The sequence below is a fragment of the Gigantopelta aegis genome, chromosome 3, assembly GCF_016097555.1.
Source record: "Gigantopelta aegis isolate Gae_Host chromosome 3, Gae_host_genome, whole genome shotgun sequence".
Lineage (NCBI taxonomy): Eukaryota > Metazoa > Mollusca > Gastropoda > Neomphalida > Peltospiridae > Gigantopelta > Gigantopelta aegis.
The window spans coordinates 67,651,693-67,712,640 of NC_054701.1; the positions used below are offsets into that span (position 1 = coordinate 67,651,693).

The following is a 60,948-nucleotide window of genomic DNA, read 5'->3' on the forward strand; positions in this document are numbered from 1 at the left end:
AATATTGATTGTGCATCTTACGTCCCACCCTCCTCGAATGTCATCAACAATGTTTCAACTGATATGATATGATGACGGTGTATTGGTATTTGCATTAAACTACAAGAACAATCAGGTGTCAAGCCTCGTAATTATTACACAAAATATATTAACAACTGTCTGGATAAATAACACCCTCCCAACGTGATAGGGTGTCCTCCGCCGAACGGTAATAAAGACGCGTGAATTTTGGGCCAGATTTCAACGATTCCACAAATTAACTCTTACGTGCTAATTTGCAGACCAATTGTTTGCTGGTACGAAAATATCTTTGTGTTTTCAGGTTCACAAATATAAGTCTATTGTTTGAGAAACACATTAATTTTAACACCATGGCATGGACAACTAGAAAATAGTTTACCACATTATTTATTGTTTGTCGCTTGTGCTACATAACAGGTCAATTCCGTTGTCGCATGTTTGGGGTAAAAATGCACTGAAAACGACCATTGGGTCTGAATTTACCTGGGCCCCGTTCCATGAAGAGATTGTAGCCCTAACATCACCTTGTAGCCCTAATATCTATATATGTATATATATATATATATATATCTATATATCTATATATGTATATATATATATCTATATAGGGGTGGTCGTTATGTGGGGTTTTATTGTGCATATTAATTCAAAGCTTATGATCTACTGGACTACATGGCATGCATTAATGCAGGATGTCCACTAAACATCTATGACTTAATCATCACTAAGTGACCATAATCCAATTTGCCTTGCTGCTTCTCATAAAATATTCCAATTTTTTAAGTTTTCTTTTTCACAAGAACACGTCGAATGTCTGTCACCTGTTTGCTAGTTTTATGAGCCCAAGATGTTCCAATTCTAAACATTGTGTGTGTGTGTGTGTGTGTGTGTATTCATGTATACTATGAAACGAGTTTGGGAATTTTAAGAAGTACATAATCTTATTGACTTACTGCGTGGGTGAAACCTACACACATTTATTTAGTCCCTGGACGAGTATTCGGAAACTAAATGAAAACAAAATCTGGTGGCGGAATCGTCCCAGAATGAATCGTGGTAATGTACGAATCGCCCAGAGCCATCAACAGAGTCGTAAATACTGGTGGGGGGGGGGGGGGGGGGGGGGTATATTCACATAACGGATAGGGACCACTCACACGGAGTATCCTCCACTCTATAAATATAAGAACCATTTCTGGGAGTCAGAGTATGAGGCAATGACCGCTATACAAGAACGCACTATAGTGGTGATAACATTGATATATGTATCCTGACATCTAGCTCACCCCACCCCTCCAAATACAATATGTACATATAAACACAAATGCAAATACCGTATGTATTCACTGCGTGGGCGAATCATAAGCACATTTAGTTTAGTCCTTAGCCCAAATATTTGGTAAATAAATGGGAAAAAACCCTCATTTTGGGGCCGAATTCTTCACCAGAATGATTTTTCACGAATGGTGAGTTATAAGTAGTCGAATAAACATATTTTAGTACATAATGGATAGGGGCCAGTCATACTGGGTGTCCAACACCGTATACATATGAGAACCCTTTCTGGAAGTCCGTCTGTGAGGTAAAGACCGCCATACAAGAACGCACTACAGTGGTAAAAAAAAATGTATGCAATCGTCAATACGTTCACATCTCCCTCAACACAACGTGGACACCTTACAACGGACGAAGAACCTGCATTTATTTTGTGTTATCATATTTGAAGAAAAATACTGAAACGATCTACTGGTCATTAATTTTGTTCAGAATGCTTACTGTTAACGGTAAACCCAGCTGCAAATACAATAATGGCACAACACGGAGAAACCATTGCTGCACGTCTTGTTGGATTCCAACAGATGGTCATGAAGTGTAAGGTTCAATCTGGTCTTCTCTCTGTCTGTCTTTCTCTGTCTGTCTGTCTGTCTCTGTCTCTCTGTTTCTGTCTCTCTCTGTCTCTCTCTCTCTCTCTCTCTCTCTCTCTCTCTCTCTCTCTCTCTCTGTCTCTGTCTCTCTCGCGCGTTCACTCTCTCTCTCTCTCTCTCTCTCTGGGTCATCAGTTGCCAATACCTTTCGGTATCGGCCATCCATGAAGCAACTTTGTCAGTTATGTGCCAAGCGAAAATTGCCGAATACAATAAATATGAGAGTTATCTCCTGTAATTTCGTGTAAAGATCGTATGGCCTAGAATGTTTTTTATGGAACGCCGAGTTTCATAAAAGGTATTTGGTATGAATTAGACCTATTTTTACACAATAAGTTAGTATCCTTCTTAGAAAATGGCCAAATCATCATGTAAATGTCATTTGACATCTACGTTATTGGCTTACAACTGCCTCGTACCTAGTGTACATTTTTACAGTAATTTACGACGATAGTAAGCTACGCCGCGTTGTGGAACAGGCTGTAGATCGTAGACAAAAATTAAGGTCGCGATGGTAGGTATTTACGGCGATAGTAGTACTAAGATAGCTTCGTGGAACGGGGCCCTGAACCGTAACATTAATCTCATCTTCGCAAGCCAAGGGACCATTCCGTATAACTATTACATTACGAAATGCAGTAGTTATACGGAATGGTATCATCTATGCTCAACTTCCTATTTATTGCAGAGTTTATTTTCGCAAGAATATATACCCACGAGATCACGTAGCGGTCGAGTGGTATCGGTTTTTTTCTTCACAAAATAAAGGAGTGCAGTAAATAGAAAGCAAAAACAACGTATGTGAAATTCTGTATTTATGACATATCTTTTTTTATGTTTTACAAAAACGGCTTTTAATTTAACGTCATAACAACACTTTGTTAAATCTATGATCAAAACTCCCTTCATGGATTTACTTAGCATTAAGAATCATACTCTGTGGCAGCCTTATATAATGTTTCAAATACGATGTGACATAATTTCTAAATCATATATGACGTCAGTAAATAAAAGGCGCTAACTTCAGTAAAAATAAAAAGAGAATTCCGCATTTAAAAGGTTCGGTCTAGATGGCACATATGTGCGATAAAAATTAAATTTATCACACGGTTTCAAAATGTCTTTATCACTGCAGTAAGAATGAATATGTAAGTAATAAAAAAAATTATTACAGGATAATACAAATGCTTATTACAAGCCAATAATGTCTCGGGTTACTGATGACACAGTCTGCAGTATTTCTTACAGTACTTTGGTCCTTCGACTCTGTCAAGACATATGGGGATATGCGTTTCATTCATCAGGGCACAGTCTCGTCCTTGTAACATGTCTCTGCAGTCGTTGGGGCCAACAGTACCTGAAATAAAGGTTTTGTTTAAAGTTATTCTGATATGGTATTCTTTTAGCCTTGTACTTTATTCAATGTTCTGTTCTATGTTTGTAGCTGGAGCTCTCGGGGTTTTTTAGCATGGTTATTACATTCAAGACTTATATAGCTTGGCCAGAGCTTTAAAAAACGTATACAGCTTTGAAAGGTTTAACCACACCACTAGAACACAATCTTTAAAGTTCAGACTTTAGTAATGTCTGATTTAGTTAAATGCAATGTATATTTTGTTGCCATGACGCTGAAATTTCCGGACATTTTTATTAACGTGAAGTAAACGAAGAAAGAAAGAAAGAAGAAAAAAGGAACAAAGAACATTTAAATAGTTAAATTATCAATGGAAATTTACATGTAAACTAAAATAATTGAAAATAAAGAAAGATCAATAAAAAAAAAAGGAAAGAAAGAAAGTAAAGAAAGAAAGAAAAGAAAATAAAGGAAAGAAAAATATAAAGCTGTATGGGGGAAATGGAGATAGATCCATTCATTTGGATCGTTTACACTTAAACGAAATTACCACAAGCTCCCTTTTCGTCGGACCAGTCACCACAGTCATTATCGCCGTCGCACAGCCAACCGTTGTCGATGCACCTGCCATTGGTACACCTGTGTTCATCGGCAGCACACGGTCCTAGAAAAGCGACACCTTAATTACAGAATAGTATTCACTGCATACTATGTAATTTACTACACGAATGGCTTAAATTCCAAAATTCACCAAAACACAGCAAGAGACAGTGGTGTAGCAAGGTGGGGGGGGGGGGAGGCAGGAATGAATCATACATACATACATACATATAATGTGGGTCCGCCCCCCCCCCCCCCCCCCCCCAAATATCCTAGCTATGTTAGTTAGTTTTGTAGTATTATTTTCTGACTCATGTTCTTGGGGTTGTTTGGCCGTATGGAAAAGTATGTGAACAGAAACGAAATCGGAAAAGGCAGGGGTCGATAAACCCGAAAGCGTTTTATCTTATGAAACAAGAATGTTAATTTACCAAAACGACAGGGGAAAAGGTTTTTGTATTGGCCTTGACCTTTAGTACAGGGGAAAAAGTCTGCATTGGCCTTGACCTTTTTTTCTTCTGTTGTTCTCTACCCCTTTCCTATCTCTCCTTTGAATTCCATTTCATTTCTTCAGGGTGCTTGTCTCTGTTGACTATCTGTGCCAACTCTCATCTGCTGTTCCTGTTGGCTTAATCTGACGACCTCGGAGTGTTCAGAAGTTGCTTCTAGCATTGTTAAGAGGTACTTGTAACTACCTACTATATTTCCCTACTGCCGGCGGTCGTTAGTTAGTGCCGTGGATCAGACAGTCTTTATTAGCGGCAGAGGACGGGGATGTCAGCTGGGTGTAGGTAAGTACACAGAGACTGTATCCGTGGAGAAATTTCAGACAGGTAGGCGATGGTGTGGACAGCTCAGAAGACAGAGTCGGAGGAAACTTACTGACATGGTCAAAACAGATTGAAATCGTTGGTGAAATTGGACATTTTAATATATACATATATTACGATAATGAGAATGATAGGCAGAGCGTGATAGATAAAAAAAGATGAAGGAATGTGTGAGTCAGCCTTGACCTTTATGATGTTGATAGATGGTCATTAACAGAAGCTGATTTCAACACAAACATTCCGATTTGATCCGACAATGAAGCTGGACGTGTCGCCGTGCTATGCCAACTTACCCCCCACACCTGGGGGGAGGGAGTTAATATCAAGATATGGAATGCTGTTGGGAGTACCGAATCGCGTACACCGGGTCACAGGCAACCGTGACTTTGTGTACGGCGACCTTGTACAACAGAAGACGGGAAGAGGAACGAGGTAGAGGAAACGTGCCTCAGGGGCGGCACAGGGGGCGGGGGACCAAAACGGGTGGCTCAGCCGCCAGTGGCGGTCCTTTCTGCCTCACCGGCCCTAGCCCGACCGGACAAGCCAGCCAATCCAGCTGAGGAAATCCAGCATGCGAAGTCTGACGAGTCAACGCCAGGAGAGGAGCTGAACATCGCCATGTGCGAGACTCCACGGCCGGCGTCTCCCGTTCCTTCACCTTCACGTTCGTTCACGTCGAGACCTCCATCCCCGGGGGACTCCGTTAAGATGAACAAGGATGTTGGTATTGCGAAACGGAAGGCCGTCACTCCCCTGAGTGACCAGCCAGCCAAAGCACGGCCTTCCGCCTCTGGCCGACGTAGGGATTTCGCCGCCTGGAGTTTCGCCGTTAGCAAGGTCAAGAACTAGTACTCTAAGTACTTGGATGGTGACACTCCACACGTGGGCTCACTGACGGAAGGCATCATGGAGGGAGCTTGCAAGCGCTTCCCCAACGGCAGTGGGGTGGCCATCCACGACACGGATCTACTAGACGGAACGCTTCGCCTAGTGGTGACGTCGCACCGAGATGGTCTGTACAGACAAGGAATTCTCTTCAAGAAAATGGACTACAACACCGTCCAGAGAGTTCTCAAGATCATCGCCGGCGCTGGTGGAGGAAACTTGTGCCACAGTTCAACGTCCGTCCTTCAAAATTTGTCTATTTTTTGTAAACAGTCCGACGCACTTTATTTTTGGATGCCCGTCTAAATTGCTCAAATCGCCTTAAAACGTTTTTCGGCCGGGCACTCTAATTTTATTTTTGGACTTTATAACTATTTTTGTCAGACATGTTAGGATGGATCAGCTATCTCATTTTGGCCTTAGGTCTTTGACCTAACTACTAAACTCCAAATTCCGTCCCCCTCCCCCTTCCTGGCCTGGACTAATCACTGGCGATGTCAGAGGTTAAACCCGAGACAGGCGTGTGCGAAACCTTCGTGGTATATGCACACGTTAAACGAGTTACTCACACTCACACTCAACACACGTGTCATATATGGTTTTCAGAAATTGGTGCGGGTTAGTTATTTCCATATCCGCGAAACCATGTCATTAGAGACACTGTCAAGGTTTTGATATTTTGATTCCCAAATTAATAATTGTATTGTACGGTCGACAGGGAGTACTTGTGTAAAAGCTCAAACACACACACACATACACACACCCTCACCCCACCCCCCACCCCCACCCCCACCTCACCCCCGAATGGAGTAATCTATGAGGCGGAAGCAGGAATATTTTCTTTGACTCTCTCGCTCTCGCTCCCAAGCATCGAGATAACCATGTTAAACATCAAATAGGCCGAGTACTCTGCCGTTCCACCAACCACTAATACACACACTACAAGACGAAACCCGAGAGCACCCCCTTTCAATAATGTTCCGGTTAAATGCGTAGGTGCTGACGGGTTTCTTGCTGTAGTGTGTGTGTTGGTGATTAATATGTCGTTAGATAGTGCTGTGGGTCAGACCAGCTTTATTAGCGCCAGAGGACGAGGATGCTATGTGGGTGTAGGGAATTACACAGAGACCCGAGGAGGACGTTGAGACAGGTAGGCGATGGTGTGGACAGCTCAGAAGACAGATTCGGAGGAAACTGACAGCCAGAGGGTACATATGATTGATGCTTTGGTGATTTCAAGTCTTACTACGAACTGCTACCTACCACAGTTTGTCTCGTCCGATCCGTCATCACAGTCGGTGTCCCCGTCACACTTCCACGCCTTGTTCACGCACTTGCCGGTACCGTTGCAGCGAATCTGTGTGCGGTGACAGCCCTCCGTGGCTAAAATGTTACAAATAGGTACAGGAATGGCTATATGACAGTTCCTATTATGATCACAAGTAGCTGGAGTAACCCCTAGCCCTCACGTTTGTTTATATGTCTCCCCTAATTATAAACAAAGGAGAGGGCTAGAGGTCACATGAGCTAGATTACAAGCTGCTAACATCAGAACCCAATTGTACAAAAACATAGTTACAATAACTCTATAGTCCGTCCCATCCTAATACATTGTTTTTGTAAATAAGTTCAGTTTGGTTTGACGTAAGAAGGAAAGTGAAAGTGTTTAGGCAATAACAAAAACATACTATTTTTTAATGGAATTAAAAAAAAAAAATAATTTCATAGTATAAAAAAGGCATTCCACGTCAGAAGGACTATAGGTCAGTCTGATATTTTCATTTTAATTATATTTGTGCACAAATACAAAATGAAATTTAGATTTGATTATGTATGGATATCTTTGATTGTTCTAAATCAAGTTTCAACATTATGTTTTTAATTATATTTTGTCTTGATTCAATCCTTGGTTTTGAAAATTTCGTTAATCACTGGTTAAGCTAACGTTTAACTATAGTTCTGTTCAATTGTTTAGGTGGGGTTTTTTGCAAATGTTACGTTTAATTCCTATTGAATTCAATCCTTGTTTTCTTTACATTTGCATGAAAACAAACCCAAACCCCGACAGGTTTTATATACAATCCATCATCTGAAATGCACGAAGTTGACATTTTACAAAACTCTCTGTATGTTTTGAATGCAGGTTCTTTCTCCTATAAATAACTACGGCTATTTGCATGGCAAAAGATTAGGATACGAGGCCACGTGAAGGCCATTATAGCTTGTTTCCTTCAATCAAGGTTATATATGTTTTGGAATATAAAATGTGTACCAGCTTTGTCTAACCTTTTCTTTAAACATATACGTAAAAATACATGTAAACATTCTATGTACATGCAGTATATTGAATCAATTTTAGCAATACATTATTTATTTGAATTTTATTTTATAAATTATATATTTACATACCGTACCTAACCTAACACAACTGGCGTGTAGTAACAAACAAAAATCAGCTGACACAAGGTCGGGGTGTTACAGAGTCCACAGTGCTAGGTCTGATAGGCCCTCCCCTTTCCACAATTGTTTTCTTTCAATTGGGATTCCTTGTGGTCAAATCTATAGTATTTATGGTGGTGCTTGGAGGGGGGGGGGGTACTTTTGTAATGCGCAAAGCAATTTTTTAAACCGAAAAGCTATTGTTCAAACGTTTTCTGGGGATTCCACCACTTGCTCATCACCTAGACACGCCCCTGAATGTCCAAAACACGATAACATTTCTTGTACATATCAAGTCGATGGTCAATAACATATTATTTTCGAAGTATAATATATGATTGCACGTGCTGTTGTAGCATTGTGTAAACCACATGAAATACAAGTATAGAAGGGTATGTAAGTTCACAGAAAATGTTGTATTGGACATTCCATACATTATTGTTATTTGAGTAAAATTTGGGTACATCGAAAAGCATTTCAGTTGATGTAAAATCTTGTATTGAGTTTTTGATTATTTTGAAGACGAATACTTAGATATGCCGCTTATCGAATTGTCGAACGGGTTGCCGCTGCACTTAAAGTTTCGGTTTCAACAGTAAAAAGAAGTATAAAAAATCTAAACGCTACCAATCCGAGCACATAATGCATTGTTAAAGAACCTGACCGAAAACTCATCGATTTTTTTTATAAAGATGTTATTAGACGAAGAGTATACCGATTTTATAGAGAGGGCGAATTACCTACAGTACATAAGATTAATTTGGCTTTGAGGGAGGAATGCGGAATCAACATATCGATATCAACATTACGTAGAACACTTAACGACCTCGATTTTAAATATCAACATATTTCTACAACTGGGAAAGTGATTTTTGATGACGCCAATATATCAGACAGGAGACTCTCCTATCTCCATGAAGTATCCAGTTTACGAGAACAGGGGTATTTAATAGTATGTCAAGATGAGACGTGGGTGAACGTTAACCATACATCATCCCAGCACTGGTCAGATATCCATCCGGGCACAAGCACCGACAATCATCTGCCTAAATTAGACGCTACTCATCGAGTTCCTAAAACTCTGTTCGATGACTGGGATGGGAAAACGACTTATTATCTGTCATGCTGGCTGTGATAAATATGGACTGATAGATGGTTGCGACTTGGTATCTGAAGCTAAAAAAACAACAGACGGAGACTACCATCGTGAGATGAATCATGAAAATGTTATTAAATGGTTTGAAGAACAACTTATGCCTTCTTTACTAGAGCCTTCTGTCATCGTCATGGATAATGCAAGCTATTACAACAAAATAACTGACATAACATGATGTTCTACACTTAACTCCAAGAAGGACGACATACAGTCGTGGCTACGAACCAAGAAAATACCTTTTGAGAATAACATGACAAAACCAGTTCTTTATGATCTTGTGAAACGTAACAAATGTGCACTGCAGTTTGTTACTGATTATATTGCCGAACGCCATAGACACTTATGCCTAAGACTACCGCCAAGACATTCGAAACTGAATCCAATAGAACTGATTTGGGTTCAAGTAAAAGAGCACATAGCTCATCATGATGATGATGAAATGACTACGGTAAGGAAAGAACTGGCACTTGGTTTGAACTCTGTCACACCTACAAACTTCTCTGGCGCCGTTAAACATGTAATAAATATCGAAGAAGATTCCAGAAAGCAAAATAGATTTATAAGAAATAAAATATCACCTGTGATCATCTCCCTTAACTTAGACAGTGGTGAAGAAATGAGTTCGTCGAGTGATTAAGATGCTTCTCCCTACTCGTCAAACATATAACGTTCAATGCATTTATTAACTCTTTAACACTGAAGACAATTTATTCCCACGACATTCATTATCAGTCACTATCAAACAACCTGTCAACTGAACACATATAAACGTGTATTACAAAACACGGACAATCAATATAAAACCATATAAAATACACCTACAAACGAAGGCAGAGGTGGGTGTGGGTTTGGGCAGAGAGCTACGCCTCCACCAATCGCGGGTATACAATATTCTGGCCACGTGTGTGTGTGTGCAATATGTCACAATGAACATCACGAGATTAAGACCTCACACCGCACTAAAAGTGAACGTGGCCTTCAGCTGAACACTTTCCCGTGCATTAGTAAATAATAAATATTATATATTATTGATGGAACCTGACAGTCATAATGTATCAACTTATCTTATAGTTACTTTACAGTGTTTTATCCCCAATAGCACCCAGACTTATTTATTTTTGTATCAGTACATTGCATTAATGAAATAGCAGGCGCGGGTCCAGAAGTTTTTTAATAGCCGGGGCCCAAAACCCGTTGCTGCTTTTGACAGGTGGATGGGATAAGTTTTCATTTTTGTGTGTGTGTATCAAAAATAGAAGGGGAGTATCGCCTGAACCTGAATCCGCGCCTGAATTGTTTATTGACTTATGTTTCCAAATTGTTTCTTAAATATAGGTCATACTACAATATGAAGGTAGAAAAGAACATTAGTTTGAAACACACTATAGAGTATATTGTTATGAAAATAGCCGTAGTTATTTATAGGAGAAAGAACCTACATTAAAAAAATACAGAGATTTTTGTAAAATGGACATAAGTCATCTTCGTGCAGTTTAGATGATGAATTGTATTTGAAATATGTCGGGAGTTTGGGTTTATTTTCACGCGTATATAAAGAAAACAAATATTGAATAGGAATTAAACATATTATTTGCAAAAACACTTAGGGTCTAAACAATTGAACAGGACTATAGTAGTAGTTGACGCCAAGTGTCACTGAGGTTGTACACGTAGACAATAGTTGTAGCGACCCCAATCACGAGACCATTTGGGCCCCTTAGAGAGTTCAATTTGACAACCCCCCAAAACACCCAAGCAAACCAAGAGTTAAAAATATCCGGTAGATGCTAGTTAAAACATTTTTCTTTTTAACTCTCCCCCCCCCCCCCCCCATAGTATGCGTAGAATTCCATATTCAAAGTAAAGAAAAGTAACATAGCACTTAAAGAAAATGTCATACCACGTTATTAGATATAATTACTTAATGAGGTTAAAACCGGACTACGTGCCTTTAAAACTCACCACAGTTATGTTCGTCAGAGTGGTCTCCGCAGTCGTTTTCGCCGTCGCACCAGTAGGTGTCGTCAACGCAGATGCCGTTGGTACAGTGAAACTCGTCGGCATTGCACGTCATGTTTTCTATACATTGTATCAGAACATCAGTTATTAACAGAGAACAAAAATACAGAACTGTATGTGAAGGGTCCATGGGAATATAATGTCACCCTTTTGGTAAAGTGATATTTTTAAATTTTAAAGTTTACAACTTTGTAATCGAGAATATTAATATGCATGCATGCATCATTTAGTAAACTCTTAATAGCTTATTATAATTATAGGTGTTTAATTTAGTTTTTTATTGAGAACTTGTCACACACAACCTTTATCTTAGCTTAGTAACTTGTTTAACGTGTCCACACACCACTTGGGTTTCGAACACACCTATCCCAAGTCCGGCCTCCAATAGGATCGGGGGTCTGACTCGGGACAGGAATAACCTAAAAAATACGCTCAATTTTGAAATTTCGAATATTAATACCAAAAGTATAAAAAAAGAGGAAAATTGGGGTTAATAAATTTAGCTGCGCCCTTAAAGAAAAATATTAACATTCCTAACCTATATAAATTATTAATATAATATAATTTCGGCGCAAATTTAGATGGGCAGGTCTAAAATTAATAATAATTATTAAACAGTATTCATTAACGACCTTTATTATGCTGACTATGTGTTTGGACATCATAGGTTATTCCCTTGGAGTCTTCATTTGTTTTGTTGAAAGCATCTTTTATTGATTTAGTTATATCTTTCTTACTCACCCGTTGCAGAGAAGATCGTGTAATATTTTTAATTACACACGGGGATATCCTACATAATATTGGCTATGCATCAAAGCGCCCAATGAAATTAATACTATCGAAAATGATTATACTACTTAAGACGTATACATTACATTTGCAAAAGCATGCACCATATAATTGGTTTTAGGTGGACAGGACATGATAACGATTCCCCATTTGATATCCGTTTAGCGATCGCTATTAAATGTCAGATATAATAATTAGTCAAAAATACACACGGGAGAACATTATTGCTATTGCCACATAATTAATTGTTTCACAAACACACACACACACACACACACACACACACACACACACACACACACACACACACACACACAGACTGCCACAAACCAATCCGCCCCTTATCACTCTATAGTAAAAACAGTTGCCATTATACGTACGACAGTTACGTTCGTCCGTTCCATCACCGCAGTCATCATCACCGTCACATTTATATGCTGAAGTTAGGCACTTTCCGTTATCGCACTTAATTTGGTGGGCACCGGAACAATCGTTAGCTATGGAAAAAATATTTAACTGATTAACTTTATTACACTTCTGGCAAAATAAAATGATTTCTTTTGATTTGTTAGGTACATAGATCGTGGAGTTGGGTCTTATGAGCCTTTAGATCCAGTGCGAAAATTCCGCTGGTGGGCTCCTTTCTTCCTCCCTCAATAGCATGTGGAAAAAAACTATATATAACGGCCACTGAGTATCGCTTTAAAATATAGCAACATATAGTGAATGACAAAAATGTGCTAATAAATACATAACGGCTAGTGAGTTTCATTTTCCAATGTAACAAAAAGCGAAAATAAATATCAATGAATGACATGCATAACGATTAGTGAATTCGCTTTCTGATGTAGTAATGTTTACTAGTAGGGATTAGGAACTGAGCAAAATATGCTAATATATCAGTAAAGATTACTAGTAGCAAAAATGCTATTATATGATCAATGTTTACTATTTATTTGTGTTTAGATATATATATATATGTGTGTCTTTAGTTTCCTTACACACGTGATGTGTTTAGATTTAATATCTTTTTTATTATTACCCACATAATTGTTTATCATGCATATATGTATGGTTTATTTCGTTTATTTTTGTACAGTGTACATGTTATAACAGTTACGTTTCTGGGTGCGTTTTGAAGTGCAAACACGTTGGTGGCCTAGAGGCGCCAAATACGCAAATACGTATCTGTATAATTTTGGTCATGATGCAACGTTAAGACTGCTCCATTAATTTGATAAATTTAAACTTTAATTATAGTATGGCCTACTTAAAGTTTGAGTATACAATACAGACTAGAGATTTTCGAAGCTATTGTAGTGCTACGATATCGTAAATCAGTCGTGAGCTCTGACGTCACAACGACGCATGCCATGGCCTACGACGGTTTTACAATATCGTACCTGCTTTATAAACGACACTTACGACATCCAACTTCGTCCGATCCATCTGTGCAGTCGGCTTCCGTGTCACATGTCCAGTCAGCGTCGATGCATTCAGCGTTACGACATTTAAACTCCGAGTCTGAACAACCTGTGTCTGCAGTCAAAATAATGGACAACAGTTAAACATAAAACAAAAGATATTTGAGGGGAATTTCCATGTACTCTGTTAAAATGTAGGTGTTATCTTATTTGAATTATGACTAAAACTATGTAATGAAACGTACATGTAGAAGCAAAACATTAACACAGTAGGCCTACCATATTACAACCAGCACTGCATGAGCCCAGACCTTTCCCCCATCGAACACGCGTGGGACGTCATCGGATGAAGTCTTTGTCAAGATGGCGGGACGCATCCCATTGGCAAAGCGCTTGCATGGTGCGCGGTCTAGGCTAGGATCGATCCCCGTCGGTGGGGCCCATTGAGTTATTTCTCGTTCCAGACGGTGCACCACGACTGGTAGGCTATATCAAAGGTTGTGGTATGTGCGATCTTCTTTGTGGGATGATGCATACACAACATCCATTGCTACTAATGGAAAAATGTAGCGGGTTTCCTCACTAACTCTATATGTCAAATTACCAAATGTGTGACATCCAATAACCAAATATTACTAAAGCAGTGTGCTCTAGTGGTGTCGTTAAGCAAAACAGAATTTAACGTATTTGTGAACGTCAGCGCTCTATAAGAAGTTTCACAAGAGTTGAGCATTGGGCCACTGGAGGAATTAGATGTAATGCCCCAAACTACCACTGAACGTATAATCCGGAGCCGAATCAAGTGTAGTCGGTAGAATGCTCGCTTGGGAAACTTTGGTCGTAGTATCGAAGTCCCTCAGAATGCATTTCTCCATATCCCCATTAGTTCCCGACGACAGGTGTATGAAGCGCACTGGTATGTGCTGTTCTGCCTGCACATTAACGTTATTAAAGCATTAGGCATAATCCAGATTTGACCACAGTGAAGGTGCGAGTGACAAATCGAGTGTATATCCACAAGCTAAAATTTAATATACAAAGTATGTGTGTAAATAATTTGCACTGTACACAGGATGCAGTTCATTATTTTCTAAATCTCTTCTTCTTTTTTTTTTCCTTCTTTTTTTTTTGGGGGGGGGGGTGTTTTGTTTGTTTCTTCTCCTTGTACCTTTTTGCTGTTAGGTATATTGTGCTTTCGAACATCATATGAAGACAGAGAGAAAGAGAGAGAGAGAGAGAGAGAGAGAGAGAGAGAGAGAGAGAGAGAGAGAGAGAGAGAGAGAGAGAGAGAGGAGAGAGAGAGAGAGGGAGAGGGAGAGAGAGAGAGAGAGAGAGAGAGAGAGAGAGAGAGAGAGAGAGAGAGAGAGAGAGAGAGAGAGAGAGAGAGAGAGAGACAGAGAGAGAGAGAGAGAGAGAGAGAGAGAGAGAGAGAGAGAAGAAGAAGGAATATACTGCAATGTGGTGTCTACTATATACTGATACACTTTGAAAACGCCATTTGGTTTTAATGTGACACTAGACACAATATATATGACCTCTTTATAGTCCATTCCTTGACGTGGTGAGGGTCTTGTATGTCTCAGTGACCCAGAGAGCTAGGCCAGCAGGAGCTTTGGCTTCTGTTAAGGACACCCAAGCTGGACTGGTCAATGGGTAGAGGCTAGACTGATATGGACTAAGGGTGAGGTAACCCTAACAGAAACCTCGAGTGCTGAAGTCACTCTAATAGACCACAATACAGCTAATATGACTACATTTTTGCATATATATGAAGGTGTTACTATAACACGCTAAGATGTATTCCTGCATGTCAACGTGTGTTTCTGAGTTTATAGCATTGATCTTGTCATGCAATTAACACAAAATGTGAAAACACAGTATTTGGTGCAAAACTGACAAAGTGTGCAGTATGTTCACAATACTTTGCACGTGCAAACCGCACACGTTGAACGCATAAAATACACAGATTTATTATTGGATAAGTCAGTGTGAAACAATACCACGACTCAGCAATGATCAGAGGGAGCGAGCATTAGGAATGCTGATTGGTGGAATATTACAACAAAGGGTAGCTAGGAATTTTCAAGTGCACCCTTCAACAATTTCAAGGTTGAATGAGCGATATAATCTGACTGGACGTTTTCGTGACTGTCCTCGACCAGGCAAACTTCCGGTTACAATTCAGAGACAAAGATAGATTCAGGAGTCCTACGTATGCCGTTTGCAGGTGCCAAGTATTGTGAACATACTGCACACATTTTCAGTTTTACACTAAATTTTTAGTTTTCACATTTTGTGTTAATTGCATTAAAAGATCCTCGTTATAAACTCTGAAACCCACGTTGACATGCTTTAATACATCTTAGCATGTGTTATAGTAATACATTCATATATTATATACATTACATATTTGTTTAGTGTCACATTAAAACCAAATTTCGTTTTCAAAGTGTGTCAGTATATATACTGAACAAAAAAAGAAACTTCCGATTTGTACATATAGTATTTGTTGTGTTAAAGAATTCATTGTGTAATGAAATTATATAGGTAGTATTAGCCTTGAGCTGTATTATCAGGATTCATGAATTTTATCGATTATTTTTGCACTGTTAATCGTCGACAACGTGAAATTCAGTTTGCACGTACATGCATGGTTCGACATGTCCCGTGTAGTATTCGGTCAATTTGTTTTACTTGTCTTACTAACATTGTTGTCAAGTGAACGAAAACGCTTCAAAATTTGTAAAAAAAATTAAGGTTTTTAACATTGTAGCATTTTTAGTATGCCAAGAATACCCAATCATTTACGCGAACGGGCGATTGGCATGCTTGATGCTGGCATGTCGACAGAAGACGTTGCAAGGCATGTTGGGAGTTCTAGTCGAGCGATACGAAATCTTCGCGTAAGATTTCGAACGACAGGAAGCACCAACGACTTGCCACGTCGTGGACGTCCGCGTGTTACAACGCGTGGTCAAGACCGCTATATCATGAACACGCATTTGCGCAATCGATTCCAAACTGCCACTGCTACTGCTGCTAACACACCTGGGCTTCATAATAACCGAATCAGTGGGCAAACTGTTCGTAATCGTCTGCGGGAGAACGGTTTACATGCACGACGTCCTTACGTCGGATGCGTTTTAACGCAACGTCATCGTCTAAATCGTCTTAATTGGGCACGTGTACACAGTCGTTGGATACGGCGACGCTGGAATACCGTTCTTTTTTCGGATGAATCCAGATTTTCTTTAATGGCAGGGTGCGCGTCTACCGTAGGAGAAATGAACGCTATGCTGACTGTTGTGTTCTTGAACGAGATCGTTTCGGGGGTGGGGGTTGTGTCATGGTCTGGGCAGCCATTGCCCATGGTTATCGTTCACCACTAGTCGTCATTGATGGCAATTTAAATGCTCAACGTTACCGCAATGACATTCTCGCTCATCACGTCATTCCTCTGTTCCATAACAACGCCAACATCTCGATTTTTCAGCATGATAATGCCACCTCTCATACAGCTAGAGACACTGTAAATTTTCTTAGGACAAATAAGATTGATTTCATTGATGACTGGCCCGCTAAAAGTCCTGATCTCAACCCCATCGAGCATGTCTGGGATAGTCTGGACAGACGATTGAGGCGTCGTCCCAACCCACCCGCTAACGTCAATAAACTTCGTCAAGCGCTCATTCAGGAATGGAACAATATTCCACAGCCATAAATCAACACTTTAGTCAATTCTATGCGCCTGCGATGCACTGCAGTGGTCAATTCAAGAGGTGGTCATACCCGTTATTAATTTTTTTTTTTTTTTTTTAACCCCTACCACACTTGGTCAAAATTTCTCCCAGTTTCTGTTAACCTATGGCGATGATTTTTGCAACAAACGATGCATCATGGAACACTCTTTAAACGCATATATAACAATTATTCCCCCGGTTTGTTTTCATCAAGTTATGTTCAAGCAAAGTTAGCGGAAGTTTCTTATTTTGTTCAGTATATTTATCTCGACGCTTAGGAGAGAGAGAGAGAGAGAGAGAGAGAGAGAGAGAGAGAGAGAGAGAGAGAGAGAGAGAGAGAGAGAGAGAGAGAGAGAGAGAGAGATGTAACCTGCTGCAGCTACAGATTAGTCTTACCGAAAAAAAGCAGCAAAGGATCATTGTTTATATTAAGCAGGGCAGTACATACCACGACCGAGACACGCAAGACGCTTTCTCGCATAGACATACGGAATAACGCACACACACACAACACACGCACGCACGCACACACAGCACACACACACACATATACATACACAGATACATCTAGACATACGAGCACTCAAGCACGTAGGCACACCACACACACAAACACACACACACACACACACACACACAGACAGATACATACACATACGCGCGCGCACCACACACACACACCACGAAGCCACCTGGCATTAATGCGTGGTTACTTCCGCGTAAATGCTTACTGTCCGTGATAAACCCAGCTACAAATCCAACGAGAATCAAAAGCAGAAAGGTCCACCTTAGCATTATGCTGGTCATCAAGAGAAAGTCAGTGGAAGAATACAAGACAGTAGGTTAACACTTGTCTTATCATCGCTATCAAACTGTGTTACCAGCTGTTGCTTGCCACGTGTTAACACACACACACACACACACACACACACACACACACATATATATATATAGACTAATTTGGTAAAAATTGGCTGAATCTACAAATCTTTATCCATTTATTGCAAGAGTACAAGCATAAGTTTAATAAATTATCATTTATTAAGGACAGACCGGCCTCGGTGGCGTCGTGGTTAGGCCATCGGTCAACAGGCTGGTAGGTACTGGGTTCGGATCCCAGTCGAGACATGGGATTTTTATCCAGATACTGACTCCAAACCCTGAGTGAGTGCTCCGCAAGGCTCAATGGGTAGGTGTAAACCACTTGCACCGACCAGTGATCCATAACTGGTTCAACAAAGGCCATGGTTTGTCCTATCCTGTCTGTGGGAAGCGCAAATAAAGATCTCTTGCTGCTAATCGGAAAGAGTAGCCCATGAAGTGGCGACAGCGGGTTTCCTCTCAAAAATCTGTGTGGTCCTTAACCATATTATGTCTGACGCCATATAACCGTAAATAAAATGTGTTGAGTGCGTCGTTAAATAAAACATTTCTTTTTTTCGTTTTATTAAGGACACTGATCCTAGTTATGACCATGACATAAATCCTAATGTATATTGCCCCCCCCCCCCCCCCACCCGTTCCTAAAAGCAAGGCCGGTACTGGGTTGCCGTTGTTTTGTCTGTTTTGTTTTTTTTCGTTTCTTAAACAAATATAATCTGAAGGACAAAACCGTAATACGTGATCAGGAGCGTATCTCTGCACAACGCAGAGTCAAATGGGTCTTTTGGCAAAATAGTGGCTGATTCCAATGAGGACAGTGACTCCCGAGGAGCTCCTTTACTGGAGACTTCATAGTTTGCATCGCTACAGAGAGGACTGCCACTCCCATAATACTGGCTGTGCGGTAATTCCATGTCCCGATATTATTCATGTAGTACTCAACGTTTTGTATAGCCCGAGTTCCCCGACGGTAAGACAGCTAGACGGACATTTGGACAGCTGGCAACCCTCTTACCGTCAGAACCAAGTCTATATACATTCTGCGCGATCGCTGTCTACCAAACGGTAGTCAAAGATTCCCACTCTAATACAACAACAGCCCTATGTTTGACGTCAGCAATTACTTACTTAACCGGAACATTATTGACAGGGGGTGTTGTCGAGTTTCTTTGACCGGCCTCGGTGGTGTTGTGGTTAAGCCATCGGATATAGGGCTGGTAGGTACAGGGTTCGCAGCCCGGTATCGGCTCCCACCCAGAAAGAGTTTTAACAACTCAATGGGTAGGTGTAGGACCACTAACACCCTCTTCTTTCTCACTCACCACTAAACCACTGTCCTGGACAGACAGCCCAGATAGCTGAGGTGTGTGCCCAGGACAACGTGCTTGAACTTGACTTGGATATAAGCACGAAAATAAAAATGAAATGAAATAAATGTCGGGTTTCTTTCCTGTAGTGTGTGTATTAATGATTAATATGTGAACGTTTTTAAAATCAAACAAATCGAAAATGATCGATATAAAGATATTCGACGTCAATAGGATTGTTGTTGTTGTATTAGATAGGCAGATCAAAGGCCGTGGTATGTGCTACCCTGTCTGTGGGACGGTGCATATAAAATATCCCTTGCTGCTAATCGAAAAGAGTAGCCCATGAAGTGGCGACAGCGGGTTTCCTCTCTCAATAGCTGTGTGGTCCTTAACCATATGTCCGACGCCATATAACCGTAAATAAAATGTGTTGAGTGCGTCGTTAAATAAAACATTTCTTTTTCTTTGTATTAGATAGGCAGATATTGCGCAGAATTTATAAAGATTGGTCTCTGACGGTTAGAGAGCATCTAACTGTCCAAATGTCCGTCTAGCTCTCTTACCGTTAGAGTATTCGAGCTAATAAATACCTTGTAAGTAGTGTCTGGTTTCAGTTGTCTAACACGAATATAATAGTGAACAATATGCGGACGTAGAGTTTAAAAACTAGGGTGTGCTACTTCAAAGTGTGCTTATATTATTTACATTTCCTCGGGCTTATAGCGGTTTAAATGTACATGTACTGCAACACTAATACAATACAATACAATACAATCTTTATTGCTACCATTGTATGAGTACACTGGTTAAAGGGACATTCCTGAGTTTGCTGCATTGTAAGATGTTTAGGACTAATAAAATATTTCTACGATTAAACTTACATGTTAAATACATTTTCTTGTTTAGAATATCAGTGTGTGTATGTTCAATGTGTTTCTGGTCGTCTTAATATTTGTAAGAAGCCCAAACTGGATTTTGTTTTCAAATAATTTCGTACGAACGAAAAAAAATTTTTTTAGAAAATAAAATGAAATTTAGCCTTGTACAAATATTAGAACGATCAGAAACATGTTTAATATACAGCCACTAATATTTTGTGCAGATATGTAATTACAATCGTTAAAAAGTCTCTGTTAATCGATAACATCTTAAAAATTGCAGCAAACTCAGGAATGTCCCTTTAAGCGACAGATTCCCATTTAGTAAAAAAAAAAGAGAAAGCAAACATATAAACTAGTTATAGCAACAGTGAACAACATATATTTAGTACACATATATGCATCTATATGTCACACATACATAAATATACATACACATGTGTACGCACGCACATGCACACACACACACACACACACACACACATTTACATTCATACACACGTACACGTGCACGCACACACACAGACAGACGCAAAGGATACGCATGCTAAGAAAAAAAATTGTTTTGTTTAACGACACCACTGGAGCACATTGATTAATTAATCATCGGACATCCGATGTTAAACATTTGATAATTCTGACAAGTAGTCATAAGGATATGTACAATGTGTGTGTTAAAAAAAATGGAACTGGGATATCTTGTTGCTCTAGCAGCCTTTGAATATAGGTATCCCAGGTTGGTAGTTTGCTGCATGTAGTAATTTGGTACACCGACAGACATCATTAAGAAGTGGGTTATTTGTATCTTCACTAAGGCGAATTTTATTTTTTTTAAACGGCAGTATTAATATCAAATGTAAGTGGATATCTTTCTGACTCATGTTTGCAAGCACAATTTGAAGAGTGTTTGTTTACACTAAGTTAAGTTAACACAATTTATTATGAAGTTTTTCATTTGCTTCACTGTCGATTAGATCATAATAGTGATTTATGTTATCATTGAATTTTGTTATTTGTTCAGCCCCTCAAATTTCATATCGCTATTATAATATGGGTTTGATTAATGTGTCAAATAGTTAATTATAATTGTGTATCTTCACTAAGGCGAATTTATATTTTAAAACGGCAGTATTAATATCAAATGTAAGTGGATATCTTTCTAATTCATTTTTGCAAACACAATTTGAAGAGTGTTTGTTTACACTTAAGTTAAGTTTACAATATGGGTTTGATTAATGTATCAAATAGTTAATTATAATTATATAACCGTTGGTCAGTGACTTTAATAATCTATGTGTTTTGACATATAGCTCACCCCACCCCTCCAAATACAAAGTAAAAGTAATATAAAAGTAAGTGTATATACCGTATGTATCCACTGAGTGGGCGAGTTATAGGCACATTTATTTTAGACCCTGGCCAAAATACTTGGTGAATAAGTGAAAAAACTAATTTGGGGACCTAATTTTCCCAAATTAATTTTTGCCGAATGGTGAGTCATAAGTAGTCGAATAAACAACGTTTTTGGTACATAATGGATAGGGACCACTCACACAGGGTCTCCTCCAATCTATAAATATCAGAACCCTTTCTGGAAGTCAGTATATGAGGCAACGACCGCCATACAAGAACGCACAATAGTGGTTAAAACATTGATATACGTCTTCTGACATCTGTACCAGCCCACCTCTCCAAATACAATGTGTAATTCTAAACTGAAATGCATCTGTCGTATATAGGCACTACGTGGGCGAATTATAGGTACATTTATTTTAGTCTTTGGGCCAAATATTTGTTGAATAAGTGAATAAACTGATTTTGGAGCCGAATTTTTCCATATTGATTTTCGCCGAATGGTGCGTCATAAATAATCGAATAAATTCAATTTTTAGTACGTAATGGATAGTAACAACTCACACAGGGTCTCCTCTACTCTACAAATATCAGAACCCTTTCTGGAAGTCAGTATATGAGGCAATGACCGCCATACGAGATAAAGTTAAAGATTGTATTGTTTAATGACATGACTAGAGCATATTGATTTATTAATCATCGGCAATTGGATGTCAAACATTTGGTAATGTTTTGCAAATAGTCTTAGAGAGAAAACGCGCTATATTTTTCCATTAGCAGCAAGGGATCTTTTATATGAAGTATACCACGGCCTTTAATATACCAGTCGTGGTGCACTGGCTGGAATGATTAATAGTCAGAACTATGCTTTAATAATTAACATATTATGAAAAACGTACAACTGATGTAGTCCTCGAACGTTTTAAGCAAAAGGTATTGCATAAGGTATTGCATCCGATGTCACTGATCAGCCTTCTAGAATTCAAAAAACTTTCACTGGCCATAGGGCCAGTGGATTTCAAAATTCACTGGCCACAGATAAAATTTCGCTTGCCCAACTTTTAAACACTAACAAAATTTAAAAAAATTAAAACACAACAAATGAAATTAAACCACTGTTAACTTTATGATATTAATAAATAATTAAATATGCGATACATATGCGATACATATGCGATACATTAAAATACATTAAAATATTCAAAATATAAAATGTTCATTAGTACAGGGTTTTATCACCTATGTTTCCCAATGTGAAAGTAAATCTCATTCACTTGACAAACTTTCCCTCCACAATACAATAAAGTTTTGTAATGCACAGTAGATACATTTATTTGAATAAACAAGTACATGTATAGCATTACTTTTTAAATTCTAACTTAGTTTAATAAAAATGTTTTTGAAATGAAAATGTTTGGTAAAAATTCCCAATGTCAAAGCCATGGGTGTCAAGTCAAATTTTAAAAATAAAACCCTGTAGTAACATAATATTGGTAAATAATTAAATATATGTGATACATCAGAATACATTAGAATAATGACAAAAATATAAGATATTCAAAACATAAATGTTCAAAAGTCATGTTGTTTTTCAGCAGAATTAAAAATATATGTTTAATAGTTATGCTTTTGCATCAATTTACATGTCCTCAAGAATGCTCTCTGCTGAGCACTTTCTGGGTATGATGTGGCCACTGGTGTGTCTGGTTCCAGAGCAGCTATTCATCCAGTGGTGAATGCTGTCCAGAGGTTGAAACTCTTCAATTGGTGGACCGTGTTTGCTTTGTTTGAGGATACACAGATCGAGCAGCAGCTGAAGATTCCACATGAGTGCACAGGGCCTTGTAATTCTAACGAACAGCTTTAAGTGCTCTGCTTGTGCTAGCCAGCCAGCGGATCTATAATAAAATATTATTAAGTTAATATTTATTTCATAATATAAATGTGTTCCTTATTAACTTAAACTCAAAATTAAGATTGTAACGAATGGGTGGGGTAACACTATTTGTAGTACAGCGTGACTTTACTCCCCTTGAAATTACCGCACAAGTCATAACCAACCCATGTCCCTGCATACATTTGTCCACTCGCACCGTAACACACAAACACGATTTCATGCATGCACCACAAACTGTAAGCTTTATTATAAAGACAACTTGAATAAGTTTTTATTCTATCGTTCAATATTGTAATGCGAAGTCGTCCATTCATGTTTGCCGAGTCACGTGACATACACATTCTAACATGGTTCACTAGCGAATTTGTTGTGTTGTACATTCTACGATATCAAATGCTCATGGAAATTAACAAAGCTAGTTTAAATGCTGAACAAAAACGTATTAGTAGCAATATTATTTCATAGGTATACATCGTTTTGACAGTTTCGATGTTGATTACAAACACCTCCCACGGTAACAGTGTTACACTTTACACAAGGAAATGGCGGACAATCGTGTTTTGTAAGTCTAATACATGGAACAGCGTAAAGCGGTTACATACAAATTTAGCAATCGAAATAGGAATATAATTAAAATTGTGACATACCTGCTTCACACCGCTAAAGTGTGCCAAATCCTCTTCTATTACGTGGGCAATCTGTCAGTTCTCGCCATTGTGTTGGCGAGTAGCGATAGAATTTAAAGATAGACTTGATCTTTTCCTCAAATTTGCTGAGATAAGGAATTTCTTTCACTGCGTCTAGAATTGCCAGTTCCAACTTGTGTGCCACACAATGTATAGGAATTACATACGGTGCCAATTCTTTGAATTTGGCGACAACACCAGTTTTGTGGCCCTGCCTGACATTTGCCCCATCAAAATTAACACTTACTAATCAGTGATGCGTCATATCATCAAAATGACATCTGCATGTTGGCCGTAAAATGTTTTGAAATACTTGAAAATAACGGGCATGATAAAACAACTTCTATGCCAAAATGACAGAATAATACTTATTGGTATGTATGGTAGCCGGTGTCAATTTAAATCCCTATATAAAGATCAAGGCATGAACAGGATTACTTTTTGTTGTTAAACCTTTTATTTGTAACTTCGGTTGCTAAGTCAAGGGAAGGTGAATTGCTGTCATTGTTATGTAATTAATTATTGAATGCTGCGAGGTCATCAATATAGCAAAAAGTACAGTTAAAATGTTTTCATACATATTTGCTTTTGCCAGATTAGTTAGAAATTCTAAATCATTTACACTGCAACTTTGGTAAGGGGGGTGCTAAATGGTGAAGACAAGTAAATATTGTTTCATGGAAGTTGCAAAATTTAATGTTACAATCACGTATTTCTGCAATGTTAAAAAACAAGACCAAAAAGTGGACCTCAGGTTTTGCGGGAAGGTTCGAAGGACCCCCACCCCCCGAACTCCACCCCCTAAATACAGGCCTGTTGGAACTGGATGCAAAACATATAATATTTGTACAAGCATGGCACAGACAAACAGGATACCAAACTAATTATTGGTTAATACATGTACAACCATAAACAAGTATACACACAAGCAGTATCGTGGTTTTGCATACTAAATATAAATTTTTCATGCACAGACAATCATTTTAAATGTGTTATTATGTAAAGCTAAATATTCATATAGTTTAGAGAGTGGAGTATTATAGTTCACACATATTATGATGTGATGATATTCGTCTTCAATCACAATCTAATTAAAATTAGCTCCACTATTACATGTGGATCTAACACCAGCCAGTTGGAGCTCATGTCCACCAATCAAAACCTTACTTGCAGAGTCCTGCCAGTGATTTAAAAATAATTTGAAAACATTCCGAATTATCCTGAGGGTATACGACAAGTTTCGTGTGAATTACGAATGCCTTAAAACATGTTTTATTTTATAAAATAAATAATTTGTAAATTAAAACTGAAGACTGATAGTTGGGGTTTTTTTTATAAATAAATAAATATTTTTTAATGTAAAATTGAAGACTGATAACCCACCCCGTACGTATTGGTATGGTTCGCTGTACTGCGGCCACTAAAATAGACTCGCCCGATATTTTTAGAATTTGTATGCTCCCAAATAACGTTATAAAAGGCGAAGTGTGATTGGTCAATATTTAAATTATTATTTACAGACGAAATGTTACCTGGACATTGGGGACTACGCAGTGTTGTTAGTTTTAAATCACTGGCAGGATTCTGCAAGTAAGGTTTTGATTGGTGGACATGAGCTCCAACTGGCTGGTGTTAGATCCACATGTAATAGTGGAGCTAATTTTAATTAGATTGCTTCAATCAGATTGCACTGATTACATAATCGTTATACTGGGGTAAAGGGTTTTGTGTATGAGAGCGTCATAACCTTCCAAATGTCCGTCTTCCTCTCGTACAGTCAGTACTCGGGATAGCTAGTTGTTAAAGGGAAATTCCTGAGTTTGCTGCATTGTAAGATGTTTCCGACTAATAAAATAGTTCTACGATTAAAATTACTTATTAAATATATTTTCTTGTTTAGAATATCAGTGTCTGTATATTAAATGTGTTTCTGGTCGTTTTAATATATGTAAGCAGCTCAAACTGGATTTTGTCTTCAAATAATTTAAGAAATAACATGAAATTTAACCTAGTACAAATATTAGAACGATCAGAAACACGTTTAATATACAACCACTAATATTTTATGCAGAAATATATATTTGATATGTAATTACAATCGTTAAAATGTCTGTTAGTAGATAACATCTTAATTTTGTTTAGCAAACTTAGGAATGTCCCTTTAATTAATTAGCTCCCGTAACATCTAGTCCTCCCATGTGTTGTTTAGAGGTCACTCGACCTACTTCGTTAATTAGCGGGTTTAGTGAAAGAAGTCAGTGTAGTGGCCTTACCAAGCGTATTTACAGATGGGAGAGGGGTGGTGATTTTTGTTGCAGTGCATTTCTCGGGGACCATGGCCCGACTTCTTCGCCCTCCAATTTTTTTTTTAAACTTTGGTCATCATAATATAGACGCCACCCCAATCCCTGTAGACCAGTAGAGCTAATTTTAATCAGATAGGATACACTACCATTGAGTCGTAAAACTCGCTCTGGGTATGAGCCGGTACAGGGATGCGAACCCATTACCTACAAACCTTATGTCCGATGGCTTAACTACTACACCACCAAGGACATTCACATTGATATATACATGTATGTTATTATAATAAAATATTACCCTCCAATCATATCCAATTAAGGTTTAAGCACGCTGTCCTGAGCACACAATGACCTCAGCTATCTGGGCTGTCTATCCAGGACAATAGGTAGTTGTTACTTGTAGTGACCTTACACCTACCCATTGAGCGCTCTGGGTTGGAGCCAGTACCTGGCTGCGAAACTTGTACCTACCAGCCTGTAGTATAATTCATGTTTGAGTTTTTTCAACTTATTTCCAATTAAGATTCAAGCACGCTACCCTGGGCACACACCTCAGCTCTCTGGGATCTGTCCAGGACAGTGGGTTAGTAGTTAAGTGATTAGTTATTAGTGAGAGTATTATTAATTTCATTTCAACTTATTCCCGTGTTTATATCCAGTTAAGGTTCAAGCATGCTGTCCTGGGCACATACCTTAGCTATTTGGGCAATCTAATTAAAATTAGCTCCACTATTACATGTGGATCTAAGAGCAGCCCGTTGCAGCTCATGTCCAGTTGACCTTCCATTCGAACAATCAAAACCTTACTTGCAAAAGCATGCCAGTGATTAGAAAAGAATTTGAAAACATTCGGGATTATGCCGAGGGTATACGAAATGATTCGGGTGAATTACGAATTATGCCGGAAACTAATTGCAATATAAAAATTTATATAAAATTAGTTTCAAGACGAAAAAACCCAAAACGTGATGGTATGGCCATAAAATATGTTTGTATTAGTATACAATCCAGAGTTTATTACTGCACTTTTCCCCCTGTTTTTTTTTTCAATGTTGAAATAGACCAACAAGTTCGCCTATTGCATAGTCTCGCCCAATATTTTTAGAATTTGTATGCTCCCGAATAACGCTATAAAAGGCGAAGGGTAATTGGTCGATAGTTAAATTGTTATTTATAGATGAAATGTCACCTGGACATGGGAGTACACGCAATGCTGTTAGATCTACTGGTAGATCCAGTAGAGCTCATTTTCATCAGATTGCTATCTGGGCTTCCTATCTAGGACAGTGGGTTAGTTGTTAATTGTTAGTGGTTAGTGAGAGTAGAGAGTGTAGTTGTCTTACACCTAATCATCGAGTCGTTACAACTCGCTCTGGGTGGGAGCCGGTACTGGGCTGCGAACCGTGCTACCTACCAGCCTTATGCCCGATGACTTAACCACAATCTGATTAAAATTAGCTCTACTGGTCTACAGTACATATTGATCAATCAGGGCTATCGGGGTCAGATTATTTTTACTCTTGGAATTCTGCACACACACGCTGGTCTACTTGACAACTTATTACGCATTGATGATCAATGTCTAAAATTATTATCTTTATTATGACATCCCACGTTTGGAATAAAATCCATTGTAATGACAGATTTTGTCAGAGTTTGTATATTTTTTATCAACAACATTGGGGCCGTTCTAGATCAATGTCGTAACGCTGTCAGAGCCGTTCGTAACTTGTAGGTCAAATGGCGTGTTACAAAATGTTGAGGGAGGGAGAATGGTTGCGTAATTGTTGAATTAAAAATGCCACGTGAATGTCAGTGTCCCAACCAACACTATCAATTGACGTAATTGTAGGCCTACGTTTCACGAGTTATTAAAAAAAAACTGTTTGCATCAAATTATCTGAATAGTGCATAATTAAAAAATCAAATTGTCTGCATCAGTGTATACATCATAATTATATTTCTATAGTACTACTGAAACTTTTTATTCCTCCATTCCTAAAAGGGAAAACAAGTCCGACTACACTAATGAACATTATTGGTTCATTTTTGCAATATATGTCTCTGCATTTACATGTACCAATTACTTCATCAATGAATAATGCTTGCTTTTCACTCGCTTTCGCATTTTGATGGGTGCGATTTTTCACTCGCCTAAAGGCCTTTACACACTATACGCGAATTCGCAAGCGAATTAGACAGGCGAGTGAGTAAAAAATATAGAACAAACACAAACTATACTGTGAATGCACACTGCACGCGTACGAATGGAGAGCGAGCGAATACTTAGGCGAGCGAATTTAAAAAATAGAATCAATCCTATTTTTTTCCGTACGCGTTGACAATTCGCCTGCAACGTCATTTCCTGTTCCCGGTCAAGAAGCACGTGGTTAAAAAAAATGGCACTGTCAACCAAATAAAATAAAAAGAAAGAACTGATAATAGCCATCCAAGAACATCCAGTGCTTTATGATAAAAGCAGCTGCAAATACAAAGATGCAGAACTGAAAGACAATAATGTCAACAGCAATATTACCTCATCATCATCCTAGTGGTCAACTTCGACTGTGACAGACGCCATTTTACACTGACAACTGAAAATTCGCACGAATTTTTGGGGGGTTTTCGCGAACAGTGTGAATGTACTTCTCGCTAGCGTCAACGCGAAATTCGCGACGAAATTCGCGCCAACAATCCCTCGCGTACAGTGTGTAAAGCACTTAAGCGTTTTGAGATGTGCGATTTTTCACTCGTCTTTGTTTTTCAAAAGCCAAGCTGGACATGAGCTCCATCGGGGTGCTGTTAGATCCACAGGTAACAGCAATTAACCAGTGGAGCTAATTTTAATTAGACTGGCTTAACCACGACGCCACCGAGGCCGGTTTATAATTCAAATAACCCGCTCTCTATCAGTCATAGAAGGGGGAAATAACTTTTAAATGTAGATGTCGCTACAAGAAGGGAAAACCCGTAGACTGTTACCCCTTTGGATATTTTTTGGTTTTACATGGCAAAGAATCAGTCTAGAGATTGCACAAGATCACGAAGATGGGAAAATAAGGAAGATAATAATGTTTATTTCCTTGTTTACATTTATAGACAAAGTCTGTTGACGCAAGTGATGAAATACACGAAGTCTGGTTAATGATGCCAGATTGTCGAGTTGAACGATAAGCTATGATATGCCTGTACGATTAAGTTATTAACTTCTTTTTCAAATTCAAGTTTTTGTTTCATAAACAATTTACAAAATCACAATAAATCAAATAGTTCCGTCTTCATTTTCGTGGCACGGCACAATTGGCCAATCAATATATATATTTTTTAAAATAGCAAACTCTATCTTTTATATATTTTATTGAGGGGTGGAGGGGTAGAAAGTAAGTGGGTGACGAAAATATCGGCAAATCCACAGAAAACAAATATCGTACCAGTCTAAAAAATGAAACGCACAGTCGCAGAATTGAATGTGACAAAACACTGTCTGTGCTGGTGCGAACTACAGATCTGGCCCCAGACTAGTTCATCAAGATAAACCACACGTGCAAGCACAACGGCGTTGTGCTTGCACGCGAGGTTTATCTTGATGAACTAGCCCCAGACCACATAGAATATGCTCTGTATTTTCACAGTGGCAGCTGCAGCCTGTGCGAGCTGTATTTTTTTTCTTCTTAAAATATCAAGAAAGATATAAATATTAATCAAAGTAGAATTTTTATAATTGTTGTTGGTGTTTATAGTAGAAAATATATCTAAAGATATAAACCAGGCCTCTGAAAATTTAAAATTTGCATAAACCATTATGGGTTACACAAAACCAAATTCAGGTGACCCATTTTGTTGTTAGGTAACCCATCATGAACATGTAAATGATGTCATAAATTTGAAATATGGGTTATGCAAATTACACTTACGTGAACGAAACTATTGCTCTCGCAATTTCAGAAGCCTGTGAACACAGTTACTATATACTGAAAACATCTACAGACCCAAACATAAAAATACACCAGACATGGCGTCTTTGTCACACTTGCCAGACCCAGACCCAGCTTAGGTGTGTTTTAGTCCTTAGTCTTGATAGCCATAGGGGCGGTACGTAGCACAGTCGGTGTGCCCATTGGGCTATTTCTCCGAATTCTCATTCCAGCCAGTGCACCACGACTGGTATATCAAAGACCGTGGTATGTACTACCCTGTCTGTGGGATGGTGTATATAAAAGATCCCTTGCTGCTGATCGAAAAGTGTAGCTCATGAAGTGGCGACAGCAGGTTTCTTCTCTCAATATCTGTGTGTTCCTTAACCATATGTCTGATGCCGTATAACCGTAAATAAAATGTGTTGAGTGTGTCATTAAATAAAACATTTCTTTTTTGATAGCCATCAGTGACCCTGCTCTGTCCCCTCATGTATACTGTGCTTATCCACTTCGCTTTCTATTTTGTGCAATTAAAAAACCTGACATCATTGGCACTGCGAAAATACATTCATAGACTTCAATGAAGTAATCAAGTTAAAAGTTGAAATATAACAAGTGAATTAATGTTATCATAAAATATATCTAATTGCTACATATTTTTCCATTGTGTACTGTACCTTATACATTTTTTTTTTTTTTAAACATAAGCATTAATTTTGTATAGCAAGCAAGCAAATGAAAAGATGATCATGTGATTTTCAGAGAACAGGATCTTGTTTGTTTTGTTTTTTAATGTTTTATTATTATTATCATGAATACATGTACATGTATTATTAATATTAGTTTACTATGGTCGATCCCCGTCGGTGGGGCCATTGGGCAATTTCTCGCTCCAGCCAGTGCACCACGACTGGTATATCAAAGGTTGTGGCATGTGCTATCCTGTCTATGGGATGGTGCATATAAAAGATCCCTTGCTACTAATGGTAAAATGTAGCGAGTTTCCTTTCTTAGACAATATGTAAAACTTAACAAATGTTTGACATCCAATAGCTGCTGATTGTTTTAAGAGTTCATTATTGTTATCTTCACATGATAGTAACAAGCCTATAATTCTATATGAAAGCATTCGCCAAATTTACCCACTACAAATTTTAAAAACAATTGGTGAATTTTATTTTAATTTGTTAAAGTATGTTTATGTAATAATTGATATTTTGTCAGAAAATAACTAGATTTCTGAATTTTTTCAAGCTTAATAGATAATTTGGCAACATTTTCCGCTCCCCCAGAGCTAGCCTTGTGAACTTTTATTTTTCAGATATTCTGTTTCTTAGTCAATCATGTCACCTTATTCTTTTTATCTTTACATGTAGGTAAAAAAAAAAAAAAAAAAAAAGCAATGGGGAAGTTTACTTTTAAAGATCGGCAAGATAGAGGGGAGGATTTTCTACGATTTCTCAACACCGAACATATCAGCATTGATGGCATGAGCAAGGGACAGGTCGCCGAGTTCTACAATGACCAATACAAGAAGTATTTACGCCAGATCATTCCAGGACAGTCCATTCCTAGCTTCAGCAGTGTGCTACAGCCCCTCTTCATGAATGGAATCATCCACCTGAAAGGTGCTTTTTTTTACCTCGGATCGCATGACAATGCCAGAAGTGAAGCTGCAGATACAGTGAATGGTGTTGGACCCGGTGGCGATGCTTCATCGGCTGCTTCCTGGGGAAGACCATATTACCGAAAGTTTGCCGTGGATCAGCACAAAATCTTGAAAAAACTCGAAAGAGCTGGTAACAGGTCACCTACAGCAGAAGACTCTGGTCAGACTGAGTCTGATGAACCTCTTCCTGAATACATATCGGTGAAGGACAGGGTGTTTTTTTGTAAGTTGTGTTCGGCACCATGTACATCACAGCAGGAGGTGGTGAAGCATGTGGATGGAAGAAGGCATCGAGTCGCAGTTCTGGTACACAAGCTCAAATCGGAAAAGTAAAAATTTATTTTGTAATTTGCTTTCTGACAATTCTAATAATTTTATCATGGATTATGATGGGTAAATATCAGGGATGTGAGTTTTAGGCTTTTTTTCTTTAAAAAAAAATTGTTTCTTCTTGTTTTTTTGCATAAAATAATTTTCATAAAGTAGACAAAATTTATTTGAAATATTTTGACCTTTTAACTGTGGTATGGAGTTTTCACAGAGTATCGGGAATGGGTTTTCATTGCTTTTATTCTATGGTAGCACATTGTAAATTTTTATATTATATAATACTGAATTGATTAATTTGTAATTATTTTATTTTTATCATATATTTATTATACAGTGGACTGTGTCTAAACCAGTGTTTGTGATCGAGATTTTTGTGTAATTCAGCACAACCACAGAATCCATTCAGTAACAACAACTTCTGTGTATGTTGGCACATTTTGTCAGTCGCCATTGAATCCCGTTTAATAGAGTCCACTCTAAATGTAGAAATAACCGGCCTCAGTCATGTCATGGTTAAGCCATTGGACATATAAGGCTGGTAGGTACAGGGTTCACAGCTTGGTAACGGCTCCCACCCAGAGCGAGTTTTAACGACTCGATGGGTAGGTGTATGACTAGTACACCCTCTTCTTTCACTAACCACCAACAACTAACCTACTGTCCTGGACAGACTGCCCAGATAACTGAGGTGTGTGCCCAGGACAGCATACTTGAACCTTAACTGGATATAAGCAAGAAAATTAGTTAAGAAATGAATGTAGAAATAGTGAAATACATGTATAATTGCTCTTTGAATGGTACGTATAAAAAAAAAAAAAAATGTTTCAATTATTAACTGTAATATTATTTTTTCTCTTATTTTTCTTTTTAAGAGACAAATTAACGAAGAATAAACATGGCGTCGTAATTTCTGTTCCATCAGATGGGCAAGATGCTGACACGGTGCTGCTATATCTCAAGGAACAGCACCCAAGAGACATAACTCTGACCATTAAGAACGTCAGCAGTGCACAAAGTGTCGAACTTGTCAGCTGTGAATTGTTAAAAAGAATTCGTGTTTTTCAGTTAGATGACGTTGAGAAAGTCACCGAATCACAGAATAGTGTTGTCATACAATCAGGTTGGTTTTGTTTCTATCTTAAGTCCAGAATATAATTATGAAGAGTTCATTTCCCAAAAGATGATGTATCCATTATGTTATTTTGAGAAAACCATGGTTTTGCTGTACAACATGACGTAGCAAATATCACTCAAACCGCACTGTTAAGATCCTGTTTAAAGGTGCAGATCCTAGTTTTAACTCGTAAAATGGACACTGAGTTTAGTTAATCTACCAACCCATAACACATTTGGATAAAGTTAAATAGAGTGAAAACCGGGAAATATCCTTAAAACATACACTATAACCTGAGTTTAGTTAATCTACAAACCCGTAATACATTTGCATAAAATTACAAGTGTGAAAATCGAGAAATATTCTTAAAACATCGACTATAGCTCAAATCAATAACCGCTACTTTTCAGATGCACGTGCGTTTAAAAAAATATTAAAATGCATTTTGTGGTATTAGAAACAACAGGATGACCAAAAACAAATCTAAACAATAAAATATAAGTACGTAATGTTTGATTTCAGTGATCATAAACGGCTCTAACAGTGAAAATTATGTTGTAGTGTTTAAAAACTAGGGTCTGTCCCTTTAATGAGCTTAGATCACATTTTGACATAAACTCTATTGTCGTATTGCTGAGTTGAACTAACATCAGTATACTTTCACTGCTAACCAAAATTTGGGAATTGGTGTATATCGCATTTTGGAAATGAACTACATGTGCAAATATCCGATATTTTAGTCTGTAGTCCATGCATTTAACCGGATGTTTTATAGTGTTAAAAGGGCAAATGGTTCCGTGTTGGGTGAAAATAGTTGATTAACTGAATTATTCTATAAACGGATATGCAAATAAGTGGAGTTGACTGTATTCATATCTTCATTTTAAAGATCAGTTGCAGATCAAGCACTTAAATTTCAAATGTTGTACTTAAAGGTACTAACCTTATAGTTATTAGGTTGTAATATAGTTTCATCTATTACAATTTCTTTTACCATTAAATTACGTATTACTTACAACTCATTGTTTAATATATACATTTTGAAGAATCAAAAGTGTTTTTTAATACCTTGGTGTTTGAAATGGCTTCAGATGCATTTCATTCAAAACCGAAAAGCAATTTCTACAATCCTTACAGTAATTACATGTATTTTCGCTGGTAATTTAATATACAAGTTTCAAGCAGCATTGTAAACTGTTTAATATTTGTTTGCTGTTCTGTTTTCATCTGAAAACATGGTAATTAAAATGTGAGCGTTGTACATCTGACAAATTAGGGAGAAGAATGTAGGTCAATGGTAGAGCACTCACCTGAGGTTCGATAGGTCGTAGGATCAATAGCCCTGAATGGATTGTTTTTACCCCATGTTGACTAGAGCCCCACGACTGATATGTCAAAGGCTTTGAAGTTATTACTGTTTTTACCCCATGTTGACTAGAGCCCCATGACTGTTCTGTCAAAGGCTTTGAAGTTATTACTGTTTTTACCCCATGTTGACTAGAGCACCACGACTGATATGTCAAAGGCTTTGAAGTTATTACTATTTTTACCCCATGTTGACTAGAGCCCCATGACTGATTTGTCAAAGGCTTTGAAGTTATTACTGTTTTACCCCATGTTAACTAGAGCCCACAACTCATATGTCAAAGGCTTCGGAGTTATTACTGTTTTTACCCCATGTTGACTAGAGCCCCACGACTGATATGTCAAAGGCTTTGAAGTTATTACTGTTTTTACCCCATGTTGACTAGAGCCCCACGACTGATATGTCAAAGGCTTTGAAGTTATTACTGTTTTTACCCCATGTTGACTAGAGCCCCACGACTGATATGTCAAAGGCTTGGAAGATATTTGCAGTTAGTAACTGCCAGTATTGTCCTATTTATGATGTGGAAATATTGAAGACCAAAAAGACCAATTGTCAGCATCACTGGTTTTACTGCTAAAGGGAGATAATTTATGAAAGAAAGTAGGAAATGTTTTATTTAATAATGCACTCAACACATTTTATTTATGGTTATATGGCATCATGCATATGGTTAAGAACCACACAGATATAGAGAGAGGAAACCCGCTGTCACCACTTCATGGAATACTCTTTTCGATTATACATGTAAGCAAGTGTTCTTTTATGTGCACCATCCCACAGACAGGGTAGTACATACCACTGCCTTTGATATACCAGTCGTGGTGCACTGGCTAGAACGAGAAGTAGCCCCACCGATGGGGATTGATCCCAGACCAACCACACATCGACCGAACGCTTTACCACTGGGCTATGTCCCGCCCAATAATTGATGAATGTCTCCCATTGCTGTTACAGTTTGCAAGTATTGTAAATGTTTTGTTTGACTAATTGCAGGCCAGACATATGATATACAAATCAGGGCTGAGGCACGCAATATTGGAAGTTACCATTCACCACTTGCTCTTCAGTTTAGGCATGTCGACAATGCAGATTCAACATTCCATATTGTGAAGTATCTACACGCAAAATGTCAAAATGAAACCATGGAAGAAATAAAAAAAGGTGTAAAGAATGTGAGACGAGAAAACCAATTTAAGAAAACCAGGAGTCAAAGGAAGGCAACACGCACCATCAATGGATACCCTCTTCCAAAGTAAGAACCTTAATTTTTGACAAAATAGTATTTATTACACTGCAGTGTGATATTAATTGTCTCTCCACATGTGAAAATACGTCATTTGAGAGGTCATCACTTTTGATCACATGAGCAATGATGTGACACTACAACTCCTCATAGATATTATGTGAAAAGTGTGTACATGGTTCTTTCAATTCATATTTTTAAATCGGAAAAATACTTGCTGTCATTTCTTGTAATTGATGTTAGCAGCATAATTTATCAAAATATATATTTTAATAATTTAGTTTAGCCTTGAATATGTTTATAATATTGTTTGTGTAAACTTCATTGATAGATGTCACTTGTGTGGTGTAGGAATGCAAAATTTCATTGATAAATAGCTAAATGAAGTAGCCACAACGTGACGTCATTTGGTAAGCGATGTTATTTTTCCCAGTCTTTAATCTGTATTTTCATGCCTTGTTTAGTTATTTTGGAAGTCATTCTATGCAATTTTTGTTCATTGATGTTCGGTGTAATAAATAAAATACTATACTCATTCCCGTGTGAGACCAGTTATATTACACCTTATGTGTTTTTAATCGCACATCACTCGCTTTCGCTTGTGACATACGATTAAAAATACACTCATAATATAGACGGTCTCACACAGGAATTCGTTTAGTATTCTCTATATATGTAGCATGTACAAATGATTGTTATATGTGCCAGTCATTAAGTTTGATTATTTGAATGTTTCAACGTATTTGAACAGTATAATTGATTTATGTACCGGGTTCACTGTATCAGGCTTCTGAGATTTGAAAATCTGCATGACCCATTATCGGTTACGCAGAAATAAATCTAAGTAACCCATTTCCTTTTTGCATATCCCGTTAAATCCAAGTAAATGTAGTTCCAAATTTCGCACGTAAAAAAAAAAGGTTGATTCGCATGAGCAACGCACAAACGAAACAATCGTTCTGTCTATTTTCAGAAACCTGTGTATACATGTAACTCAGCTTACATTTTTCTTATTTTCAGGTTTGGCTCAGATAAGTTGGAGAGGAAGGTAGAATTAAAACAATACCTCATACCCGATTCTCTGAGAAAAATGATTAACCACGGACTCGCAAACACCAGTCATTTGAAACAGTTTGAGAAAATTGAACTCACAGCTCTGAGGTAAGCAGGAGCGACATGTAGCCCAGTCGTAAAGCATTTACTTGATGCACTGTCGGTTTGGGATCGATCCCCGTCAGTGGGCCCATTAGGCTATTTCTCGCTCCATCCAGTGCACCACGACTGGTACATCAAAGGCCGTGGTATGTGCTATCCTGTCTATGGGATGGTGCATATAAAAGATCCCTTGCTGCTATTCGAAAAGAGTAGCCCATGAAGTGGTAACAGCGGGTTTCCTCCCTCATAATCTGTGTGGTCCTTAACCATATGTCTGACAGTGACACCATATAACCATAAATAAAATATGTTGAGTGCGTCTTTAAATAAACCATTTCCTTCCTCCCTTCTTGAGGTAAGCAATTAATTTGGAGCATCTGGTAAAAAAAATTGACGTCCAATAGCCGATGATAAGATAAAAAATCAATATGCTCTAGTGGCATCATTAAATAGAACAAACTTTACTGGTAACATTTTGGTAAGAACATAAAAAACAATTAATTTTGTATTACAGTATAGTATTGAAGTATAATAATCCCATGAAATAACACATTAAGTACTGTATTGGAACGTAGTATCTCCTTATTTATTTTGACCCATGGAGCTATGATCTCACTCAGGTTTTCGGACCATATTGTGACATGGTAAAGTGATCATGAGTCGGACAGTCTTGATGTTTTAGATCACAGCTAATGTCCGTTTATTATCTTTGATGCACTAATAGAGGATAATAAACGAGTTACCAGTTATTATCAAATTTATGTCCCAAGTAAAATAATTGTCAGTTGTCATGAGCTTTAGCGAGTGACAAATGAAAATTATTTCTTGAGGGACATAAATTTGATAATAACTGGTACCGAGTTTGTTATTCTATTTATTACCTCAGCTATTTTTTTCTTGAAAAGCATTTATTTTTTACGCACATGCACGAAGGCCAACCTGTATAGAAACAATGTAAACCACTTTACGAACTGTTCTGAGAATTGCTATAACTTTGTAATTTAATCACGTTCATAGAGCATTTTCGAAAACAGTTCTTTTTATTCTGCTACAAAATCTATATTGAATTGCATTAAAATAACATTTTGTTATAAATTTAACACCAAAAACAGAGAGCCATAAACGCAAACTCTTTAAACTACCTGACGTCATTTTGTGTGCTTGGCAAATCGTGATGACGTCATATTTAGTACCGACAAGGTCATTTGTTTGTAAGCGTCAAATTATCCAATAGTATTGTTCGTTAGACCAATGCAGAATATTTCTCACTGAGAAAATATGGAAAATATTTTCCCTGTTATGAGTGACTGCTCAGGTAATAAAATTATTTATCGCTCTAGCCAGTGCACCATGACTGGTATATCAAATGCCATGGTATGTGTTATCTTGTCTCTGGGGTGGTGCATATAAAAGACCCCTTGCTACTATTGGAAAAATATACCGGTAGTGGGTTTCCTCTCTAAAACCATATGTCAAAATCATCAAATGTTTGACCTGCAATATAGCCACTAATTAATAAATGAATGTGCTCTAGTGGTGTCGTTAAACAAAACTAACGAACTTTATATGATTTAATCTGATTACTATAGAGTAGCTTCTTTTCCTTATACTTCAGATTGTGTATTTTATTATAAATAAGCACTTTATTAGTAGAAATATGGATCAAAATATGACGTGTTCAAAATTCAACAGTGACTTGGACACATTTGCTTTTAAGTCTGACAGTGTGATCTGAAATAGGACATACCAATCTTTACAGATCTTATTCGTCTTTAAACAAAAAAAATACCCACATTATTAATCGAATTTGGATTCATTTAGTATGCGACACACAAGTACACAGTATGTAAACAGATAATGAAATGAACTGCATAATATTTGTAGATATAAAGTCTTTGTTTTACTTAAAGTTCCCATTATATTCCATGCCATGGTGGTGTTTGCTAGGAATAATACTTGATACTGAGTCAGACACTGACATGATCAAAAGGTAAATTCGAAATTAAAATCAAATATCTTTAAAATAAATACCATGTTCATCCAAAATATTGTCATAAGAAAAAGGGATATCTTTAAAAATGTATTGTTTCTTGTATTCAAAAGCTTTTCTTCTGATATTATATGAAAAGACTGCAATCACGTAAGGTCGGAAAGAAAGACAAATTGCAGAAGTACTATAGCTAATTTTTCACATTAATTATTAGGTCACCTGAACCAAAGGCTCGAGTGACCTATTGCGATACATTTTCATCCATCGTCGTGCATCATCCATGGCTATGGTGGACTCCATGAAGGAAGGAAATGTTTTATTTAAAGACGCACTCAACATATTTTATTTATGGCTATATAGCGTCAGACATATGATTAAGGACCCCACAGATATTGAGAGAGAAAACCCGCTGTCACCACTCCATGAGCTACTCTTTTCGATTAGCAGCAAGGGATCTTTTATATGCACCATCCCACAGACAGGATAGTACATACCACGGCCTTTGTTGCACCAGTTGTGGAGCACTGGCTGGAACGAGAAATAACCCAATGGGTCCACCGACGGGGATCGATCCTAGAAACACTTTACCACTGGGCTACATTGTGCCCCGGTGTACGCCATGAGTGCCGGTGGGCTAAATGATTTACTCAGATAGCTGATTAGGCCCATGCGCCTTTGTCTTTGTCCCAGTTATAGTGTCATAACCCAGAAATACAGCTTTAGAGTTGTCCAACTCACAATCATGTCTGACTTAAAGGGACATTCCTGAGTTTGGTGCAATTTTTAAGACGTTATCGACTAAAAGATACTTTCTAATGATTGTAATAACATATCAAATATATGTTTCTGCATAAAATATTAGTGGCTGTATATTAAACATGTTTCTGTTTGCTTTAATATTTGTACAAGGTTAAATTTCATTTTATTTCCTAAAATATTTTTTTTGTACGTACAAAATTGTTTGAAGAGAAAATCCAGTTTGGGCTTCTTACAAATATTAAGACGACCAGAAACACATTGAATATACAAACACTGATATTCTAAAGAAGAAAATATATTTAATATGTAATTTTAATCGTACAAATATTTTATCAGTCGGAAACATCTTACAGTGCAGCAAACTTAGGAATGTCCCTTTAAGATCAGTTTACCCTCTAAACCTAACACTTACAATCTTAATCTTATTGATGTTACCACTTCGGTTATTTACTGTAGCTCTGACTTTCAACTTGTAACCTTGGCATGGCACACATCATTATTTGGAGAAGACATATATGAATATAAAAATAATGTTTGTCTATGATTGCATCTAAAGGATACTGAAAGGCATATCATGAAAAGAACAATGTGGGTGATCTGTTCTAATTGGTTTAATAAAAAAAAGAAAAAAGAAAAAAGCATCTTATTTCTTATACTTTGATAAGTATATAATCCATTTAAAGGTCATATAAATAGTTGATTCTGGAAGTAAATTTAACAGTTAATGTGGGTTTTTTTGGTAGGAAGATGTTAGAGGATCAAGTCACCATGGAAACGTACTGCAAGAAAATGTCAACATTGATGCACTTTGAGGAGATTCAGATGGAGGTTGATATACAGCAGTATGACATAGAAGATATCATGATGTTGCAGTATCATAGGAACAAACGGTTACTGCTGCTGGATGTACGATAGTGCATATTTATTGTACATATAATTATAAAGATAGTACATATTATTGTGCATATAATTACAAAGATAGTACATATTATTGTACATATAATTACAAAGATAGGACATATTACTGTACATGTAATTATAAAGATAGGACATATTATTGTACATGTAATTACACAGATAGCACATATTATTGTACATATAATTACACAGATAGTACATATTATTGTACATGTAATTACAAAGATAGGACATATTATTGTACATATAATTACAAAGATAGGACATATTATTGTGCATATAATTACAAAGATAGTACATATTATTGTACATATAATTACAAAGATAGGACATTATTGTACATGTAATTACAAAGATAGGACATATTATTGTATATGTAATTACACAGATAGGACATATTATTGTACATGTAATTACAAAGATAGGACATATTATTGTACATGTAATTACACAGATAGCACATATTGTTGTGCATATAATTACACAGATAGTACATATTATTGTACATGTAATTACAAAGATAGGACATATTATTGTACATATAATTACAAAGATAGGACATATTATTGTACATATAATTACAAAGATAGTACATATTACTGTACATATAATTACACAGGTAGCACATATTATTGTACATGTAATTACAAAGATAGGACATATTATTGTACATGTAATTACACAGATAGCACATATTATTGTACATGTAATTATAAAGATAGCACATATTATTGTACATGTAATTACAAAGATAGTACATATTATTGTACATAGAATTACACAGGTAGCACATATTATTGTACATGTAATTACACAGATAGGACATATTATTGTACATGTAATTACAAAGATAGTACATATTATTGTACATGTAATTACACAGGTAGCACATATTATTGTACATGTAATTACACAGATAGGACATATTATTGTACATGTAATTACAAAGATAGTACATATTATTGTACATGTAATTACACAGATAGCACATATTATTGTACATATAATTACACAGATAGCACATATTATTGTACATGTAATTACACAGATAGGACATATTATTGTACATGTAATTACACAGATAGCACATATTATTGTACATGTAATTACAAACTTTCTACTGTTACATGATTTACCCTGTTGTGATCGAATAACATCACAAAAACCTGAATATTATCCTGTGATAAACCTCAGAAAGAAGGAAGGAAGGAAATGTTTTATTTAACAATGCACTCAACACATTTTATTTACGGTTATATGGCCTCAAAAATATGGTTACGGACCACACACATATTGAGAGAGGAAACTCGCTGTCGCCACTTCATGGGCTACTCTTTTCGATTAGCAGCAAGGGATCTTTTATATGCACCATCCCACAGACAGGATACCACATACCACAGCCTTTGATATACCAGTCGTGGTGCACTGGGCTGGAGCGATAAATAGCCCAATGGGTCCAATGACGGGGATCGATCCCAGACTGACCACGCATCAAGCGAATGCTTTACCAATGGGCTATATCCCGTCCCCAAACCTCAGAAAAAGACATTGAATGTGATGTCATTACATGAAACAGATCATGGAAAGGATGTTAGAAACTGATTTATGGGTATTAGAAACTAAATATGTTGTGTTTTTCTGTAATTATCACCGGCGTCGTGGTTAGGCCATCGGTCTACAGGCTGGTAGGTACTGGGTTCGGATCCCAGTTGAGGCATGGGAATTTTAATCCAGATACCGACTCCAAACCCTGAGTGAGTGATCCGCAAGGCTCAATGGGTAGGTGTAAACCACTTGCACCGACCAGTGTTCCATAACTGGTTCAACAAAGGCCATGGTTTGTGCTATGCTATCCTGCCTGTGGGAAGCACAAATAAAAGATCCCTTGCTGCCTGTCGTAAAAGAGTAGCCTATGTGGCGATAGCGGGTTTCCTCTAAAAAACAGTGTCAGAATGACCATGTTTGACGTCCAATAGCCGATGATAAGATAAAAAATCAATGTGCTCTAGTGGCATCATTAAATAAAACAAACTTTACTTTTTCTGTAATTACCAAAATTCTTTGTCATTCATTGTGAATTTAACAATGTATAACAGTCATAAATTTAGTATAAAGTTGCTATGCTACACAATTTTATACAATTTGTGACTGTTGCACATCGATATATTCACAAAAAATAAGAAATAATATTACAGATAGAATTTAGAAACTAACACTCGCCTCCCCGACCTCTTGTTTCAGATCCTAATTATTATTTTGTGACTGGTGGGTATAAAAATATGTCTCGCATCCCCATGTAATGAATTCTGGCTAAGTTTTGAGTTCGAGCTTTGTTTCATTCACTGTCGCTCTGTTTTTCATTACTTCAGGTTCCTGGTTTAGCTGAAAGTCGACCGTCTGTACTTCGTGGTGACCAGTTGTTTGTGCGAATACGGGATAACGGCGGAAACACCAGTGAGAGGGAATACCAAGGTTTTGTTCACGAAATTCTACAAACTCAGATCGCACTGGGCTTTCATGAGAGGTAGAGTTTTGGCAATGTATTTATTATTATTATAAGTTGCATTTTTTCATATCTGTTTTTTGTATTATGCAAAATGTTTGTGAAAGTCAGTTGAATATGTTTTTACCACTGATTTACAGACTTTAGTTTTTGATAGGTGGGAGTATCGTCACTCTGTATTTTATATATAACATGCAAATAATTTTATTATCTTACTTGAAATATTGCTTTAATTAAGAATTGACCACATTTATTTTTTGGTTCATGCAAGTTTAAACTGAAAAACAATGTGAATAAAGTATGACGAACATGTGTACATATATTTTAGCATTAAATACATTACTAATATTCTTTGATTAATGTTATATGAATAAAACAACAAACCTAAATATAAATATTCTTGTATGTGTAGGAAGATGTAGTAATGTGTCTTAATTGTTTTTATATTTCAGTTTGATGAAAGAACATGTTCATAACACAAGGTTTAATGTTCGATTTATCTTCAACCGATTACCAATACGATTGATGCATAGAGCTTGCGAACTAGCTGATGAACTTAGCCTTGAGAAGCTGATCTTTCCAACAGTGAAAAGTATTGGATCCTTTGGACAAATCCGTCCAGTGCATGAATCATTAAAGTAAATATTTACTGTTTTAGTTTTAAAATGTATGTTGTTAAAATGGTGGGATGGATCTGTTTGTGTTGCAGGCTGTTCACAATGTTGTTAAAATGGTGGGATGGATCTGTTTGTGTTGCAGGCTGTTCACAATGTTGTTAAAATGGTGGGATGGATCTTTTTGTGTTGCAGGCTGTTCACAATGTTGTAAAATTAGGATCAGGCCTGGTGCTTAGAAAACGTTTAGAGTCGAGATTCGAGACTCTAATAGAGTCTGAAACAGTAACGTCATGGCAACGCCATACAAATTGCATGCGTGTGACATCATTTAAGATTAAGTCAGGACAGGCCCAGGTCCTAATCTAGAATTTAAAGAGTAGAAATTACTTCTCTCTTCCCAGGAAAAATGAGAATGAATGAATAAATGTTTAACGACACCCCAGCATGAAAAATTCATTGGGCTATTGGGTGTTAAACTATGGTAAATGCAAATAAATAAAGTGATGATCAACATCAATATAAAAATTAAAACAGTTAAATTAAAACAGTGTAAAGAACTGTGCAAAAAATACAAATATCAAAGATAGATACAATTGAAATTTATAATAAAAGTCATCATGTAAAAACTGTAATATACGCTCTGGATTGAATCGAAATGATTCCATCATATTTCTTTGACAAAATATATCTTTTCTAGTTTCTTTGATATAATTGCATTCCACCAAAATGTCGCTCCAGCCAGTGCACCACAACTGGTACATCAAAGGCCATGGTATGTGCTATCCTGTCTATGGGATGGTGCATATAAAAGATCCCTTCTGCTAATCGAAAAGAGTAGCCCATGAAGTGGCGACAGCGGGTTTCCTCTCTCAATAGCTGTGTGGTCCTTAACCATATGTCCGACGCCATATAACCGTAAATAAAATGTACTGAGTGCGTCATTAAATAAAACATTTCCTTCCTTCCTTCCACCAAAATGTGGCGTACCGTCAGAGTACACTGACAGTGCTCACACCTAGGTGGAGGATCTTTCTTCAAGATAAATGAATGTGTTAAGTAAGTATGGCCGATGCGAGCATAACACAAGACTTATTTCATCCTTCCTGCACTGTCTGTAGGAGGACTGCCACTCTCCCAAGACGTTTGATCAACATTTATCAGTACATTTTGTAAGTTTTCATCATGTTCTGCATTAATTTTGAAAGGTTCTGAATTGTACATGTACAGGAATAGCTTCTTTTTTTTTTACAAGTTTTTTTTCCAGCCCCTTGTTTACAATTAGAACAACACATGCCAAGATGTACACTCATATCATAATATTTTGTTATTAAATACTGCTACATGTACAAAAATTTAAATAAAATAACTGAATGAAAATTAATAAACCACGATCATAGTATTAAATAGCTGATTGTTGCATGTATGTTAAAAAAATAATTAAGGTTTTTTTTACATTATTGAAATGAATCTGGTCAAGAACTTAACACCACTTGACCGGTCACTACAAATGGTGCGACACTACTGTTAATAACTCGGCAACATGAGCCGACTTTTGGCAAATAAAACCCCTCCATTTTGTCAGCTTAAAGAGGCTACTTACCGGTATTTGAAGTTTTTAGCTACAAAAAGTGATTGAACGGTTCCCTGCCTAACTATATTCAACGCCTTTTTTCATACTATGAAATGTACTACAAGTAATTTATTTCCAAGCTGATTGATTTCTCAATTGCACACAAAAATATCCCTTTTTTTGTTATTTCCAAAACACTTTTACTTTTCTTCTTACGTCAAACCAAACTGAAATTATTTACATCAAACATTTTTGTAGGAAGATGGGATGGACTATTCTATTCTGTTCTATTCTATTCTTTTCTGTCTGGGCATGTTAAACATAACTTGCAGCAGGTTTCTTTTCTTATTTTCTTCAATAAGTGAGGTGTTTTCCATGTATCTAATAACCTCTGATTAAACAGTGGCCTGAGGTATCAATTAACCAAGAGTCTTTACCTCATTGACTAGATTTATATATTATTTATTTAGATATTTTTCAACGGATCCACACCCGAACAAAGAACAAGACATTGCCATCCGCCACATTGTTTCTGGGACATCTCGACCAGCACCATATTTGGTGTTTGGGCCACCAGGCACTGGGAAAACATTTACTATTGTTGAAGCCATGAAACAGGTAAATTTTGTGAGATGGGGTGAGTGAGAGACAAGACAGAGAGAGAGACAGAGAGAGAGAGAGACAGAGAGAGAGAAATGTAGGAGGGAGGGAGACAAAAGAGAGGAGGGAGAGGCAATGTGGGGGAGGAAGAGCCACAGAGAGTGAATGAGAGGTAGAGAGACACAGCGAGAACAAGAGAGAGAGAGACAGAAAGACAAACAGACTAATGTGGACTTTTAGGAACATGTATCTTGAATTTTTGTATATCATATTTAATTGTAGATTTGGAAGTGCATTCCCGATTCACACATTTTGGCTTGTGCTCCTTCCAACACTGCAGCTGACCTCATTGTTGAGCGACTTCTGAAACATCTTCCCATTAAGGACATCTTCCGACTGAATGCTGCATCACGTGTCTGGGCTACCATTCCTGAGAAAATTAGGGTATATATTTTTTTTTCTTTTTGTCTTTTTGTCTTTTCATTTTTAATTAATTTATTTATTAGGGTATTTATTATTATTTGTTTGTTTGTTACTTTATTTGCCTATTTATTTCTTTATATTTTTCTTGTTTGCGTTGTTTTAGAACAAGGAAGAAAGGAAATGTTTTATTTAACAATGCACTCAACACATTTTATGTATGGTTATATGACGTCAGACATATCGTTAAGGACCACACAGATATTAAGAAAGGAAACCCGCTGTTGCTACTTCATGGGCTACTTTTTTCGATTAGCAGCAAGGGATCTTTTATATGCACCACCCCACAGACAGGATAGCACATACCACAGCCTTTGATATACCAGTTGTGGTGCACTGGATGGAACAAGAAATAGCCCAATGAGCCCACCGACAGGGATCGATCTCAGACTGACTACGCATTAAGCGAGCGCTTTACCACTGGGCTACGGCCCGCCCCGTGTTTCAGAACAAAGGACTGTCAATGTATTTAAAGGGACATTCCTAACTGTAGCCATTCCTGTCACGGATGGAACTCTCTTGAGAAGTCAGAGGTTGTGCCATGACAGGTGTGCTTGAACAGTTCTCTGATGGATGCATGCCAAACATTACCCACACCCCACACTGTAGCCATTGTAAGTTGGTTCCAATGTGTTTCTGGTTCCAATGTGTTTCTGGTCGGATCAGTGTTTGTTACAGTTGCTACAAAATCAGGAGAGACGTACTAAGCATCATGTACATTTGTATGATGTATTTTTCAGGACGTTTGTAATTATGACACTCATGAGAGTCGATACTTCTATCCAAACAAGGAATCTATGATGAAGTACAGAATAGTGGTTTCAACGCTTATTACTGGTGGAAGGTAAGCCGTATGCAGCCAGTCGCAATGGATTTTCACAAGATGACAGTTTGTTGTTGAACAAACCGATGTTCATTTCAACTTGTGAAATCTGGACTCAGTAGCGACTGGCTGTAATTAATAAATACCAAAAATTAAACTTAAAATCTTTTTTCATTTTGATGAATGTCTCCATAAATAATGGTGACAATTTTTATACAATTGCTTCAAGTTCAATATGCTATGCAATTTTAAACTGAATTTGTGAGTATTTATACATCAATGAAAAGTAAAGTTTGTTTTATTTAACAACGCCACTAGAGCACATTGATTTTTTATCCTATCATCGGCTATTGGACATCAAACATATGGTCATTCTGACACTGTTTTTTTAGAGGAAACCCACTGTCACCACATAGGCTACTCTTTTACGACAGGCAGCAAGGGATCTTTTATTTGCGCTTCCCACAGACAGGATAGCACAAACCATGGCCTTTGTTGAACCAGTTATGGATCACTGGTCGATGCAAGCAGAGCACTTACTCAGGGTTTGGAGTCGGTATCTGGATTAAAAATCCCATGCCTCGACTGGGATCCGAACCCAGTACCTACCAGCCTGTAGACTGATGGCCTAACCACGACGCCACCAAAGCCGGTTTTATACATCAATGCAGTGCTCTACAAAGCGAGTAAAATACTCGCCATGGTGACTAAAAATATTCCCTGGCATCTAAAAAAAATACTCTAGTGGTATAGGAGCATGTAAATAAATATTGGAATGGGCCCAGTAGGGACATTTTCCTGTCATGGGTGGAGGAGCTGGCTGAGGCCGACACCTGTGCCCAGGACAGGTGTGCACTACAACAGTTTGTTCTGAACATGCACGTTAAACATTCTGACCTGACCTGACCTGACCTGACCTGACCTACCTAATAGGGACATGTAATACTTTCAGCAGTACTCTCAGAATGCTTGTTTTATTTTTATGGGCTCTTTTTTCAGACTTGCTTCAGCGGACTTCCCATCTGATCACTTCACTCACGTGTTTATTGACGAGGCTGGGTACGCGGTTGAACCGGAATGTGTTATTGCTGTGGCGGGGATCCTCGACTGTAATCCCAATGTTAAAAATGGAGGACAGCTGGTCCTGGCCGGCGATCCCGAACAGCTCAGAGCAATCCTGCGGTCTCCGTTTGCAGTCAAATACAACCTTGGTAAGTGAGCAGATATAGTAAAGACTGAAATGGTTGCATGTCTCAATTGAAAGAAAGAAATATTTTATTTAACGACGCACTCAACACATTTTATTTACGGTTATATGGCATCAGACATATGGTTAGGGACCACACAGATAATGAGATAGGAAACTTCATGGACTACTCTTTTCGATTAGCAGCAAGGGATCTTTTATATGCACCATCCCACAGACAGGGTAGTACATACCACAGCCTTTGATGTACCAGTCGTGGAGCACTGGCTGGAACAAGAAATAGCCCAATGGGCCCATCGACAAGGATCGATCCCAGACTGACGGCACATCAAGCGGACGCTTTACCACTGGGCTACGTCCCGCCTACTGTCTCATTTGAAGGGCTCGATCGTAGCGGTAGGTCAAGAGTGTTTTAGTTACTAGATGTCTAAACCCGGTAGTCCGCGGGGCTACTAGATTTTTTTTTAAGAAGACACTTAAACACCTAAACAAAAAATCCACTTAAAACATGTTGAAATAAAAATAAATGATTTTTTTTTTTTTTTTAATTTATTAAAATTATGGGGCTACCAATTTTTATGGAGGGCTACCAGATTTCACAACCTGGTAGCCCTGTGGGCTATCACTGAAAAAAGTCGAGATCAAGGTCTGATTTGGTGAAGTACAATCAGTTTTAATTAGGCCATACAAAAATCGGTTTTAATTCGGCCATACAAAAATCAGTTATAGTTTCAATTTTAATTAGGCCATGTACAAAAATAATTTATAGTTGTTTTGTTTTGTTTTACCAGACAGGTCATTGTTGGAGCGGCTGATGGAAGACCACACTATCTATGGGAAAATAGCAACATCTCCAGACAGTCCAGCCCAGTACAATGACACCGTGTTGACCAAGTTGGTTAAAAACTACAGGTCACACAAAGTGATTCTCCATCTGTCAAACAAACACTTCTATGATGGAGAATTGGAGGAAGCTGCCCCAGAAATACGACAGTTGATGTGTCAGTGGGAAGGGTTACCACGGACACATTTCCCTCTCATTTTTCATGCTGTGATAGGAGAAGACATGAGAGAAGAGAAAAGTCCATCTTTTTTCAATTTAGAAGAAATCTGCGTTGTTGTTAAGTATGTAAAGGATCTCATGGAATCGCGGGTCCAAGGAAAAAAGCTGAAGCAAGAGGAAATTGGAGTTATCTCTCCTTATAGAAAGCAGGTACATGTTTACTAGTTAACTCTTTCAAACAGTTTTCTCGTTCCAACCAGTGCACCACAACTGGTCAAAGGCTGTTGTATGTGCTTTACTCTCTGTGGGAAACTACATACTGCATTAGAAAAAATGTAACGGGTTTCCTCTGATGACTATGTGTCAGAATTACCAAATGTTTTGACATCAGATAGCTGATGATTAATTATTAATCAATATGCTCTAGTGGTGTTGTTCAACAAAACAAACTTTAAATTTCAAACAGCCATATTTTTTTATTGGTTTCTTTCTGGACATTTCACTGAGTCAAGCACATATTATTACATAATAATAATATAGTGAAACCTGTTGAAACTAGAATCCTGTCAAAACCGGCCAACTTTCATGGTCTCAATTTTTGTAAATTCTAAAACCCAACCCTCTAAACACAAGATTATGTCTAAATCAAGTCAATATTCGGTCCCTTGTGTGTTTTGGTTCAGACGGGTTTCACTGTATTATTATATTTTATTTTTTATTAGTCTCCGGCATTAGCAAAATTAAAGGGCGGGATGTGGCCCAGTGGTAAAGCGCTCACTCGGTGCATGTTTGGTGTGGGACGATCCCCATTGGTGGGCCCATTTGGTTAATTTGTCATTCCAGCCAGTGTACCACGAGTGGTATATCAAAGGCTGTGGTATGTCCTATCCTACCTGTGGGATGGTGCATATGAAAGATCACTTGCTACTAATGGAAACATTTAGCAGTTTTCCTCTCTACGACTGTATGTCAAAATTACCAAATGTTTGACATCCAATAGCCGATGGTTAATAAATCATTGTTCCTCTAGTTGTGTCCCTAAACAAAACAAACTTTAGAAAAGTCAAGGTGAACTTGGATCACTCTCCTCAATGATGCTCAGTGAGCGATCATCTGAAGTTTTGAATACAATTTATTAAAAGTTGATCAATTTGTCACTCCTAAAACTTTCCTGGTGAGTTGAAGGGCAGTAAGAGTGGTCACTCGCCTTTGCTAGCGAAGACTGGTGTTTCTCCCATCTGTAGCTATACTCAGGGGCTAGCTATACTCGGGGGCTAGCTATACTCGGGGGCTAGCTATACTCGGGGGCTAGCTATACTCGGGGGCTAGCTATACTCGGGGGCTAGCTATACTCGGGGGCTAGCTATACTCGGGGGCTAGCTATACTCAGGGGCTAGCTATACTTAGAATTGTGAAAAATGCATTTTGGGGTATTGCAAAAACTTGGATGACCAGAACCACTTCGAGTAGTCGAAAATTAATATTCTAAATAATAAAATGTAAGAACTTATAATTAAAATTATCAAAAACAGCTTTAATACTGAAAAATATGTAGTAGTGTTTAATAACTAGGGTCTCTCTGTGACTTAAAGCAAATGAAATGTTTAACTTTAACAGCCACTTTATTGGGTTTTACAGGTGCAGAAAATAAAGACACAGCTTGCAAAGAACAGGTTATTTGAGAAAATCAAAGTGGGATCGGTTGAAGAGTTCCAAGGATCAGAAAAACTCATCATCATTGTTTCGACAGTCCGCAGCAATCCCAAATACCTTTCTCTTGACGCCAGATTCAACCTGGGCTTTCTCAACAACCCAAAGGTATGTGAATCATGTTATTAAATACTAATATTTTTTTTTTTTTTTTTTTTTAGAAAGGTTTTAGCATGTTGAAATGATAACACTTCTAATCAAAGATGTATTTTTGAGCTTATTTCTGTGATTTTAGCTCTCTTTTTTTGTCCCGTCTTTACAAACTAAAAAGGTAAAATATAGGTACAGGTATTGCTTTCCCTGTAGCAGTAGCAATGACTTTGACAACGTTTGCTTAGCTCAACGTTAATGTTTTGCATTTATTTCCATTTCTCGCAAACTGTAAGTCCTACATCAATAAAACTTGAATGTTCATTCTCAATGTATAATTTGTTGAAAATTAAAATTTTAGTTTAATTTTTTATTTTTTTAGTTTAATTTTGTTTAAAACATACATTGAGATGAACATAGATGCGGATGCAACTCTGAGTAACGCCGAATAAGTGTTTGGTAGTAGAGACATTTAACTGTGTGGAATTCTTGTTTTAATGGTATATCAAAAGCAGTGGTATTTTCTGTAGGAAAGTGCATATAACAGATTGTTTGCTGCAGCATGAGGCATCTATATAGCAGCAACAGGTGTTTTGTCAATCTAGACCATGTTTTGCACTATATATAGATGTAGGAAAGTGCATATAACAGATTGTTTGCTGCAGCATGAGGCATCTATATAGCAGCAACAGGTGTTTTGTCAATCTAGACCATGTTTTGCACTATATATAGATGTTTGCATTACTCATATAAGAGGCAGGACGTAGCCCAATGGTAAAGCACTCGGTTGATGTGCAGTCGGTCTCTGATCGATCCTTGCCGGTGGGCCCATCAGGCTATTTCGCATTCCAGCCAGTGCACCATGGTATGTGCTATCATGTCTGTGGGATGATGCATATAAAAGATTCCATGCTACTACTGACATCCAGTAGCTGGTGATAATAAATGAATATGCTCTAGTGGTGTTGTTAAACAAAAAAACTTTAATGCATATGATTTTTTTTTCCCCAGAGGTTCAATGTGACAATGACTCGAGCAAAAGCATTACTTATTGTCATCGGTAACCCACTAACTCTACAGATGGACTCATACTGGGGAAGGTGAGTCAAATATTGGGTAATGGGGGTTTTCTGATATCAAAAAGTTTGGTAATGGTGGAAGGTCCAGTAAATTTTAGTTTCAGCTCTGGATACATATTCTTCAAATGAGTGTCAATGGAAAATAACTATGCTTTTGGCTGTAAGGCTTCCCTTCCCAACTGGTTTATCAAAAGACATAGTATGTGGCAGTGCTGGGAATGTGCATATTAAAGAGCCCTTGCTGCTAATGGGGAAATGTAGAGAGAATAATACATGAGTTTCCGTTTGATACCATTTATCTTACAACGAGTTGTAAGATAAATGGTATCAACCAGACACGAATGTAGTATTCTATTACATACCTCGGAACAATGAAAATGTAAACAATATAATGAACTATAAGTCTAAATTATTTTGTTTCAGAACGTAGCCTAACTGGGACATGACGTATGGATACTTGGCTTTAAGCATACATACCACGTCATAACCAACTCACTACTGTACTAACAGATCCGTTTTCCTTAAAAATAGAGCACTCTAAAACATTTGCCAACCACTCGGGAAAATGAAATTGATGAAAAGCAAGCATTTTAATGTGGCGAAGCATTGTAATAATACAGCTAATTTTGAATTTGAATGACGTCAGTATTCCAGTGACGTCACTTTACATCTCCTTACAATAACACTAACCTGGGTCATGACCTCTCAGAAACGATCTCAAACATACATGTATATACGATTTTGATACACAACAGTGATCTCCTACATGGGTGTGTAAGAAAGCAGGTTTCCTCTAAACTCTATGTGTCAGAATTAACAATTAATGTTTGATATTGAAAAGCCAATGAGTTAATTAATCAATATGCTCTTATGCTTTTGTTAAAGAATAAATAAATACAAATTTTGCTGCAAGTTTAATAAGTGCTGGGTTTTCATAACTGAATTGGAGATGTGAGGCTACTGCTCTGACTTCCCTTCATTGAGGGGCGAGACGTAGCCCAGTGGTAAAGTGCTCGCTTGATGCACGGTCAGTTTGGGATTGATCCCTGGTAGTGGACCCATTGGGATATTTCTTGCTCCAGCCAGTGCACCACAACTGGTATATCAAAGGCCGTGGTATGTGCTATCCTGTCTATGGGATGGTGCCTATAAAAGATCCCTTGCTGCTAATCGAAAAGAGTAGCTCATGAAGTGGCGACAGCGGGTTTCCTCCTTCAATGTCTGTGTGGTCCTTAACTATATGTCCGACGCCATATAACCGTAAATAAAATGTGTTGAGTGCGTTGTTAAATAAAACATTTCCTTCCTTCCCTTCATTGACAAGTATAACCCCGGTCACTGGACAGACAGACCTGATAGTTGAGGTGGGGGTGTGGGTGGGGGTGGGTGGGTGGGTGGGTGTGGGTGTGTGCCAGGATCTTGTTGCTTTAAGGGGCTTACAAGCATAAAAAGGATAATTTGAAATGAAATGATGTGTTACTTTTCAAAAGGTAATAAATGAATTTTAATGACACTTTAACGTCACCTTAACACTTAAGTACATCAGTTATTGCTTATCACATTAAATAATGATTTTTGAAAGAGACATAATTGTATTTTGTAAATAATTTCAATTTGGTTTGACGTAAGAAGAAAAGTAGAAGTGTTTTGCAAATAACAAAAAAATTATATTTTTGTGTGCAATTAAGAAAACTATCGGTTCAGAAATAAATAACTTGTAGTAAATTTCATAGTATAAAAAAAGGTTTTTCCTGTGGGACGGACTATAGTTGAATATTGCTAAATATAAGTTTAGAAAAGATATAAAGAAGCTTGCTGTGATAATGGCCTTAGACTTAGCTGTTGTGTCTCGCCTAGTGGTTAGAGCACTCATGAGGGATCCGATGGGTCTTACGGGTTATCTTCCTTGTGTTATTGACCATTTCATTGTCATTGTTCCACGACTAAGGTCATTGTATGTGTCGTTCTTTTTTGTAGAACAGGGTATAAGAAATATACCTTGCTGCAATTCAGAAATAACCTACGTGGGGATTTTGGGATTTTATAATCTAGTGTCAAGATTAAAAAATGTTTTCCACACATTAACTACAGATTAAACAATGTGCTCCTTTCATTTTACTTCCAATTAAAAATGTTTAAAGATATATGCTTGATGGTTACCAGTATTGTTACCTTGTTTGCAGTACTTCCAATTAAAAATGTTTAAAGATATATGCTTGATGGTTACCAGTATTGTTACCTTGTTTGCAGTACTTCCAATTAAAAATGTTCAAAGATATATGCTTGATGGTTACAATATTATTACCTTGTTTGCAGTACTTCTAATTAAAATTCAGGTCTTTATACTGTGTTTTAATAAAAAGAATTATATTGATATTGAACATCAGTTCATTCGTATATATTTACCTTTCTTTGAAACCCAGTAACTGATTTTTGTTTCATGCTGGGATGTCCTAATTCATTCATCCATTCATTCATCCATTCATTCATTCATCCATCCATCCATCCATCCATCTATTCATTCATTCATTCGAAATAAATATGTTTAAAAATATGCTTTGAAGCATTATTATTACCTTATATGAGTAATTATTATCTTGTTTGAAGTATGTATTTGTTGCTTCCAGTCTGATACAGTACTGTAAAGACAATGGGTCTGTGTTTGGGGAGGATCTGATCACTGATCCAGAGCAGGACTTTGATGATGTTTTACAGAGGATGGCAGCCGTTAATCTGGAATCCCCTGGTAAGAATGTTTAGATGATTCTGCACTAATAAAGCTGGTCTGACCCATGGCACTAACTAACTAGTAGGGGTGCATAGTAGGTGGTTACAAGCGCCTCTTAACAATGCCGAAAGTAACTACTGAACACTCCCCAAAGTGGTCAGACTAAGCCCACAGCTAAAAGCTGATGGAGAATGGCAGGTGTGTGGCACAGATAGCCACAAGAGACAAGCACCTGTCGTGGTTGGAGAGACAAGGACTGGGATGTGGAGGTGGACAGCGAAAGAAGTTGAAAGATAGGAGGAGTTGCCAGATCGGGAATAAATGAAATGGAATTCAAAGGAGAGAAAGGAAAGGAGGCAGTGGGATATTTAAAAAAAATAAAAAATGTTTAGATGATAATTTCCTCGTCTTTCTGTATCCATATGATTCATTTATTTTACTGTTAAATAATTTACATTCCTGCCCTTGCAATTTAGACCATTGGGCTATTTCTTGTTCCAGCCAGTGCTCCACAACTGGACAGGTTGTGATATGCATCATGATGCATATATTATTATTATTAACTGGTTTAACATGTCCTTATATGGTTTCGAACACGCCTATCCCGAGTCTGGTCTCCAATAGGATCGGTGGTCTGACTCGGGACAGGGATAAAAAAAAAAATTATTTAATACATTTTATTTACGGTTATATGGTGTCAGACATATGGTTAAGGACCACACAGATTGAGAGAGGAAACCCGCTGTCACCACTTCATGGGCTACTCCTTTTGATTAGCAGCAAGGGATGTTTTATATGCACCAACCCACAGACAGGGTAGTAAATACCACGGCCTTTGATATACCAGTCGTGGTGCACTGGCTAGAACGAGAAATAGCCTAATGGGCCCACCGACAGGGATCGATCCCAGACCGACCGCGCATCAAGCGAGATCTTTACCACTGGGCTACGTCTCGCCCTTCAGGACAGATATAAATGCATATAAAAGATCCCTTGCTACTAATTGAAAAGAATAGCCCATGGAGTGGTGGCAGTAGGTTTCCTCTCTAATTACCTCTGTGGTCTGCAACCATACGTCAGACCCCATATTACCATAGTTAAAATGTGTTGAGTGCATCATTAAATAAAACATTTCTTTCTTTCTTTCTTTCTTTCTTTCTTTGCAATTAAAAAATGTTGTCTGAAGAAAAACAGTGAATTTCAAAGGCTTACTGGTAATGTATAAGGTTACTACACTGACATATCTCTCATTAATCACCAACAATTAACAGGATTTTGAGAGGGGGGGATCATTTAGGTTTACACGAGGGCATAAAGCGACCGAGTTGCTTAGGGGGGGTTTGGGGGGGGTCATATTTTGTGAGGGGGGTCATTTAGGTTTACAGAGGGCGTAAAGTGCCTGAGTTGCTGGGGGGGGGGGGTGTCTGGGGGGTATATTGAAGAAAAAAAAGCTACCGGTAGGGGGTTTACTGACACACACACACACCCTGACCCCCCTTTGGCTACGGGCCTGCCTGTACAGACATTTTAGGATAGTATGCTTGATACATTATTGGATACACCTGTAGCCTTAAATAGATAATTAAATTTAGAATGAAATTAACATTAGGCTGAAAAATAAATTCTGAGACACTTTTTACCTTATTTTTTTGTTTTTTAATTTCAGATTCAAAAATGATTAAGACTGCAACAGCTGAAGAACACCCATGGAGAAAGGATATGTGATATCTGTTTTTCGTCGGGTTTTTTTTTAATAGTTTGTGATTTCTGTGGTGCTGGTATTAGCAAGAACATAAAAAATGCAGTGTGGAAAAAATATTAAGTTTAAAATAAGTCATATTCAGAAGAACACCAATGGAAAGAGGATATGTATTAAGATTTCTATGCTTTCTGAAACAGTGATATACCTGAACCACATAAACATGCTGTGTGAAAACCTGCCATTTAGCTGACTAACATGTGGTTTGAAATGGCCGTAATCTGAGTTTCTCACTGTTTACAAAAATAGTGGAATTCATCATTTGTCTGTATTTCCGTCCATCCTACGATGTAGTTATGTGTAAGCCTATGCAGTGTACTTTCCTTGATCACTTGCTTTATGATTTGCTGCAACTGTTGAATACATACTGGATATGTACATTATGTTGTTTATAATATCGTGTTCGTGTGGACCAAGACATTGCAGCGTACACTAGGAATTTAATATAATTTTGTCTTGTGTTCATATTTTACATTTTGTATTTCAGGAAACTGTTTTACTTTTACTTAAAGGGTCATTCCTGGTTTTAAAAAAATTATTTCTAAATAGATTTTTTAAATTGTAATTAATTACATAATATGCTTAATGTTTTGCTTGATAACTTAAGCACATTATGTAATTGATTCAAAAGCATTTATTTTTAAACAGTATTTTTAAAGAATTATTATATTTGTATTAAAATATATTTTAGTGGAATATAATTTAAAATAAATATAATTTTAGTTGGATGTACATATGTGTGTTACAACTAGACAGTGTTGCTTAGAAACTTTCAGTTTGTTTGTTTGTCATTTAAAATTAAATTAGTTAGTTTATGCACACTGCATAATTTTATGCATTTTTCAGTTTATAAATTAAATCTAAGACCCGACATTAAAATGGCTGCTAAAGAAAACTAACTTAACATCTTTCAAAATTCAATAATTGATCTTTGAATTGACTTTGTATATCTAGTATATAATTATGTGCAAGTTTCATCTTATAATCTAAAACTTGATATTTACAATAGTATTGCTATATTACTAAACAAAATTGATATCATCCAAGATTAACCGGTGTGTAGTGTTCTTAAAAACTAAATTGTTGTTTAGCAGAATTATAAATATTTTAAGCTGAATGATGAATTATATAAACTATTTTATTCAATTAAAGTTAATTGTTACTTCTATTTTTTATCTTTTTATTTACCCAAAAAAAAAAAAAGAGGGTATTTTAGAATACCATTGTCTTAGTGTTTAATGTGTGTTCTGTGTGCGTGTTTTGTGTTCCTATGTTTATTAACATTACAAATTAAAACTGATTTAACACTCTTTACACACTCAATTATTAAATTATTTTTAAAATAATATTTTGAAAAATGTATAGTAAAGTATGTATCCAGTTATAATTTTACAATATTTACTGTCTTATTACAGTTGAGGACATTCTTAATAATTTATGTAATTTGATATAATAAAACATTAATAAATTAGTACATTTTATGCACCCAGTAATGTTTCCTTATACCAGATAAATGTCTTATTGGCTCAAGCTGGCTTAAATATAAAGTATTCTTTGTTTTTGTTTTACTAGTAGTGTCTGTTAGTAATGAATTTATCTTTATTGACACTGGTTATTATTAACAAAATGTTTTACCTTTTATATGAATTTTATTTTGTAAATTACTTTGAAATAATTTTTAGATGGAGATAGATAAAAATGCATTGTCTCGGCTGTATCAGTATTTTCAGGACTGCATTTTTTATATATATATAGAGTTGAAATGAATTTATAAATCTAATCTTGACAGAGTGAATGATAACAGGATTAGTTTTTATTTCTTAAAATTGTTTTTAAATAATGACTGTACTGTACTGTTACTTTATTAACATGATAACAGGATTACTTTTTATTCCTTAAAATTGTTTTTAAATAATGACTGTACTGTTACTTTATTAACATGCCTATATCCAAAAGCGGTTCAGGCACATAAAATGACTTTAAATGAAACATGATAAATGTAATTGTATAGCAGTCAGTCTGAATATAATCAGTCTGTTAATAATACTTGTACATTTTTCTACAATAATTTTACAATACACAGAAAATGTAATGTGATACCCAAAAAATACCTAACTGTTACTCTGTAGTACATGACATGTCATTTAAAGGAAAATTAGAGTTATTATCAAATGAAACTTTAAAGCTGCTATTTCTATTAAGACTCCATATAATTATATGGGATGACATTTAACTAGAGCTTATTGGGGCGTGGGGAACAGGCTGGGGTTTTCCGAATTAACAAAAAATCCCCAAATCTTGATAAAAAAAATCTTCAATTCATTTTAGTATTACTACCAAACAGCTATATGGGGTTGCAAACAAATCACTGCACATTTTTACTAATTTTGAGGGTAGCATGATGAAAATACATGATAAAAAAGGTCTCACATTAGCACATTTTGCCTGTGTATCTCTATCATTTTTACCCAAATTTGAGGTTTTCTCCAGCATTAGGGGAGCCGTTGTCCCCGCCCTCTGTCTCCTTTGCTTGTGGTTGGAGGTAAGGACGGTCATGAAATTATTATATATTCATAGGGCCATTTTATATCAAGGTCTTCTTTTTTTCCTATCCAGAACTCAGTTTATTGCAAATAATTTTAAACTGTTTGAATATTGTAGAGATTAAAAGCTGTATATACACAGCACTGAGTCGCGGAATAATTAATAAATTGTACAGGTTTGAATGATTATTTTAGTTTATAACATTATTTGCTTGTTAGGCTTATTACACTTGCAAGTGAAGACACACATGTTTAATAAAAGTGTAGTTGATTTTATATTGGTACAGTGTTTCAGTATGGTGTCTAGAGACTGCAGCTTTAAAGGTAGTCCTGAATTTGCTAACATTGTAAGATGTTTCTGACTAAAATTGTAAGATGTTTCTGACTAAAACTGTAAGATGTTTCCAACTAAAACTGTAAGATGTTTCTGAATAAAACTGTAAGATGTTTCCAATTAAAACTGTAAAATGTTTCTGACTAAAACTGTAAGATGTTTTTGACTAAAATTGTAAGATGTTTTCAAATAAAACTAAGATGTTTCTGACTAAAATTGTAAAATGTTTCTGACTAAAATTGTAAGATGTTTCTGATTAAACCTGTAAGATGTTTCGGACTAAAACTGTAAGATGTTTCTGACTAAAATTATAAGATATTTCTGAATGCTTCTGACTAAAACTGTAAACTATTTCTGACTAAAACTGTAAGATGTTTCTGACTAAAAGTGTAAGATGTTTCCAAATAAAACTGTAAGATGTTACTGACTAAAATTGTAAGATGTTTCTGAATGCTTCTGACTAAAACTATAAACTATTTCTGACTAAAACTGTAAGATGTTTCTGACTAAAATTACACATTAAATACATTTTCTTGTTTAGAATAGTATCACTTTCTGTATATTGACTGTGTTTCTGGCCATCCTGTTTATAGTAGCTAAAACTTTATTTTACTTCATAATATTTATATTTTCTTCTCATAAGTATGAAATTATTGGGAGGTAAAGTCTAGTGTCAGCTTCTCTAAACATTCAGGCAATCAGAAACACCCTGTACATACAAAGACTGATATTCTAAACAAGAAAACATGGAATTTTAGTGATTTAAATGCTCTGTCAATCAGAAACATGTTACAATAACAGCAAACTCGGGACAGTCTCTTTAATAATCAGTTGTTTTAATTCTATACTGATGGAAAGAAATAAAGGATCACACAGATAGCAACAAGAAATAATGACTGCATCATAAATCAATTCATATTGTCAGAAATTGACTGGGAACATATAGG

General features: G+C 37.0%; 2 protein-coding genes across 2 annotated transcripts in view; one reads left to right on the forward strand and one right to left on the reverse strand.

Moving 5' to 3' along the window:
* LOC121368795 (sortilin-related receptor-like) overlaps positions 1–18,011 on the reverse strand; it is a 117,485-nt gene extending 99,474 nt beyond the window's left edge. The window contains exons 1-7 of the mRNA XM_041493543.1: positions 17,914–18,011; positions 13,444–13,557; positions 12,399–12,515; positions 11,173–11,289; positions 6,879–6,998; positions 3,851–3,964; positions 3,163–3,303 (exon numbers count right to left, since the gene is read on the reverse strand). Of these exons, the coding sequence (XP_041349477.1) occupies positions 3,163–3,303; positions 3,851–3,964; positions 6,879–6,998; positions 11,173–11,289; positions 12,399–12,515; positions 13,444–13,557; positions 17,914–17,989 (799 nt within the window). The 5' untranslated portion in view covers positions 17,990–18,011. The remainder of the gene's footprint in view (positions 1–3,162; positions 3,304–3,850; positions 3,965–6,878; positions 6,999–11,172; positions 11,290–12,398; positions 12,516–13,443; positions 13,558–17,913) is intronic.
* Positions 18,012–31,791: 13,780 nt separating this feature from the next.
* On the forward strand, positions 31,792–60,125 carry LOC121368826 (putative helicase MOV-10). Its single transcript, XM_041493572.1, has 16 exons — positions 31,792–32,406; positions 33,280–33,527; positions 35,884–36,142; positions 37,154–37,294; positions 40,781–40,943; positions 43,325–43,479; positions 43,911–44,096; positions 46,116–46,263; positions 46,528–46,689; positions 47,466–47,569; positions 48,548–48,759; positions 49,547–49,968; positions 51,397–51,576; positions 52,570–52,658; positions 55,265–55,383; positions 57,032–60,125. The coding sequence occupies exons 1-16, from the start codon at positions 31,811–31,813 to the stop codon at positions 57,088–57,090; spliced, it is 3,243 nt and encodes a 1,080-aa protein (XP_041349506.1). The 5' UTR covers positions 31,792–31,810; the 3' UTR covers positions 57,091–60,125.
* The last annotated feature ends 823 nt before the right edge of the window (positions 60,126–60,948 follow it).

What these genes read in the sequence shown, in the direction of transcription:
- LOC121368826 (XM_041493572.1), top strand. Translation starts at nt 31,811, where the DNA reads ATGGGGAAGTTTACTTTTAAAGATCGGCAAGATAGAGGGGAGGATTTT. An exon ending in AACGGTTACTGCTGCTGGAT is followed by an intron (nt 40,944 to 43,324) that starts GTACGATAGTGC and finishes TCATTACTTCAG; the next exon opens with GTTCCTGGTTTAGCTGAAAG. An exon ending in ATGGACTCATACTGGGGAAG is followed by an intron (nt 52,659 to 55,264) that starts GTGAGTCAAATA and finishes TGTTGCTTCCAG; the next exon opens with TCTGATACAGTACTGTAAAG.